This window comes from Dermacentor silvarum, chromosome 5 (assembly GCF_013339745.2).
Source record: "Dermacentor silvarum isolate Dsil-2018 chromosome 5, BIME_Dsil_1.4, whole genome shotgun sequence".
Taxonomy (NCBI): domain Eukaryota; kingdom Metazoa; phylum Arthropoda; class Arachnida; order Ixodida; family Ixodidae; genus Dermacentor; species Dermacentor silvarum.
The window spans coordinates 138,681,715-138,753,803 of NC_051158.1; positions in this window are offsets into that span (position 1 = coordinate 138,681,715).

Genomic DNA, 72,089 nt, shown 5'->3' on the forward strand with positions numbered 1-72,089 from the left:
TTCCACAAATATTTCTTTACAATTATAACTTTATTAACTCAATTATTTGATGCGCTTGAACGTAACAGTTGAGGTTGTCAAAAATGTCCAATAGGATTGTTTAATGTTTATTGTTTGTGTCGTCGTTTATATCTATGTCCCTATCATTTTAGCGCGATTAAGGTTCCTATTAAAGAATGCTATTGGATTATTTCATAGAGTGCAATGTGTTGTGGTTTGCGATGACTCTTCCGGTCTTTTTAGTGGTATTGAGGTTCCCAGCTTTACAGATGAACTCTCCGAATCCAATGCCTTGGTCAACATTCTTTAAAGCAGCCCAGATCTTGCGTAATTTTTTACATCAAAAGCGAAAAATAAAAGAAAACAGAATTTTATAAAGAACGCGTGACAACGTGTTAATGTGTCAGTAAATGTAGCGACATGAAACGTAGTCCTCTTGAATGGTACGCACTGCATTGTACTCATGTTCGAAGCCAGAGTTTAAGAAGGATGTGTGGGTCAAGGTTGAAACCCAACAGAAGAAACAAGAAGAGACAGAAAGAGCGCTGAGTTCCCAACTAATTTTATTCCAGGAAGCAAGCTATATATAGGTATATAACGTAAATGAGGCACCCTTACACTCGCCAAACGTACAGGGATGCTGCAAAAATAGTCTCAAATTGCAAGTGGGGCTATCGCAAGCCAGAAAAGCTATCAGTAAACCGCATCTAACAGTTGAAATTCGCGTTGTTAAGTGAGACCAATGGAACGCTGATGCAGGAATCCCATTTTTTCTTGATAAGTGAAAGGCTTATAGCAATTCTCGAGCAAACGCATTCCCGCTCTTTCCTAGCAGCCACGTGTAATCAGGCTGCGGCCCGCAGCCGCACTATAGGAAACAGTGGAAGGGCTGGTGTGACCCTGCTCCGTTCCTAATCGATAAACTATGTTCCCCTAAACAGTCATTATTGCAGCGTCGTTTCTCGCTTATATAGACTATTTAGCGGAAGCGTTTAGGTACCGCCATAAGTGGGGCTGATAACGCTTCTGTTTTCTGTCTTGAACAACGAAGTTTACGGTACTACGGTTGATCCACAAGCATGAAAAAATTTGTATAAATGCGTTAAACGTATCATGACCACATTACGTGACTTAACTTCTCGTAAAACTCAGAAATTGTTTGTGTTCTATATAAGTGCACTATTAAATAAACGTTCCTCCTTTTGATTGTTGGAATGCTGCCTGTCCGCTTTATTGCAGGCGGCGACCATGAATCTAATATAAAATTGACTATACACTCTGCAGTATATCTCAAAGATAGATAGATAGATAGATAAACTTTAATTCAAATATAGTTTTGTCTTGCCCCAATGGGGCATCGCTAATGCTCGGGGCCCCTAGTCCAGGGCTCCGCTGGCTCTTGCCATCTTCTCTGCTCTCTGGATCAGCTTGAGCTGGTCGTCGAGGGCCGAGCTGGACAGCAGTGCCTCCCATTGCTCCCTCGTGGTGTTCGTGTCATGGTGTTCTATGTTGTGTAGCGTGCACTCCCACGTAATGTGGTATAGGGTTGGTGTGGCCCCGCACCACGGGCATTCGTCCCTGTAGGCTGTGGGGTGCAGGCGATGTAATATGTGTAGGTTCGTGTAAGTGCCTTTCTGGAGCCTACGCCAGGCAGCGGCATCCTCCGTCTTTAGTATTCGATGGGGTGGGGGATATCGCAAGCGACTCCCTCTGTGGTAGTTCAGGATTGCTGAATACTCGGGGTCAACTGGGTCAGGGTCATCTGCAGTCGGCGTGATGAGTGCTCGGTCATATGCAAATTCTCGAGCTGCTCTGTCGGCATACAGGTTACCCGTGATGGCAGCGTGACCCGGTATCCAAATGATGGTTATGATGGTGTTGTCGTCAGTGTCCTCCTTGGGTATTTGGGCTAGGACTTGTGCCGCAGGTCTTGCGATTCTTCCCTGTAGGAAGTTGCGGCAGGCCTGCTGGGAGTCCGTGAGGATCGTCAGTGGTTTTCTTGCGTGTTGACCTTCGCGGATGGCTAACGCGATGGCCAGTTCTTCCGCTTCCGTGATCGTGCAGGTGCGGGTCGATGCACTGGAGGTGACGTGGTCTCGGCGGTCGCATACCACTGCCACTGCGCCCTTTTTCTTCGTTCCGTACATAGCGGCGTCCGTAAAACGGGCCGTGGTATCGAACCTGAATGTTTTCTCTATGTATTGGGCCCTTGCTTTCCTCCTTCCGGAGTGTAGGTTAGGGTCCATGTTGCGTGGTATTGGGGCAATGTGATACCTGTCCTGGACGTGACGAGGTATCGTGCAGGTTTCTTGGGTTCGTGTTGTTGTGGCTTTGAAGCCCAAAGTTTGTAGGACCTGCCGGCCCGTGTGAGTCCGCGCAAGTCTCTGTTGTTGTGAGACGTGAAGGGCTTCTGTGAGTTCGCTGAGGGTGTTGTGTAACCCCAGCGCCAATAATTTCTCAGTCGATGTACTCATCGGCAGGCGGAGAGCGGTCTTGAAAGCCATCCTCAAGAGCGTGTCGGCCTGTTTCGTCTCGGATTGTGTGAGATGGTAGTAGGGCAGGCTGTAGCGATTCTGCTCACCACCAGGCTTTTGACCAGTCGGAGTGTGTCCCCTTCCTTCATGCCTCTATTCTTCGATGTTACACGGGATATCATGCGTGATATCGCCTTGACACTGGTTTTGAGGAGCGTAAGGGTGTGCGTAGCACGCTGGTTAGACTGCAGCCACATGCCCAGCACCCTGAGCAATGACGTTTCTGGTATGAGGCTCCCGTTGAGGTGTACCTCGATTTTTCGTGTTGGGTCTGTGGGGACTGTGTGGTTACCCCGGCCTCGCCAGACTCGTATGAGTTCAGATTTCTCGGGCGAGCATTGTAGTCCCCGTTGGCTGACGTATTCTTGGATGAGGTCAGCTGCAGTTTGCAGCCGTTCTTCTTTTTCAATAAGGGACCCTGTTGTGGTCCAGAGTGTTATGTCGTCTGCGTAGAAGGCGTGGCGGAGGCCTTCTACGTCCTGCAGTTTTCTTTCAAGGCCGATCATGGCGACATTGAAGAGCGTGGGTGAGATGACTGCTCCTTGTGGTGTGCCCTTGTTGGGAGGGTGGTATACTGCAGTCTGGATCTCCCCAATCTTCAGCTCTGCCGTGCGGTGGCTTAGGAAGCTCTGAACGTACTTGTACGTTCGCTCACCGCAGTTGGTGTTGGCGAGCCCTTCTAGGATTCCTTGGTGGCTGACGTTGTCGAAAGCTCCTTTGATGTCGATTGGTAGGAGGGCATGTTCGCCGCTGCGGGGAACGTTGCTGAGGACTTCTTCCTTGATTTGCAGTAAAACGTCTTGTGTGGACAAGCCTGCGCGGAAACCAAACATGGTGTCTGGCAGGTGCTTGTTGTCTTCTAAGTGTCCCTGTAGTCTCTTGTGTATGATTTTCTCGTACACCTTGCCGAGGCAGGATGTGAGCGAGATTGGTCTCAGATTTTCAATTGCCAATTTCTTCCCCGGTTTGGGGAAGAAATTGATTATGCGTGCATGTTTCCACATCGCCGGCACCGTACCTTGTTCCCAGTGTTGGTTGAGAAAGGCCGTGAGCGCGGAGATGGCCTTGTCGCTAAGGTTTCTGATCATGGCGTTCGTGATACGGTCCGTGCCCGCCGCTGTGTTACGGGTGGTGGCTGCGATGGCCGCTCTCACCTCGTTTTCTGTGATGGGTTCGTCCAAAAGTGGGTTGGGTTGTCCCATGTATGGTGTTGTACATGGTTGCGTGGGAGCTGGATCTCCATAGCACTTGTTCTTGATGGCGTCGATGAGGTCTTGTTGGCTGCCTGGGTAGGTGTGTAGTAGCCGCTCCAGGGCCTTGTGCCCCTCTCCTTTGGTTTTGGTGGGGTCCAGGATGGCTTTGAGTATGTGCCACGTTTTGGCGGTACCCAGGGTGCCACCGAAGGAGTCGCAGAATCGATACCAGTTCGCCGAGGCGAGTTGCATGGCATATTCTTCTGCTTCCGCTGTTATTTGTGCTATGCGTGTCTTCAGTTTCCTGTTGTACTTCTGTGTTTTCCAACGGCGGGTGAGACCTCGTTTGGCGTCCCACAGGTGTAGTAGGTGGGGATCCACTTCTAGGGTCTCTTCCGTTCTGGCAATTTCCTTTGTATGGTGTTGTTTCTGTCGACGGAGGTTGTCGCACCAGTCTTCCAGGTTCGTGATTGTGTCTGTGTCCTGTTCTTGGGCTTCCCTAATTTTTCGCCAGTCAGTGATTTTGGCTGTGCCGATCTGCCTGCGTAGGCGTCCGGTTGGTAGCGTTATGTTCAGTATGTAGTGATCGCTGCCTAAGTTTTTGAGTGTGTTGAGCCATTCGGCTCGCGTGGTTTGTGTGATGAAGGTGAGGTCGGGAGTGGTGTCGCGTGTTACGCTGTTCCCTTCCCTCGTCGGAGTGTTCGGGTCTGTGATCAGTGTGAGGTGACTCTGTTCCATTAGTGTTTCTAGCTGGAGACCCTTCCAGTCCTGCCTCTGATACCCCCATAGCGTGTTCTGAGCGTTGAAATCACCCATGATTACCAGAGGGCGGTCTTTGGCAAGGCGGAGAGTGCCCCTGAAGAGTTTGTCAATGTTTGCCCGCTTTTGGTTGGGGGGGCCGTAGACGTTTAGAACAAGGGCACTCTTTGTCTGATTGCCTTTGTACACGAATTCTAGGAGTACATGTTGTACGTCTACGTCGTGTATAGATTTGTGTTGTATAGTTGTTATGTTTTTGTCCACGAGTGTGGCTACCTTCCATTTGTCGTCTTGACTTGCGTGGTATTCCTCGTAGCCATGTAGTGTTGGTCGGGTACCGGGCTCTTGTAGGGCTATGACCCCTGGTGGCTTTGAGGATTGAGCGATCAATTGTGTCAGTAGCCCTTTTTTCCTTCGGTACCCACGGCAGTTCCATTGCCAAATTTCTAAGTTTTCTTTGACTTGCTTATGTGGTCTAGGCATTGTTGGGTGTTGTGGTCGGTGATGTTATGATCGGTGATGGGTTTTGGTGTCGGTTATGTCCTGCCGCAGGTCTGACTTTGCAGAGGTTCTGTCGTAGTGTTTTTCGCAGTTTTATGGAGTGAAGCTGGCCCTTAAGCTTGCTGTCTACAGCGGCTTCCATGTGCTTGATTGCTGCCTCTGTGCGTTGTAGGGCAGTCTGTGTTATTTGTTCCATCTGGGCGCGTGTAGCATCCATGAAGGCTTGCATCTGGGTTTGGATGGCATCGACATTGGTTTTTAGGTCAATGATGGCCTGGTGTGGTGCCATCTCTTGTGGTTTTTGTGTGAGCTGTATCACTTGTTGTTTGAGTTGTATGTTTTCTTGTGTGCGTGTTTGTACCTGTGCGCGCATGCTCGCGAGTTCCTGTTCGAATTTCGTGGGCGGTGGCATCTGTGGTTTTTTATACGAGGGGGAGGCTACTGCTGCCCAGCTTACCTCTTGTTCTTTGGTGTTGGTCCTCTTGGGTGAGGCTGCCTTGGTCTTCCGTTGGTTTTGCTGGGACCCCTTATCTTCAAAGATATCTCATAGATCGAGCCTCCGGCGCAACGCATAAATGCCCTGGCGTGCTTCTTTTCGCGCACAGATTTAGCACTTGGGCAAGAAATGCGGCCTCAGAGCCCCGAGTTTCGCGTGGTTAAATGCTACTGGAGTGTTCAAAACTAATCAAAATGAGCGGGTATCGACGGCTATGACGCGATAATGACAAAGAAGGCCTTGCGCAACGCGAGATAGTATTCATGATATGGTGTCCCATACATCAACTACCATTTCGGCTATGGTAACGAATAAAAGTGCAGCAGTTCTTTATCTATCTATCTATCTATCTATCTATCTATCTAGTAAAGAAATTCGCAGTTTAGTGCGTAATGCGAGGCAGTTGACAAAGATAGCAAAGTATTAGACTCTGTAGCGAAGTGAGGCTCGTAGCTTTATGGACAGTATAAATTGCAGTGAACATTCGCATAATAACTAAAAGCACTTGGCGTCACGTACTCAGACATATATGAACAACATTCAGCAGATGACGGCGAGCAACTCGCGATCACAACGCTGGCAGGATGAGGAGTGCCGGAAGCGGGCGTGGAGTCCGATAGCAAACCTTCCGTGCTGCCTCCTCTTTACCCATTTCAGCTCAGCACGGCGTCCCTAACTAATCAGATCACGTGACCACAAACATGCAGGGCGTGCGTCGAGACAGCGCTCACAAAGCCCTTAAAAGCCACTCTTCTCGGCTCACCATTGCAGGCTCGCCACGGCATCCGCAGCAAATCACGTGAGCTCCAACACAGGTCTTAATAACCGCTTACAAGCTAGGCTGCACAGGCCCAGCGGGTACCGTCGCACACAGGATCATCCTAATAGAATGCGAAGGTATTGACCCAGTGAGTGCTTTAGGTAAAGTACACCTGCCATAAGCGTTTGAATTTCGAGTGGACGGGAGCATCAACGATCAGCAGTCAATATAGGCAATAGACGTTTCAAGGATTAGTTGAGAAAAGCAGGAAATAGTTTGATACGACCGGATACGTAACAGGCATAGGTAGGGGTACAAGGCGCATAGAGTAGTTTTCAGGAAGAGAAAGAATATTAAGGGCATGCATACAAAAATTCTAGAATGAAAAGCGCATTGCACTGCTAAGCACGAAGGCGTGGCGACCGCATTACGATGGGCGCGAAATGCAAAAACGCGCGTGTACGGTGCATTGGGTGCACGTTGAACAACCCTAGCTGATCGGTTTTAATCCATGGACAGTCCCCCACTATGGCGTGCGTCATAATGATATAGTGGTTTTGGCGCGTAAGACCCGAGAATATAATTTTAATTTTACAATGAAAAGCATCTATAACCTGCCTGATTAACTCAAGCGGGCTTGATGTTTTTTGGTCGCCGCCACATTGAATAGGGAACGCCAATAATTAATAATAACCATCATTATAATCATACCACTAAAGTTTGATAGGGTGCATCGCGGTGCGCTCGCCGCTGTGCACGCTGGGACGGAGGGAGCGGACATCGAGGCAACCTATTAACCCCGACAACGACCTACAGAGGCGCTGCGAGAGCCGCTCGCGTGACGTCAGGGCACGGACTCGCGCTTGCCGTCTGCTGCCATTCGGGCGCTGTTCGGGCGCCTTCTGCAGTGTTTCTGTTTGTTCACTGTCATTCCCTGAGCCTGTATACGTATGTTCGTCATCTCAAATACATTTTCACGACGTCTTCATTCGCGGAAACTTATTCAAAGGGCTTATTTCCTAGACGACAATTTATTTCTCAAGGGCAACGCTGCAGTGCCAGCCGAAGGAGCTCAGACCAGCCCATTGCGTGTTTTTCATGCGCAGATCTAGACTTTGCAGATTGGGGGACCAATAAAAAAGCATAGATAGCACATGACTAATAAAAGCATAAACGCATAAACGTAGCACATATGAGTCCAGTTAGGATACCATACGTACAGGCGCTCCCAGAATAATTCGGAACGCCACACACGCGGCCGCTCGCCGGCGGAGCGCGCCCGTGGAAATAGTAGTACCATGGTATGCGCGTGCGCCGTCTGCCTAGCGTGCAAGCGTGGCTCCCTAGTGCATCTAGTTTGCGTTGCGTTGCTCCAAAACGGTAGCCCTAGGTGTCCCTTAACATTTTGTCAAGGGGGGCTGGTGTCTGTGACAAGCTGTGTCTGCGCATGCACGCGCGTTGGAGCATAAGCGCACGTGTGTGCATGTTCGTGTGCTGTTCGTGTGCATGTTCGTGTGTGCATGTTCGTGGCCGGGATTCGATCCCGTGACCTCGTGCTCAGCAGCCCAAGCCGCCCTATTCTAATCAAGGCGGCATGCCGAAAATAGTGCCGATGGATGTACGGAGAAATATAATTGAGCTCTGGTCACAAGGTACACCTCAACGCGAGATATGCCGCCTCACAGAAACGTATATAAGTACGATTAACCGAATAATCCAAGCATACAGGGATGAAGACGGCCGACTTAAAGATGCAGCACGATCCGGACGAAACCGATGCACGTCGGAAAAGTCCGACCTTCTCATTGTTGCTGCAGCCATTGCTCATCCTTTTCAGAGCGCCCGCCAGATCAAGACAGGCCTTAATCTGGAAGCCAGTGAGGAAACAATTAGAAGGCGCATGCGAGAAGCTGGTCTTCGTGGATTTGTCGCGGCACAAAAGCCACACCTTACGGAGCGCCAAAAACGCCGGCGCCGTGAGTTTGCCAGGGAATATGAGCGCTGCACGACTGAAGAATGGAAGGAAGTAATATTCCCAGATGAATCAACATTTTCATTTAGATAGATTCATGAGCCCCGCGTATGGATTCCATACAACTGCGGGTATTTTCCTTTTTTTCCGATCTTTTAAGCACAAATTCTTCGGACGCGCAAGCAGTATTTCACCTGGAAAGACCATTAACTATTCCCTTCTTTTCGTGTGGATACGAGCCTAGATATGTTTCCGAGATCTACAGCAGCGGCCGCTGTGCTGTCAACGTTTGGGGAGCAATTAGCAAAGAGTACCTCGGTCCGCTAATCCGACTGTCCCCATCGTTCACAGCTAACGTTTACTGCGAAATTCTGTACTACCACCTATTGCCATACGCTCTGGACGGGCCATTTAAAGATGGCTGCTATTTGTTCCAGCAGGACTTGAGCCCGGTTCACACCGCCAGAGCTGTGAAAAAACGTCTTCAAGAACGTGGTGTTCGTGTTCTTGACTGGCCTCCGAAAGGTGCAGACTTCAATGTTATGGAGAACGTGCGGGACACAATGAAGAAAAGTTTGTCCAAGCTGAATCAGGGAGGTGCCAGTGCCGACGAGCTCTGGCTCGCCATAACGCGCGAGTGGAAGCGCCCAACTGGCGAGAGGAGGGACTTCGTAGATTCGCTCTACGAGTCAATTCCACGCCGGCTACAAGCTGCGCTTCGCGTGGACGGCGCATTCACGAGATAGTGATAGCGGAGTATGCCAACCGCTTTAGACGAAAGACAGTTACGTTTCCATTTTTCTTGTTTGCTGTGGAAAAAAATAAACCCAGTATTCTTTCTGCTATTCAGATTTACTATGTTCTCCATACTATTTTTTTGCTTTCGGATCACGCAGACTACCATTGATTATCGTTGTATATTTCCGCTGAGCAAAAGAAAATGAGTATCTACGCCAACAAACGCCGACACGCGATCAAATGTAAGGATACTTGCTACCAATGGTCCAGATTTTGTGATTGATTGGCGCACAATATATGCGAACCACGTAACGTGGTGCGCAAATAAATGACTGCAGTCGTGAAGAGTTCATTAGAGTGCCCTTTGCGTGAAGTCACTTCCTGTGCGTGAAATTGGCCTTGCTGAACGTGCCGCGTTATTTTATTTTCTAAACTGTTTTATTGCCACTATCGCAGACGTTCGCAGACCGCTCCCTGGAGAGCGGTCATGTAACAGTCGAAATTGTCCTCGTATTACGAAGCTAGTAGTAACACGGATCTGGAGATAATTTAACAAGAACTAATACTTCGCAGGACCGGCTAACATGGTTGAAAATAAGGCAGCGATGCCGTTGTGGGCAAGCCGCCTCCCTAGCACGTAATCAGGCAGACGGGATGCAGATCATGACGAGAATACGCTGCAAGGAATCCATAAGCCTTTATTTATAGATTACGGCGCGTACTGTGCTACAGACATTCATCCGCCCAGTTCCCATTGCACAATGGTAAAGGGTACCTAGCACTGCCTTTTTGGAGCCAAACGACGCCAATCTAGACGCACTAGGGAGCGAAAATAGCTCGCTAGGGTGACCGCGCATGCGCAGATCTTGCCAGTATTTATCCGGCGGCGCGATCCGCGGCCGAGCAGTTGCGTGTCCGGCGTTCCGAATTATTCTGGGAGCGCCTGTACATATGACTGTTACAGTTACCATGATTTTAACCCATTAAAAGTGTTTGCTTATGGCGAGTAGCTTACGCTACATTATCTCATTTTTTATTTCTTCTCAAAAACGCTCGGCGGTAACCCGAGGACCTGACACTGTAGTTCAGATAGAACCAGCACCACTTGCTTCTTTAACTGCTTCTCAACATTAGGCCGTTCATCACCAGTTAAATTTAAGTGGAGGTAATTTGAAGTTAAGCTAATTGAGGCTTACAGCTATTTGCAGAATACGCAAAGGAATGTACCAATATTTATTCACCGTTCCGTACGTGCTACTCGTTCAACTCACTTGAGCAATTTACTGCTGCTTGTTTCTTGAGGAACAGACATCATGAATCTGTTTGGCGAACTGACATAGGCTGCTCGTTCCAAATTTTTTTGTGAAATGTACCTTTCGGACCGTATGGCTGGAGCTAGAAAGAAAAGCCGAAACCTCATTCATTATAAGTGTGGGGCTTATGGAATATACCATTATTCCCCTGTGGAGGTCAAAAATCAAGTGAATTCATTTGATGCCTGTGGTGTCTTCTCCATGAGGCGGGTATGTGAAGTTCTCTTTTATGTACTCACGAAGCGAATAGTTCTCACTTTGGGTGTAGTTAAACAACGCAGGATCGAGACATGGTGAGGCGGAAGGCGTTTGAATTTTCCTCTTCAGTGCAGCCTAAGCTGCGCTTTATAGCCTCGAGTATACTTTAGGCATTGCAATGGGCTTCGCGAATAATGCGTCCCTCGCCATAACGACAGTCAGTAGATTTATTTGCGTAAGGGCTATGCCATGATGTCGATAAAGGGAACTGAGGGTCACTATAAAACATTTTCGCGCTTGCAATTGATAGGCTCTCGATCTTAATCATGAAACTGTTCTTTCAGGTGATTGCTGTTATGGTATTCATGAATTATATACATACTATACGTGACGCGCGGTCGTGTTAACAGCCAGGTGCCTGTTTCAGAGAACGGTGAAAGTATTAGTAAATGTTTTCATGCAATATGCGCGCCTAACTCTTCCTTTAACGCATTAACAAAGTAGCCATATTTGACCAGAACAACTCACTATAGTAATAAAAATCATCATAAAAGATTCGGTGTGCAGTTTCCTTCTAACACGCATTTATAATAATGACATCAAATACCAAGATTTTTCTTCCTTATACAATGCAATGTCTCTCATAGCTAAGCACTAAAGGAATGTTAGGTGTTTTGCGGAGCATCATACACAACGTCGTGTGTTGAAATTACAGACATTCTTTTTACGCAGTTTGTGCACAGACACTGCGCACATACGTATTGCAAAACCAGTAGACCCCTTCAATGCTACATAGCTTGCGATATCCACGCCAAAAATGTTCCCGACTCGCGGTTTTGAAAAATAAGCTGCCGCTCAGGCATGACAGTGAAGCCGACATATCCTTCAATAAGCAAGGCTCGAGCCATCAATACCACAAGCATGCACGAAGAGAACGAGCGCGTGCAGCAGCCGAGCGAGCGCCGTCCTGCTCGTGTCTTCACTCGTAGAGGGCGCCACTCAAAGTTCTGGGAGTAAGGGAGCTGGGTCGGAGAAGCGCGTCTGAGTGCGCATGCGCACCATCATCGTTGAGCGCACGTGGAGACGAAAGTGGCGCTGCGGCCCCACGGATCTCCACTCATTGGCTGGCCTTGACGAAGCGCTATCGCGGCGCATTATCTTAGTGCGTCTCAGCGTAGTGCCGACGCGCGCTTCAATATCAATATGCTGGCGAAAAATGGACGCGCAATTCTGCGCATGCGCTGAAGCAACGGCTGTTTGCCACGCTGCAACGGGTCACATTGACTGCTCCGAACTATAAAGGGGCGCAGATCTTCGGCGATTCTGGCGCCGCCGGCACGACGTACTCCCACTCAATGACTCGCCCAAATTCGTAATTGGTGTCGTGCCCGCCAGGAGCCGCAGGACGACAAGCAGTGTTTGGCGGCCATATAGGAAGAGAGTAGCCCAACACAGATGCATGGCTGCAGAGCCTTCACAAGGATACAACTAATACAAGTTCTATGACGCCAAGGAGACCCAATGGGCATCATCGTAATTGCGTGTGACCCACGACGTGTTACGATACGAATTAAGTGAATAATAAACATGAAAATGAGACAAAACAGACGCATCTAGTCAATCTTTCATCATCGAATCAGTGGGAAAATCTTTAGTGTTGAAATTTGGTTACGACTGTAATCTTTGTTATCAAGCGCTTGGAAGGTGTGTATTGGTTTACGTGTATCTTCTGGAAGAATTCCTGTACTCGACATTTCATCTATTGTGCAGTTAGATTATGTCACGGGTGTGCTGCTAACTGGTATATCGGTATCAAGCACCATTTATCTAGAATCAATATTGTAAAAAATCGCCATATTTTACCGATTGCTCAAGAGCAAACGATGTCATATTCTCACGAACAACATTACCTGCTTTGCAGAACACGTGACCTTTATCCAATCCAGTATTGTCTGCAGCGTCTTTCAAAGTACCGGGCTGGCCGGCGTTTTGGCAAACACCACATTGGCATTGAAGGGGTCATGGTAAATTATTGTGGGATGAAAACCAGCAGGTCACCTTTTCGATAGTGCTTATCCGCATCACCCGTTTTACAAGACACATTCAGCAACGAAATATAAGAAAAGCTGAAGTTTTGCATTGTATTCTGCCACGACAAATGTAGGGCTAACGAACTGTTTTCGCTAAACATTATACGACCTTGTGGTTGTTCAAATGCAAACTTTCTCAGACCACGCTGTGCGCGTTAAACTGCGCACAAGTTCACGAGAGCGAATATCGCCTGGTAATGCGTCAATGCATCCCTCTCTCTACAGAACACTGACGCCTGAGCATGACGTCAAACTAAGTCATTGTGGTAGGCAAACCTTCATTTTCCTTCGCCATATCGCGAGACAGACGAATAATAAGGAAAGACGGGGTGAATAACTAATATCGTTTCCCGTTGGCTAACCTACGCTTCTGAAGGGGGAAAGATAGATGACAAAAATATTGTTCGACGATATAGCGGTAAATGCGATAGAAATGCGTTAGCATTATGTCGCACCGCTTTGAAGATCCAGACCGATAAATGGAAGCAGGTTTTGTTCAGGGGCTCACTCGACACATGTCCTGCCTTGTCGAGGAGTGAGTTCAACTGATGATGCTCCAGAGCAAATCACCGTATTGTATATATATATATATATATATATATATATATATATTGCTGAGATCACGTGTCAATATGTTTTTAGCATATTTACAAGAAGAGCAGTGATACGCAACCAAAATGGCTGCCGAGACATATTTCACCTCGACACGTCAAATCGCCCTCCTCTGATTTTGGCACCACTTTTGGTTGCGCCGTAACAATATACACGCTCTTCTAAGCTCTCCCATCACCTCTCTACCTCTACCACGTGACCAGCTTCCTACGTACTTCACACACTTACACCTTTTTTTTCGAACTTAGACACTCCTTATACTAACGCATTAAAAGGGCAGACAACAAAAATAGTAAAGAGGCATGCAGTGTGGACACACTCCAAGAGCAGGTTCCCTGACAGTCACAGGCGTCAATTCAGTCCCACCGCTTTCAAGGAGCGCGATAGAGTCTTCGTCGTCTTGTGCATGCTAGCTATGGTGCTCACGCCAACATCCCATATCGCGAGGGTGAAGCTGAAGACGAGCAGGTAGCCTGTGAAGACAGATACAACGTAATGTAAAGGTCGGACAGACGGACGGATTCAGTTACGACAGTTTTGATTGTAGTAGTCGTAGTTAATCTTAAATCACTTTGACTAATTACAAACTTATATATAGGCTACCAGTGCGGACGTTCATATGGCAGTCAAAGCTGGAAAGTTATCCTTGGTTTATTCGCCGAGGTAGCCGACTGGCTACGGAGTTCTGCTGCTGAGCCCGACGATGCAGTCTTGATTCCATACCGTGGCGGTTGCCTTTCGATTAAGGGACCGGCACAGGTACCGCGAAGTGCGGTAAGAATCGCAAGAAGAGGTAATCGCATTAGAAAATCACGTACTAAGCGTGCATCTCTGCTATACAGCAAAAAAAATCAATATTACATTTATCTAAAAAAAGCAATAATACTACATCTAAAACGGACAAAAATGTTACATAATACGCCGCTCTTAAATATAATCGTAATTTGCGAGTAGGACATTTGCAAAATCCCCTTAACAATTGTAACAATTTCATGTAAGCTATCAATCCACATAATAAGTTTATCCGCTTAAAACGCTCCATCAGATGCTGTTTACAAGACTACTGCATCTGTTTTTGGTTGAGAGTTATCGATTAACAAATATTGTGCTCAAATCTTTTTTAAGCTTACCACTTTTTACGAGAATTTGTAAAAATTCAAAGTACTAAGTTAATAATGTGCTCAGTATAGTCGCTACGTTTTAATATTTTCTCTCAAGTGGAACGAGTTTCATTTAAATCGGTTAACCTGCTGTCTCATAAAAGCATTTCTGTGCTTAAAGTCTATTTGAATAAGAAAATCGAAATTTGCTTCGAGTTAAAGCTTCTTCTTAACCTCTTTTTGGACCACATCGGTTAGTACTTGAACTTTTCTGGCCCATTTTGTTGCCACCAACTGCAATGGTTGCAATTATTTGGCCTACGCTAATGTACTTCTTTACTGAATGAGCAGGCTGACTGGCTATTGCAAACCAAGCCTCAGCCAACCATGGCTACATATGTCGCAGACTACTAAAAGAACTGTTGAATTCTGAGAGCCTTTTTTCTTAACCCCCCAAACAATACTTCAAATACTTCTTTGAAACAAAACAAGAAGAATAGAAAGAGAGACTGGAACTGTTGAGAACATTCACAACAACTTGACTTACAGCTCACGCATAGACAAAGGGACAGCAAAACAAAAAAACGATAGACAAGCCCTGACTTCTGTCGTTCTTGCTGTATGTTTGCAATAGAATACCATGTAGCCCGTACACAAACCCTGATTCACAAGAAACTCGAAACACCATAGCATTCACACAACAGTTTGTTACTAAATAAGCACAAGACAAAATTATCAAAAGGAAGATTCATTGGCACGAGCACACTTTTTTTTTCAGGATAGAGTTGCAAAAAATTATTAGGACTTCACATGCAGCCCAATGGAAATAATTGTAAAGTGATAGCTTTTAGAGATAGCTGCCTAGAGGAGACTAAGGTAGAAAATGCATCGTCTAGTTAAGTCATATCTGTTCCACAGAAAAAGCGCAAGAACTTAAATAAAAAATGTAAAATATATTTGTATCAGGTAAGAGATGCAAACGCGCGTTTGTCTCCAAACGCGCTTTACCATAGGATACGCAGGAAAAATTAGCTTCCAAAGAAACCGCCTCGTGGCAATCCTCATAAAGGAATACTTTTTTCCGCTCCAACAAACTTGCTGCAGTAGGTGGCAATAAATTGCTTATGCGCCTCCTTTGATGTGGAGTTCGGTACCTTCTTTGTGTGCCCTCGTCCCAATAGTTGTCTTTAAAGACTCGGCCGCCCGAGTCGCTCTGTTTAGTTTCATGCTGTCGTTAGAAAGAAACAAAGCAATGTGCAGCCTCGGCAGCAGTGGTTGCCATGGCAACCAGTAATTCGGACACGCTGTTAAGCAGCTTGGCATGCCAGGCTGGGAATTGCGATAAGGAAAGCTTCCCCGCACTTTTTGCTGTTGGACACGGCCGAGATTATTCTGTGGAGAGGAACTCCGAAATAACGGAATATTCAAAAAGCCGCTTAGCAGGAGCTTCCGCTTCCTGCCACAGCTGGGTCAACTTCAGGAATCTCTCAAGTTGACTTACTTTTAATGAAATGATTCCTCTTTTTCAGTAATACTGCTATATGCAATCAGTGAAGCACGAAGACGCACAGTAATAGTAGCAGAATATTTTTTAAAAAGACGATTTCGCACAGTATTCGCAGTAGACGCTATGACCAGTTGTTGCATTGCTGCTAATTATGATGAGCAGGTGATTGATGATGAGAAATTTCAGAAGCAAAAAGCTGATTTGTTTTCATCCAAAGGAAATGTCTAGACAGAACTTTCAAATGTGCGCAACTGCAACAAAAGTGCAGTTGGATTTCATGTTTTAACTAATTCCTGTAATTAAAAAAAATTGAAATTAATTTATTTGAAATTGATTGAAATGTAATTCCATTACATTTCAATCGACCTGGGCTGTATCGCCAAGGAATGCACGGGTTGAACTCATATCTTCACCAATGTTTTTTACTCTCGACACAGTTCCTAGAGTAGTTTGTACGTATTGTCTACTGGCAAAAGCCGCTCTTACCCTCTTGAATGGTTAAAATCCAGCACATCAAATGAAGTTTGTAGTATAAAAGAAGCCGCTCTTCACATCCTTCGGCAAACACCAGGATGGCGGGCCACCTTCCCAGTCTCATAAGCGATCGTACAGAGCATGTGCAATTTAACCAGGGCTCGTAACTAACATCCAGAGAACAGAGGCATTCGTTACATTCATCACATGGCCGCTGGCTCATGCTAAACTAGCATATTCAAGTGAACTTCTGGACACTGTAGCATATGCTGAAATGGGAAAGCAGATGTGGCTGCTGGCAGATGCCTACAATTAAGAGATTTTCGGCGAATACATTTTACAAAATGTGACACACCAGTAATGCCGAATAAACGTACCCACGTCGAAGGGAATCACCTGTGGAGCCGGTCGCTTCAGAATCACTTTCTCCACTCAACGGACCCACTCTTGAAAACAAACTTCTGCATCAACGTCCCCGTCATCTTGATCAATGTATCATAATTATTTTTCCTTGAGGAAAATAAAAACTGTTTCTTATTCTGATACGTTTTGCCTGAACGCCGCATTCCTCAATTGCTACCTGTGCCTGGCCACCAAGCTGTATTGCGATAACTGTGGTGCGTTAGAAACCATAGAACACTTTTTTTTTTAGAATGTCCAGGTTAAAGAGACGAGATAACATATTTTGTGAGTAGAAAGCACTCTCCTTCCCAAGAACCCTTTGATCTAAGCAGAATAATATAATAAGCAACATCACGCTTTGAAATGCATTTTCATATTCTTTCAAGGCATTGGTCTAATTGAGAGGCGCCTAACTTGTTTACATCGGAACCATCACCCTGGTTTAACTTGTACATGCCATGACGACATAATTTCTTGCTTTTTTTCCCGCCCTTATTTTGCTAGTCCGCTTCTGTCCCCGATACCTTTCCCTGTGCAGATTAGCCTGCAGGCGCCTAAATATACACCAGAAGTATTCTATGAATTTCAATCAAAAGCTTTCGCTGTCTCTTCTGTGAGGGCTGGGCGTGATGGCTGAGGCGTGAAGGCTGAGGCGATAATAACAGGGTAACGAAACTATTTATTAGAGCATAGTGGAGCGCGCCAAAAACCGTGACCGTCCGTTGCGGCGGTCGTAGCGAACGGGAGTGAGCCCTCCCTCGCTTGGGCTTGGCGTTGAGTTGGCGTAACAGCGCTGTAGGTGGCGCTAGTGTTGAGATAGGCGGCACATGCGGGCGCTCACATCCCACCCCAGTCTGACTGACCACGTCTCGTGGTCAATTGCTTCTGCACACTGTCACACCCACGATACCACACCCACACACATGCACGGAAACGCTGCAACTTCACTCGAGCACAAAGTCGTCGAGGTGGCTCGGTAGACATCGAGTGCGTTGGGGCCGTTGAGGCTGTTGCTGCTCTGTAGAGGCGACAACATTTGCTGCTGAGGCAGGCGTGGTCTCTGCATTGACGACGGGCTGTTGCTCGATCACTGGAGAAACTGGTGGTACATAAGGCTTAAGCTGGGACACGTGCACCGTTCGTGGTTGATTAACCAAACGAGATGTCAAGCATGACACACGTAAAGCCCTAAATGTGGATGGTGTAAGCTGCTCGATGAGGCGGTAAACACCATTGAAGTGAGGTGCCATTTTCTCATTGGCAACCGGAGCCTGTCGTCTCACCCAGACCATATCACCGACGGTAAAGGTGTGAGAACGGTGGCTGCGGTCGTAGCGCTCTTTGCGTGCACCTTGGGCTGCTTCCGAATTGGCGGCTGCTTCGGAGAGCTGCATTGTTGTGTCGCGGATGCGCTCGGCAAGGGCGGATTTCTGGTTGATCAAGGCTGGTTGTCCATCATTTCCGAGGGAGCGGCCGTTGACGCAATAGGCGTCTGTTTTCTGCGTCGTTGTCGTCGTGGTCGTTTTCTTTGTGGCAACTACCGGCGTCGCCGGAGTGTTGGGTGACAACACCCTGATGTCAACGTCACCACTTCGAAAAATGACCTTGGGTTCCGCGGTGTCCGTCGTTTCAGTCACATAAGTAGAACCGTAGCCCATGGCGAAGAGCGTAATCAGTGCGCTGACCAGTATCAAGAAGATGATGGTGGCACACGCCACAGTTGCGAACGTGGCGAAGCTCCCTTTTTGAGCATAATCGTCTCTGTGCTGGACTTCGTCAACCCGTACGCCGTCTGGCCATATTCCAGGGTGTCGTATGACGTGGGGCCGTAGGCCAAGTTTTCGTAGGCTGTTTGGTGAGCCACCGGGTCGTAGTAAGCCATGCTCACTGATTGAACCTTGACAGAGCAACTTCTTGACCTGAGTTTGCAGGAACTGCCTGTCTTCTGCAGCGTACTGGTAGGGGCTTCGACTGTATGGCAATGTGTCATGTAATAGGTCAATGCGGTGCTGCATGCCAGTGAAATGGCCAAGATCATCATCGTGGCGAGCAAAAACAGCGTTGTGTTCAGCCAATCTATCTTTTATAACTGACCGCTGGCTGAGAGTGAGCTGGCTGCCAATTTGGGCTGGTGCAATATCGGAATAAATGCGTATGGGCACCGTGTCAGAAGGGAGGGCATCTGATGTGGTAGACGTACTCGAGGGCCATATCTGGGCTGCTAAGGCTTGCCATGGTGGCTGTTCTGACGAAGGCAAGGTATCTTGTTGCAGGCAGTCTTTGAAATTGGGTCTGGCTTGTGGAAAGAGGCTTGACCGAGCTGGGATTACAGCGTTTGCCATTCTTGGGACCAGTTTTTGGCTAGCGGTAATGGTGACGTTCGTGGCTCGATGCTGTAGCTGGGTTGGTTCTGGCGGCTCGAAGATGAGACGTGCCTGCGCTGCCGAGAACCAATCCTCACTAAGAATGAGGGGGAGTACATTATCTTCCAAAACAGCAGCTTTAACAACTCCTGTGGCTGGGCCGATGGATATCTTCAAAAATGCAGCACCAACAGGTAGCACTGTGCTTCCTCCTACTACCACGAGTGGAGGCTCGGTCCACGGGATGATCATGCTTGCAGGCACACGAGCTTTAGAGATTAATGTCACCTTGGACCCAGAGTCAGGAAACGCTTCACACTCACCGACTCCACTGAGAGTTGCGTTGAAGAAGGGGCATTGCTGTTGTGAGCCGTCAAGAGGAACGGGTGCACTGTGCAGTGCTGGGGGCTGCTGTGTCTTGGGCATGGTTGGAGGCGCTGGTGATGATAAGCGGCTGGTGCGTGTAGGGCACTTGCACGCCAGATGACCCAAGGCATGACATTGGTAGCAGACAGCTTGAGACAGGTCTTGACCGCTACGAAAAGCTGGAGCGCCATACTGTGCCGAAATAGCTGCATAAGTAGCTTCTTGTTGCTCGGTGGGCAGCTCTGAAATGCGCGTTTTTGGTGTGGCCCCTCGGGAGGACTGTGGCGTCGATTGTTCTGAGCGAGGCTGCTGGCGCTCTGCGGGCTTAGCGGCACGAAAGGGTTGCGACGGCGGCAAAACAGAACCGGCAAATGGTGACGGGCTTGCTTTGGCGTGCAGATGTTGCGCACTCTTGTCGAGGCTGGTGCAAGTAGAAATAAACTCAGCTACCGTGGGCGGCCGGTTGGCTGCTATGGCGGCGAGGATGTGTTGTTCCCGTAAACCATGCAGCAGGTAGTCAATCTTTTGGGCCTCAGAGAGGTTAACAGGGCGACACTCAATGATCTTCAACTTGGCAAAGGCATATTGGTGCAAGCTTTCGGATGGGGCCTGGGTTACCCTCATGACCTGCTCTTGCCACTCAATGAAGGACAATTCTGTACAAAATGTGTCCTTCAGGGCGGCACTCCACGTGGCCCAGGTGCTGTACTGGTTGCCGAACGCGAGATGCCAGTCTCGCGCCGTGCCTTTCAGCTTGCTAGCTGCGACCAGGCGTGTGGTGGCGTCGTCCCACGAAGCGAGCTGCTGTACTCGTCGTACGTCGTCAAGCCATGTATTGACACTGTGGCTGTGCAAACCAGCGAATTGCGGGATGGACGATGACGGGTCTGGCAGTGTCGTCACCGTTGTTGCAGGGCGAGGTAGCTGCTGGAACAGCATGGCGAGGCTCTGTAGAGTGGCTGGGTCCAGCGTCAAAGACGCCGCAGCGTTCGAGGCGGATTCATTCATTTCAACCGAGGGGGTAGCTTCACGCTGCTGCTGATCGAATGTCGGCTTGCAAACGCTGAAAGAGCTCCTCTTTCGAACCTGTGATATCCAGCTGTCGACGGGCCAATTCTTCGCGTATAAGGTCGACGCCGTGGCGCGACATGGTCACCGGGTCGAGATTCTGCCACACAATTGCGGGCATGATGCACCGCGAAACGAGGCTGGGCGCACGGGAGACTGGGCGAGTGATCGCTAAGCCTAGTTGTCGACTAGGGCTCGTCAACATTCACGGCACTCTTCATATGACGGCCGTGCTTTACACAGACGAGCGGTAAAATGGCAGGAGTATCTTCAGGCGTGAGTCTTCGGCGGCGTGAGTGCGTAAGTACAATGACGAATGCAGTTGAGAAGGCGTACTGAACGGCGTTCGACGCTGGCGTTGTTGCTGGCGTTCGACGCTGGCGTTCGAAAGGCGTTCTTGCGCTGCCGTGGCTGAATGGCTTGGCTGAGGTTCGGGGTCGACTGCGCCAGATGTGAGGGCTGGGCGTGATGGCTGAGGCGTGAAGGCTGAGGCGATAATAACAGGGTAACGAAACTATTTATTAGAGCATAGTGGAGCGCGCCAAAAACCGTGACCGTCCGTTGCGGCGGTCGTAGCGAACGGGAGTGAGCCCTCCCTCGCTTGGGCTTGGCGTTGAGTCGGCGTAACAGCGCTGTAGGTGGCGCTAGTGATGAGATAGGCGGCACATGCGGGCGCTCACACTTCTTTCAATGTAACATTTGCTTTGCAGCCGCCTGATGCCGTTATATTATGCACAGTTATATTTTATGCAGACACGTCATTATATGTGAACAAATACACGATAGAAAAACGTTTTCAACTAATAACGCAAGGGGAATTTCTATATTAGAGAATGTAAAAAACTAACTTTTCCATAGAGCCAGGATAGAGAAAGGTAAATATGGCAGTGGGTGTGACTAAATTATAGCCACGCCTACGTAGTCGTTAAAAAATTACTGCATAATAGTACCAAAAAGGTGCGTTTTGCAATTTTAGAATAGGCTATTTTGCACCCGAACAACACTGACAAACCTTTAGACTTATTGCAGGCTATGACTTCACTGAGTACCGCTTCGCGGAACGAGTGTACAGTGCAACATATTTCAGATTTCCGATAACCTAGTGCATTTGAGGTGAAGCATGGGTTATTTTCCGTAGGCATCGCTAGAAGCATTTCACTGTGAAAAGCAGGGAAGTCCTAGGAAAATTGATAGGCTGTAGGCAGTGCACTTACCATAATCTAAGAAAAACATCAAGCAATATTTTTTTTTTGTTTTAGGTTATCATGCTCATCCTTGGGCAGCGATAATAGCCACGGAGATAAGATAGAAAATACAAAGGATCGAGCATCTGAAGATAACGCGTTGAAGTTGCTTTTAACATGATGCAGAATGTGTTGTCGTCATTAAGTGCCACGTCTGGAGTAATTAAATGTGAGTTCTAGGCAAGGCTCGTTTACAAGATACGAATCAATTGACGGAAAACGTAGACGAGTGGTTCCTCAAATGCCACCGTTATGTTGAAACATGTAAAATCAGGGAATAAACACGAAGAATAAAACCAACCCTTCGAATTACTTGTTAATAGAAACGCTTCAATGAGCATGAACACGTTTTTTTTTTTCTGAGAACTCAGCGCAAGTGATCTTTCAAGCAGAACTAATTGCTTCAGAGACGCCACAAATAATTTGGCAATGATCGCTAGTGATAATGTGAAAGTTTGCGTGACATAGGTTGTACAGGAGGAAGTTGAACTACTGCTTGGATTCACGTACAACCCTACAAGTTTTCGCTTTCAATGTATCACTATATTTAGCAGGACGAGACTAGAATTTTACACTACCTGTAGAATTAGCATTAGCATGCTGTGAATTAGCATACTTAGGTACAACATTGAAAATCGAACACATTTTCAAAAGAAGTTTATTGCTTAACCCTCAACATCGCAATACTTCCTTTGAACTCTGTCAGTTGCCTGTAACCACCTTTGTATGGGACATATTATGACTAGCGGTATAGTTACGCCATAGCTGACTCTGCAGGCTCACCTAAAAACTCCTATGAGCAAGGAAATAAGTGGTGTTTTTTAGCGAAACAAAACATCTTCACTAATATATCGAGTCACAAAATCGCATTTCATTCAGTTTTTTGTAATTTGCCCCTAGTAGAAAACACACGTAACTAAGGTAGAAATATTATGTTTCTGGCCTTAGTAACCTTTAGAGAAAGTGGTAGAATTGCCGAATAATTGGCAGCAGCGTCTTCCAGCTCAGCCCAGAAATATATTCCTTCGCATACTTTCAAAAAAGAAACATATGGAGTACACTTATTACAATAAGGGCGTGGTCACGTTCAGCAACGTGGAATATTTTAACGCGACAGCGTTAAGGGCCCTGTGTCGCAGAAAATCAGGCGTCGGCGGCGCTGTCCGCGGCTGAGAAAATAATCTCGAACCACCCCGACCATGCAGGCCCTCCGCGAGGCGCAGAGTTGTTAGTGAATTAATTGAATTTGTCAAAGTGGAATCCATCAGAAAAATTGTGAAGTACGACTTAACCACAACCTACAGACATGAGAGTATCGGATTCTAATTTGAAAGTACAAGAAAGCATAATTAAGCCCTAGGACTCCGGTTGCATGCGGAAGGCAGAAACCTCAGTACCATCAAGCCGCTAGACAAGAGCGCACAGCAAACACTAAGGCTAATCAAACGGATTGCCAATAGACACTACGACATGATGGATCTCAGCCTAATTCGTTTAGTGCAGGCCTTCGTCATAAGTCGCGTCGTCTATGTGTCACCGTAGCCAGTGTTGGCAGGTCAGACAAGGCGGCATAGCCCAAAGTTAGAGAAACTGTAGCCCAAATGTAGCCAAACACAAAAAGAGAGCAAAATATTTCTTAGCCAAATATAGCCATTTTTATGTGCAGTTTTATTTGTATATAAATTTTCACATTCAACAACGCAATCCTTTTATGCAAAAACCGTTGTAACCAAATGTCCTTGCCGAGGTGACGGTCGACATCACGCTTGCAGCGAATCGCTGCAGAAGGCGAAATCATAGTGCTTTTATTTTATGACAGATAGTACTAAGTTATTATTTTTAGTTAAATACAGTAATACTAACTACAAACTCTGCTTTTCAGCTCACGTGAACGCAAAATAATATTCACCATCATTGAGCTCTCACGTGACATCCGCCTACGACGTAGAAAAACTTCAGCTGTCTAGCGGTATCCGACGGTGAAGCGCCCACGGCTTCGTTTTTATGAGCCAAAACCAGTGTATCGCGCTATGATATCTCGCGTTATTTGTCTCATCGTCCTATCTTGCTTTCTCGTTAATTAGCTTGGCCCGGGTTACCTGGGACACACTATATACAATTTCCATTTACATCAACCTGGCTGCCTTCTTAGGTGTCCAGCATGCCAAGAACATGCGTTAAAAAGAAGTGAGAGACAACAGATGCCACTTGCTGTCTCCATTGGTGTAAGCGAAACTTTAAATGGTTGCTGCGCAAAACGGCACACAAGTGTAAGTCTATAGCCTGCAGTCGTTCGTGGCAATGAGCACGTCCCGAACGTAACGCGCTCGAAATGGCAAAAGCCGCGACGGCTAACAAAGAGCAAAGGTAAACGACAAATTGATAACAGTGGTAATCCTGTGAAAACCGGTTACTGTAAAAAAGCCAACCGTGTTGATATGCTATTAATAATAATTACTGGGGTTTTACGCGCCAAAGCCACGATATGATTCGGAGGCATGAAGCAGTGGGAAACTCCGGATTAATTGTGACCACCTGGGGTTCTTTAACGTGCACATAAATCGAAGAACACGGGTGTTAAACATTTCACCTCGATCGAAATGCGGCCGCCGTGGCCGGAGATCCAACCTCCGTCCTCCCGCCAGCAGCGTCACACCTCACCTGCTAAGCTAACACACTGATGAGATTCATGTGACGTGGCGCAGTTTTGGCAAAAACATGGCAAACATGTTTTGATATTAGCACAATAAGTACCTGCATCGGCACACGTTACGGGCAAACCATCTATAAGTAAACGCACCAGGACCCACTTTGGGCTCTAGGTCTAGCTCCCCTTCTTTTTTATACTTTGTCGCATACTTGGCCCACTTCCCCATGGTTCGATTCTCCTCTTGGAGGAGGATTCGGTCTTAATTCTCACCTATGGAAATGAACCTCTAATGTAAGCAAAAATAAAAACTCCTCTCGCAGGAAAACGAAAATGGCAGTAAAGCTTAGCGTGAGAAACGGGAAGCAGGTCGAAAGCTGTGCCCGGCACGATCGTTCACCAAGAAGCCGTGGCCGTGAACACACTGGAGCGTGTCATCTACCCGTGCTTCTTTGATGTCGGCGCCACGATCACCCGACCATATTTTTCTGCTCTCCTCTTTGACCATAGCGATGTTAGTACACTGTATTGTGGAAACCCTATACTCCCGGGATAATCCCGCTGCCCGGGGATCGGGTGTCTGATGGTGTAGAGTGATGTAAGTTTAAATACATCAAAAATCAAAGCCACCGGTTCAGACAGCGGCGCAGAGAATGGACGGGGAGAGGGGGCGGAGGGCATTTCGTGCACGCACACACGCACAGGCGCGCTGCCGGCTCAGTCAGCTAAAACATAGCCTTCGAGACTTGTTTCTACTCTATCGGAGTCCCTCTGGAGCGTTTATTAGGGTGCCACTTATAGCCCAAACAAAGCCAACTCGCACATTTTCAGTAGCCCAAATATAGCCACATAGCCAACTCGTCGAAGTCAGCGCCAAAAGTTATTTCTGTAGCCCAATTTGGCTATATATAGCCAAACCTGGCAACACTGACCGTAGCTAACATTTGGTGTGGCAGAAAAAAACAATATGAAATGCATCATCAGACGAGCTCTCAAACCGGCAATTGGCGTCCCAGTCGCAACACCAACGACAAACTCTTAGAATTGGGGCTACACAACACGCTTGACGAACTAATCGAGGCGCACACTACCGCCCAATACGAAAGACTCACACAAGCCCCCAACGGGGCGACACATTCTACAGAAACTCCCAATTCCATATGAAGCGCAACACGGCACCAAACTAAGCATTCCACTAGAGACGAGGAGAGAATTTAAAATTCCTCCACTGCCCAAGAACATGCACCCGGAGCACCACAAGGAGCGACGAGAGGCAAGGGCACGCCACATTGAGCGCAGATACCATGACGTAGAGGGCGTGGCCTACGTAGACGCCGCGGAATACAGAGAACGCAAAGGGATGTCCGTAGTAGCGGTAAACGCGGACGGAGAACCCTTCGCGAGCGGCACCGTGAGAACGGACAACGCCGAAGTTGCGGAGGAAGCCGCCATAGCATTAGCGGTGGCCTCCACGAAAGCGAGAGTTATCATAAGCGACTCAAAAAATGCAGTTCATAAATTCGCGAAAGGACGTATCTCGCCAGAGGCGCTCAAAATTCCAAACAATAAGGCGACCGTCACCGCGGGACGATCCTAATTATTTGGGCACCCCCGCACTCCTCTCTCCCCGGCAACGAGGCGGCTCACAACGTAGCTCGAGGTCTTACTCGCCGAGCAATTGAGCCCGCCCAGCCGGGAACGAGAGGAGACCGCATGGTCAGCTACAAAGAAATAACCGATTACTATCGGCTGGGAAGGGCCCGGTACCAACCAGCTCATCCCGCGCTAACCAGGAAGCAGGCGGTGGCCTGGCGCCTCCTGCAAACAAGCATGTATCCAAACCCGGTGGCCTGCAGCAGATTCTATAAAGGGCAATACAACGATGAATGCAAATTATGTAAAGGTAGGGCGGATCTGCCACATATCGTATGGGCATGCTCGAAGGCGGCTCGTTTCCAGGGCCGCAAAATTCAAAACTGGCACTATAGTGGGAGACCTTGCTGCTCAGCACAGACCCGCAAGACCAGGTCTGGGCCATCCAGCTAGCCGAGGCAGCCGCTGGGACCCAGAGGATCTCGGCCGTCTGCTAGGCGGAGGGAGACTGCGTCCGCCCTCGTGAATTGCTGGCAACAATAAAAGTTGAATCTCTCTCTGTTATGTTACTCAAACCCAAACCCCTTTTCCAGCATTTCTAGCATACAGAGCGGCGCGCCCAGGTAGATTACTTGTGAAAAGACCATCCAGATGGCGCTCGCCTCCTCGGCAGGTCAAACTGGGACATAGCCTGCCTAATTCACTTTGGACACGCGCGCGTCTCGGGGCAACATCAAACAATTATTAAAATAATAAAAAAAGGTCCTAGGGCCTTCGCATTTTGATATAAGACGGCTTATATTGCCCTTGTGAAAATGTCTTCTGAGCAATGCATTTGTGTTTAAAAGTGATTCCGACTTTAAGGGGATCGCTGTAAGTTTGGTCTTTTTAAGCTAGCTTTCCCATGTTGCGTGTTGCAGTGAAGCCTACTCATAAAGGAAAATGCGATGCGAACGGCGCCCGACAGCGCTATCGCGTTTCACTTAAGGCGGCGGTCCCACTCCGGCGGCACGAGCCTCCCGTTTTCAGTACTTTTGGAGCAACCGTGGCGGCTCTTCTACTTAAGATATGAAGTTGTCGTATAAACCATAAAAAGCTTAATTCTTATAGATTCCAACTATATATAATATAAAAAATTGAGTGGTGTGATTTAGAAAGAAATGTTCAAGAACAAGCATGAGATACATGGTTTTTGCGAACTGTGTCTCAGCTGTGACCATATTTAGAAGAAACTACCGCACTTACTGCATTGCGGCTTGCTCTGTAGCTTTAGGACATATTTATCTAGTTCCTAGACGAAGCAAATTAATTTTTAATTTTTATTTTTTGGATAATTTGCTTTTGAAAATTGCCAAATATTGCAATCTTCTGTTGTAAACAGCCCGGCAACTACATGCTCAAGGAAGCTAAATTTTGGATAAAGTAGAGATCAAGGTATTTCCATTTAGGACACAAAATTTCATTCGTGTAACTCTATTAGTTTTCCTAATAATGCGGCCGAAAATAATCAATATTTAGAATTCTGGTTTTATTTTTGCCCAGTTTTGCGGGAAGGTTATAAAGCTGGGAAGCTGCGCTTTAAAACTAATAAAGTTACATGAATGAAATTTTGTGTCCTAAATGGAAATACCTTGATCTCTACTTTATCCAAAATAAATGGACCGGGACTTAAGACGCAGTTAGCGAAAAACAGCTCGGCCATCCTGGCTCAGTTAATTTGAGTTAATTAATCGTGCTGAGACATGTTTCCGACGCTTCCTAGGGGATGATGGTAACTTATTTCGGTTTTTGAGACACACTGACCGCACAGGGTGCCGTGTCGCAGTTAGCGAGAACTAATTCGGCCGTGGTGCGTAGTCTAGTGCATCTTGCTAGGAGAAGTTTGTGCCGCTTTCTCTGACCCCGGACATTACTGAAAAGTAATTTCGTTACATTCTGGGGTACTTTTGAGGCACGCTGGCCGCACAGCGCGCTGTGACGCAGTTAGCGATAAGCAGCTCGGCCGTGGGGATGAAGTTAGTTTGGCGTGTAATGAATCTTAGAGGGGCAAGTCTGTGACGTTTTTTGTGGCTCCGCAACAACATATACCTTCTTTCGGTACTCACGCCTGTTGAAAACGCTATGGGAGATTGCCAAGAGTGATAACATGGGGTGTGCTGCTGGCGCCGGCAGAACGCGTGAAAGATAACGCCGACGAACATATCAGAAACTTGTAATTCGAAAATTCCTCTTCTAAAGGACTAAAAAAGGGCATTGCACCCATGCATTTGTCTTGAGTGCCTGTTGCGTCCCTCTCTATGTATGTAGCGTACCGTCGGGTCGCCCGAGGCCAAGTTTTGGAAACGCGAAGTCGCCCGTGTATTTGTGCTGCCAAAGTGCAGGAAATAATGAATGGAAATGGGGGAATGCTTGGAAATCAGATGTTTTGATATTTTATGGTATTGTTTGGGATGAGCCGGATATTTTCTACGCCATGTATGTAAAAGCGAATTGCTTTTGTTTTTAATGCCACCCATTCACCGCTTTCGCACACTTCGCCTCTACACGCAGTATTCCTATGTCTATAAATACCAAAGTTACGCATGCTTGTAACATGCTGTTACGTGCCTGTAAATGTAACATGCTTGTAATTAACTTTTTTTTTTAGCTGGTGCCGTCCGGTGGAGCTTCATACAGGAACTACTTAAAGCTCCTATATATAAAAAGTAGCATCATCCACTTCCCTCCTCCTCCGTTCCACTATCGCGCTCGGTGCGACCAGCGCGATCGAGGCGCGATATCGACAGTGGCGCCGCCTGCGTCGGGCCTGCCGTGGCAGACGACAGCTAACGCGCTACCAGAGGAAATCTGAGGAAAACTTCGATCGCGCCCTGCGGAGAAGTTTTTGAGGCGCGATTTTGCTTCGTCAGTCAGTAACTGGTCTTAATAATGCCGTTTTGGAAGTATCAACGCGACGATGCGAGACGGCGCAAATATCAAATGTGCAGCAAGCGTTTGCGCACGCCGGATGGTAAACAAAAAAAAAGCCTTTTGCCCTCGCCTTGTCGGTTGCGGCAACTTAAGGCGCAGCAGCATGACATCACAACGAAGTTTTTGTCTCTCACACGTTTGATCCGTTTGTGCGTACAGCACTTACGTCGAACAGGCCCGAGAATGGCAGTCGGAGCGCGCTGGAAAGAAAAAAAATATACAAAAGCGCAACGCGTGCTTCCACGTGACACGGATTGGCCAATGAGGGAGCGGAGGAGGCTGGGGCGATAGGAGGCGGCAAGGAGGAAACGCCGGGATGAGTGCGGTGGCGGCAAGATCTGAGAATGGCGCTACTTTTTATATATAGGGGCTTTAGAACTACTGCCTTACCTGCTGGGGTCACAACGTTGGATGAATGCACAAAAAGCGCGGAACGAGCTTTTATATAGAGCAAAATGAATATTTCCTCATTGCACAAAAGGTCTTGCGTCTACTTTGTGAAATTGCACGTGGCACAGATTCGATGGGACTTTACGAGATCGTTCGCAATCATTTTTACCAAATAATAAACCGATTCCGCACGAAGAGCAAAAAAAGGAGGGGGGTAAGGGCCGCAGCCAGCGTGCTAGCTTGCGTTCAAAATGCGCTCGCCCAACACCGAAACCGGAAGTGATTTATACCGACCGCTTGGGTCGCTGCAGTAAATTCGGCCGCTGGGCTCTATGGCAGTGTGCCCTCTTGTTGAATTCCTTTCTCTATGGCCGCACTCTAAACGGCCATTTAAAGGCGAAGCCTTAAGAGTCCGCCAATTTTTTTTGTCAAGCGCATGTATATACTGCAGGTTTAGAAACAGCTGATACAACTTCTCCCCTCTAACTACGTGTTATTATTCCTCTTCTCTGCCACCCAAAATGACTTAGGAAATAGGAAAATTGTAGTCAAGGACCATTCAAAGTCTTTCCCTGCCGTGCTGCTGCTTAAAAATGTGGACAATAAATATTCAGCCTGGACGTTCCACAAGCGTACAATTTCACTCGCTTGTGCTCAATATGTTAGTTTACCCTGCCTTTCACTGGATGCTGGCCCCGGTCGTGTCTTTGCTACAAGCAGAGACTGTCTTCTTTATTTGAAGCGTGCTTGAAGAAAATGGATAATGGAGGAGTGTACTCATCTGGCAACGCAATTTTCTTACGTTTGCTTGACTTTCTTTAGAGCCCCCACAAACAAACTCTCGAAAGGAGACCGGGTGCTATACTGGGCGGATAGACAGAAATCTGTGTTCATGCTGTGGCATCCGAATGTTCCCAGTACGAAACAATCCACGAAACAGCCACAAAATTTAAAGGCACGTATTCTATTTCTCCAACCAATGCAACAATGTTTTCATCACAACTTTGGCTCCAAATTGAAGTTTCCGCAGCATCCTGAAGCATACCTTTTTCATTTCCAACTTTTCAGTCAAAATTTAGTGAACCGACACTTTTTCTGAGCCAAGTGCTGCTGATATCGTTCCTAAAGTCATTCTTTCTTATAGGTCTTTTCCAAGATTTCATAGATTGCCGCACCATTATTTACCCATTTCATGAGAAAGTTGATAGTGATCCTCTCTTCCGCTTGTTCGTCGATGTTAATTTCTACAAAGACAAAAAAGCACACAATCGATGTTTTCATCATTCACAAAGTTGAGGAGCACCCTGTTCTTGATTGGACTTTTAGGTTCCATGGCCCCCCCGAAAACGCTGTACCCCGTTGAACAACGTTCTTTCGTATAGCACTTCCATTTTACAGGCCTTATGCAACATTTCAAGCCTTTCTGTCTTTACTCATTTCATAACAAACTTGAAATTGATCTTTTCTTTCACTTGTTCGCCGATGTACATTTCTACAATTACTAAAAGGGGGTTGCACGAAAAGTGTAAGCATACCTTCTGCCATGTGACACAGTAGGCAGGCTAGTACTAAAGGAAAACCGGGTCCTTTTGAGAGGAGTAGCGGTGCTACACCCTCTCTAACATTTTTGCAGACTTACTGCAAGGACTTTTTTAAATGAGCTGTTACGATGAGATTACATCAATGTCATCAATCAGGTAACTGAGAATTCAGTGAAATATAGCAAACTTCAGCTTACAGCAGTCACAGATTACGAAAAGATACCAAAAATTGCAGAGATACCAGAAATCATAGAAGGATAGCATGCTGAAGGAGCCGTGTAGAATACCCGAATAGCGTAGAAAATATTTAGAGATTTGGCCGATGCAACAGAGTACATCATAAGATTAGGTGAAAAGTACCGATTATGAACGATATCACGCAAGGAAACAGAAACTCTCTAATGCTATTCCCAGAAATACAATGTTAGGCAGGAATGGATTAGGTGCTAGCATCAACAGGGAAAATATCATTACCTTTTGGTGTGCAGACAAAATTGCCCTTCCAGCGACGCTAGACAATATTTGCAGTGAATCATTGAGTACGGTAATTGGCAAAGTGTGAGTAGGTTTCATAATTAAGATGCAAAGGACTAAGCTAAAGATGAACACTCGTCCGAGAGAAAATAATTTCTGATTACGACCTTTAGAAATTGTGCAACAGTTCGTTTCTCTAGGCCAAATACTTACGCGGAATCCGGATTGTGAGAAAGAAGTATCAGGCGAAGAGTAACAATTTTTAGAGCATGTTGTAACTGTGCGCTTTTTTTAATGAGTATTTTCTAACAGTAATGTTACCCAAGGGGTGGAGAGCTGGAGGCTGATAAAATTCTCACCAAGAAGCTGAGAGCAGAACAATGAGCGATTTAACGAATAATGATAGGTGTTACATTAAGAGACAGCAGGACAGTGGCGTAATTATGAGAGTATAGAGATGCAGCTGTTATTCTATTTCAGACTAAGAGGACGGAGCGAACTTAATCAGACAATTTGAAGAATATAGGGCCGAAAATCTCAGCGCTATTAGTATTGCAGAGTGAGTGTCCAGGAAAGGAAAAAAAATGGCAGCAGCTATCTCCCGATAAATGTTAATGCGATTCGCATTGAAGCAATGTAACGACACGCAGTATTGCCAGAACTTCTCTGTAGGTCAATTCTCCTCAGCTTATGCACGCTCTGGTTCCCTTTATTAGTTCATTTCAATTATTTCTCCACACTCAGCTGTTTTCGATACCAACTTCCTTACTGCTCTGTAATTTCCATCTTTATTTATTTCCCTTTATTTTGTAGCAGACTTCTTCACTTCTTGCTCTTGTTATGCCTGTCTATCGGGGCACCTACCCTGTCGCATATACCCATTTCATAACACACCTAAACACCTTTTGTAAACGCCTAAGGCTGTTTACAAAACTAGTATAATACGCTCAATTTCACATGCCCAATGACCCAAGGTGTCTATTTTGGCGCAAAGTCAGTGGCACGTGCCCTACTGCACCTGTCCAGTGGCCCTAGCTGTCTATATCCATGAAACATGCGCCGTTGCACTTGCCAATGATCCAAATTGCGTACTTCCAAATTGTCTATTCAGGCATACACCCAGTAGCACATACCCAGTGGCCTACGGTGGCATGAAAGAGATTAAATATGGACATCCTACCGTTCTTTCTTTGTTCCTAGCACTTTTTTTTCCACTTCCTTCCTTTCATCATGGCCCTGCTATCTCCTGAAGAGGCGTAGCGCATACTAACTGAGTGCAATCGTTCCTTGGTTCATTTTAACGCACGAAGCCTCCGCAAAAATTCAGATAATATCTATAACTTCATAAGTTCACTTGCTCATTCCTTCGATATTGTTTGCGTCTCTGAAACTTGGCTCTGCACGTACGACAGGAACCTTTTTGGCCTGTCATCGTACGAAGCTGACTACTGTCACCGTTCATCAGGTAGTTATGGTGGCTCAGCAATCTTTATTGACTCTGTTATACCCTACACACGCCGACAAGATCTTTTGTTTGACGTCATACATTGTGAATCCGTGTGGATTGAATTAGATCATATTTTTAATGATAATAACAAGGTTATCCTGGGGTGCATTTACCGCTCTCCTTCCTCGAACGTGAGGGATTTCATTTCTGGCCTGGACACCATTCTGCATAAGTTATCATTAGAAAACAAGCGTGTTCTCTTAATTCGAGGCATTAACATTTACTTGCTTAATATCGAAAATACCACATACACAGAATATTCTGATTGTTTCAGTGGCTATGGTTTTGAGTCTCTCATATCATCTCCCACTAGATGTCCTCTTCTTGGTGGTGCTTCATTGCTGGATCATGCACTTTGTAATTTCTTGCCTTCTCCCTATGCTGGAGTAATAGATGTCAACATTACTGATCACTATCCTATATTTCTTGCATTCAACGTGGTCAAGCCCTTTAGAGTAGAGCACTGCCCGGGCTCGGGCTTACCCAAAAGCCCGAGCCCGGCCCGGCCCGTGGGCCGGGCCGGGCCGGGTAGCCCAGTTTTTTCACGGGCTCGGGCCGGGCTCGGGCACGGCGTGTGCTTTTTGACTCGGGCGCGGGCCGGGCTCGGGTTTTTTGACGCGGGCCCGGGCCGGGCTCGGGCTTTCTGGTGGTGCGCATGTAACGTGCAGCGAGTTATTGTCGGGTGTCTCAACTCTGAAAAGCATTATTTTTCGGTCTCGGGCCGGGTTCGGGCCGGTTTCGAGTCGGGCTCGGGCCGGGCTCGGGCCTATTGTAAAGGGGTGGCGGGCCGGGCCGGGCCGAGCGGGTAACGTAGATTAATTCCGGGCCCGGGCCGGGCCCGGGTCTCGCCATAAAATTTTGATCGGGCTCGGGCGGGCCGCCCAACGTAAAAACGGGCCCGGGCCGGGCCCGGGCTGAAAAAATCGGCCCGTGCGGTGCTCTACTTTAGAATACGTGCTCATGTTACTTCCATATTTGACCAGGAATCATTCCTTAATTCGATAACTTCAACTGATTGGTGCAGCGTTACATTGTTATGTGATGCAGATCAAGCCTTCAACAAGTTTTTTTCTCTCTTTCTCAAAGCCGTGCACGATTGTACAACAACAATAAAATGTAAAACAAACATACAAATATCCCCAGAATCCTTGGTTAACTCAGGGATTGCTAAAAAGTATGCGGAAGAAAGATAACCTGTACAGAGAAGTTAAAAGGCAACCATTTAACGCTGCTTTAGCTTCGCGCTATAAGAAGTATTCCAACACTCTTTCATGCCTGCTAAAAACTGCGAAGAAAAAATATTACGAAACTCCATTATCTAATGACACAAACAGTTCTAAGAAACAATGGCAGCTCTTGAACGACTTCTTAAATCGCTCACCACATAGTTCACCTTTACAGAAAGTAATATATAATGGCATTACACATGACAGCCCTGACACTGTTGCTGACGCGTTTAGTAACTACTTTTTCGAATTTTTCAGTCAAGAACATAGCACTTCGAATTGTAACCTAATTCGTTCTGACCACTCCTTCTTTCTTTTTCCCGTGACACCTGCTGATGTGTCGACAGCAATTGTAAATCATAAAGAGACCAGCCCCGGTATAGATAAAATTTCAGCCCGGCACTTAAAACTTGTTGTTGATGTTATTTATGAACCACTTTCTCTAATTATAAACCTTGCGTTCAAGAACGGAATATTTCCTAACTCGTTGAAAGTAGCTAAAGTTATTCCGGTATATAAAAAGGGTGACCGACTGTCAGTTTCCAACTACCGCCCCATCTGTATTCTTTCATCCCTTAGTAAAGTTATCAAAAAATTATTTATAATTCGCCTAAGCAAATACCTGCAAAAATTTAATCTACTGAAGCCATGCCAATTCGGTTTTCGAGAAGGAAGTTCCACTAACCTTGCCCTGCTTTCCCTGACTGACTATATCAAGCGCTCTATCGATTCAGGATGCGTAGTTGGCTCAGTTTTTTTTTTTTGGACTTCACAAAAGCATTTGACACCATTAATCATCTCGTCCTGTCTAACAAACTCGAAGCATACGGTATTTCAGGTCCGGCCATCAAGTTCTTAAAAAGTTATCTACTGAACAGAAAGCATACGGTATACATATCTGGCTGTTTCTCCGCTACAAAAACAATTAACCAAGGGGTGCCTCAAGGCTCATTACTTGGTCCATTACTTTTTTTACTTTACATCAATGATCTTCCCGACTGCATACACATGTCTCACTGTGTTTTATATGCCGACGATACCACTATTTCCTTTGGTGATACATGTATTAATGCTGTCGCTGCCAAATTAAATGATGTCCTATGTAGCATGTCCATGTGGTGCCACGAAAATTATTTACTTATTAATCCAAATAAATCTAAATTTCTTATTTTTAAATCACCTCAACGTAAGTTAACCTCATTGCCAGGCATCAGAATTGACTCGCATATCATAAGTGTCAGTGATGGTGCATCATTCCTTGGCGTTCAACTCGATACTATCCTTAAGTTCGTTAACCATATTGCTCACATTAGAAAGATGGCAGCACTCGGCGTTCGTGCATTGCTTAAAGCACGCTCACATTTCTCCCATCAGACCCTGCTTTGTCTCTACTTCGCTTTTATTCATTCTCATATCACTTATGGCATCGCATCATGGGGAAATACTTATCAGTATCATCTTTCACCCCTTCAGCATTTACAAAATCGAGCCATTCGCATTATTTTTCACTGTCCTTGCGACGTCAGCGCCACTGCTCTTCTTCGTTGCAACAACATCTTATCTCTCAATAACTTGTTTCGGTTTAGTCTAATTTTGTTGTTATATAAACATTTAACAAATCAACTTGCCATCGATTTCATTCATTCAGATCTTTTAGTAAATTACAACTGTACTAGGTTTGCTGCTAACAATAATTTTTGTTACCAAAGGTTTCTACCAATTACGGTAAATCATCTTCATCCTTCTGTGCGATCACATTGTGGAATCATTTACCTTTGTCTGTTAAATCAAAAGTTTCTTTAATTTCATTCAAGAATTCATTAAAAGATTATTTGTTGAATTTTTGACGTTGATGCTTGTTAAGTTGTACTAGATTTGTGTTTTATCTACAATACTTATTTCTCAATTTCCTCGTTTTTTGCGTTCATGCATTTTGATGTTTTGTATTCCTTTATGCTTACTGTTGTTTTTTGCGTTCATGCAGTTTGATGTTTTCTATTCATTTATGCCTAATCTTATTTTTACTTCATATATTTGTTCCATTGGTGCGCACTGCTGCTAATCATTGTATTCATCATCATCATCATCATCAGCCTATATTTATGTCCACTGCAGGACGAAGGCCTCTCCCTCGGATCTCCAATTACCTCTGTCTTGCGCTAGCGTATTCCAACTTGCGCCTGCGAATTTCCTAACCTCATCATCCCACCTGACTTTCTGCCGTCGTCGACTGCGCTTCCCTTCTCTTGGTATCCATTCTGTAACCCTAATGGTCCACCGGTTATCCATCCTACGCATTACATGGCCTGCCCAGCTCCATTTCTTCCGCTTAATGTCAACTAGAATATCGTCTACCCCCTTTTGTTCTCTGATACACATCGCTCTCTTCCTGTCTCTTAACGTTCCTCCTAAGATTTTTCTTTCCATCGCTCTTTGTGCGGTCCTTAACTTGTTCTCGAGCTTCTTTGTTAACCTCCAAGTTTCTGCCCCATATGTTAGCACTGGTAGAATACTGTGATTGTACACTTTTCTTTCAACGACAATGGTAAACTGCCAGTCAGGATTTGAAAATGCCTGCCGTATGCCTCCAACCCAATTTATTCTTCTGTATATTTCTTTCTCATGATCAGGGTCCCCTGTGCCTGTGAGTAATTGACCTAGATAAACGTACTCCTTTACAGACAGTAGAGGCTGACTGGCGATCCTAAATTCTTGTTCCCTTGCCAGGCTATTGAACATTATCTTTGTCTTCTGCATATTCATCTTCAACCCAATTCTTGCACTTTCTCGATTAAGGTCCTCAATCATTTGTTGTAATTCCTCTCCATTGTTGCTCAATGGGACAATGTCGTCTGCAAACCGAAGGTTGCTGAGATATTCGCCGTTGATCCTCACTCCTAATCCTTCCCAGTCTAAGAGATTGAATACTTCTTCTAAGCATGCAGTGAATAGCATTGGAGAGATTGTGTCTCCTTGCCTGACCCCTTTCTTGATAGGTACCTTTACCTTTCTACTTTTCTTGTGGAGAACCAAGGTAGCTGTGGAATCCTTGTAGATATTTGCTAAGATATTCACGTATGCCTCCTCTACTCCTTGATTACGCAATGCCTCTATTACTGCTGGTATCTCTACTGAATCGAATGCCTTTTCATAATCTATGAAATCCATATAGAGAGGTTGATTGTACTCCGCAGATTTCTCGATTACCTTATTGATCGCATAGATATGGTCCATCGTAGAATATCCCTTCTTGAAGCCAGCCTGTTCTCTTGGTTGGCTGAAGTGAAGTGTTGTCCTGATTCTATTGGAAATTATCTTGGTGAATATTTTATACAATACTGAAAGCAAGCTAATGGGTCTGTAATTCTTCAATTCTTTAACGTCTCCCTTCTTATGGATAAGTATAATGTTGGCGTTCTTCCAGCTCTCTGGTACACTTGAATTGTGAGGCATTGCGTATAAAGGGCCGCAAGCTTTTCAAGCATGATATCACCTCCATCTTTGATTAAATCTACTGTTATTCCATCTTCTCCAGGTGCTTTTCCCCTGGTAATGTCTTTCAAGGCCCTTCTAACTTCATCGCTAGTTATAGGAGCTTCTGTATCCGGTTCATCACTATTTCGAATGAAAGTAGCTTGGCTGTTTTGGCTACTGTACAGGTCAGTATAGAATTCTTCGGCTGCTTTTACTATGTCATCGAAATTGCTGATGATATTACCATGCTTATCTTTCAGTGCATACATCTTGCCTTGTCCTATGCCTAGTTTTCTTCTTACTGATTTCATGCTGCGTCCATATTTTACGGCTTCCTCAACTTTTCCCACGTTATACTTTCGAATATCCCTTACTTTCTTCTTGTTGATCAGTTTTGACAGTTCAGCGAATTCTATCGGATCTCTTGAGTTGGACACTTTCATGTTTGGCGTTTCTTTATTAGGTCCTTTGTTTCTTGGGAGAGCTTCCCTACAGGTTGCTTTGGTGCCTTACCTCCCACTTCAATTGCTGCTTCTGAGATCAGCCTAGTTACGGTTTCATTCATTAGCTCTATGTTATCTTCATCTTCCTGTTCTAAAGCTGCATATTTGTTTGCGAGCACTAGCCTGAATTGGTCTGCTTTCACCCTTACTGCGTCTAGGTTGGCCTGTTTCCTCTTGACTAATTTCACTCTTTCTCTCTTCAAATTGAGAGAAATCTTAGACCTCACTAACCTATGGTCACTGCACTTTACCTTACCTAACACTTCTACAATCATTGTATTATTTATTTGTAACCTTCATCGAGGGTCCCGTTGCAGTCTTTTACTTTGGGACCCTCGCCTGTATATTTTATATGCTGTCATTAACATACGATGTAATAATAATAATAAACTGATTTGGTTTGATTTGAATTGAAATGTGGTGGATGTTCCTAAAGAATTCTAATCACAATAAAAGCAATCGGGCTTGGTGATGTATTAGGATAATGAAATTATGGAATACGCTGGTATAGAATGCAGTTAGCAAACAATTTCAGATATAACGAAGAGCTTTTCATCTTGAAGCGGATATAAATTATGCTGATTATGATAATGATTATGACGAAAGAAGGGGAAATGGTAAAAATATTTCCGACCGTCAAGAACGCGTCGGCTATTGAACGTAGCGATTGTTCTAACACCGCCACCACACGACGATTGTGAGCATGCGCAGTGTAGTGGTTGCAGTACTGACGAAGGGGTCCTGACCTAACGCCACGCACGCTTCAAAGAAAGCGTGCTATGGAAGCTAACGTGAACGAGTGCATGAAGTGCACCTATGTGTGTCATGTGCTTTGCGGAGGCACGCGTGAGCATGCTTTGTCGGTATGCCGGAACGTTAGCTTATCTATCACTTTTAGCTGTGTCCAGGGTATGTGTCGTGAAGGTCACATTGCGTTTATGAAATCGTATTTTGCTTCATGGCGCAATATTTTCTGATTGCGTGGGACTGCTGGCAATCTCTTCTACGGCATCATGTATGAGCTATAGTGGCTCATGCGTAGCCTAGAGAATAATGCCTGAAATAGTAACGGCATGGAATGCAATAGTAGAGTTGGTAGAATTCGCGGAAAGGAATAGGCTCCGAGCAATGAATACCTTCTCCAGAAAGCGCCGTAACAGGAAGAGGACCTGGAAACGCCCTAAAGGAGAAACAAGGCATGAAATAAATTTCATACTCTCTGCTGATCCCAGCATTGTGCAGAATGAAGAAGTGTTAGGTAGGGTAAAGTGCAGTGACCATAGGTTATTGAGGTCTAGGATTTCTCTCAATTTGAAGAGATAGACAGGCAGACAGACAGGCAAAGAACTTTATTCACAAGGTCCTGAGAATTCCTGCCCTAGGGCAGAGCTGCGGGCCACTTCCACGTGGGGACGGGTAGGCCGAGCCTAACCACCGCATCATGGGCTCTCTGGACAGCCTATGTTTGTCGCGAAAGTTTAGAGCTCTGGATGGCAGAGCTCCATTCTTCTTCCGTGGTGCGATTGGGTCCCTATAAAGAGAGGCATCGCCAGAGCATGTTTTCTAGATCGCTAACAGTCGCACAGTTGGGGCAAATAGAGCTAAACGCCCCTGGAGTGATCGAATGAAAAAGGGCCAGGTTGGGATAGGACTTAGTCTGAAGCATTCGTGAAGTGGACGACAGAGGTCTAGCCAGTTTGATATGAGGGGGAGGATAAGTCCTCGTACCCAGGTGACAGTGCTTCATGATTTCGTTGAAAGTAGCGACAGTGTCCAGAAAATCGAGAACCCCGGCCTCTGAGCTCGCCCTTGCCCCCGCGCGGTGGGCTAGTGCGAGCGCTTGGGAGTGGGCGATGTCATTGAGATTGGGCAAGGAGTTAAGCTGGGGACCGCGGTACGGCGGAAACCACGTGATGGTGTGCGTAGAGATTATCTTGTTCTTGAGAATGTTGAGAGCCTCCTCGGTAATGGACCCTGAAGCGAAAGCCCTGACCGCCGATCTCGAATCAGTGAACATTCTTAACTCCATCTCGGAGCTCAATTTGGGAGAAGCCTTCCACAGATACATAAGCTCGTTCGTCAGGGCCTTGCGATCCCTGAGGAACGAGTTTATGTATTTGTGGAAGGCTTCTCTTGTCCAACCCAATGGCAGTATCAATACGACGCTCAACAAGCTCACAGCAAAGACCGAGAACATGATCAGGCTCACCAACAGAGCCTCGAATAGGCGCGGAGGCCTTCAAGAAGAAAACCTCCTCAGATTATTCCACGCCTTCCTAATGAGTCACACAGTTTATGTGGCAGCCAGGCACAATTGGTATAACTCCGAGAAGAAAAAAAAACTGAACATGCTCATCACAAATAGTATCAAAAGAGTACTAGGCATTCCATTACGGGTGAGCACGGACCTCCTTATGCAACTAGGAGTGCACAACGCATTAGAAGAGATAATCGAGGCCCAGTAGTCGGCCCAACGGGACCGTTTATCCTGTACCCCTGCTCGAAAAAAGTTCCTGGCAATTCTTGGGATCAACCCTGTACTCATGGAAGAACATGGAAATATCAAATCTCAGAAGATCAAAGGAATTATATACGAGTCACACCCTTTCCCGGTAATGTTCATCCTCAACACAACGTAGGCAGACGCAGGGCGAGAGCCCTCGCCCTCCACAATAGTATCAAAGACGATCCCCACTCGGCATGTTTTGTCGATGCAGCCCAATATGGACAGTCATCTAACTTCGCAACTGCCATCGTTGATCACGACGGACAGATAGTGAATGCAGCTTCCCTGAAGTCCTCAACTCCATCCCGAGCGGAGTAGTTCGCAATTGCTATGGCTCATTTCGAAGAGAGAAATAATAAAGTTAGTCAAAAAGAAACAGAAACTTAGACGCAGTAAGGCTAAAAGCAGACCAATTAAGACTGGTGCTCGCAAACAAATATACAGCTTTAGAAAAAGAAGACGAAGACAACATAGAGGTAATGAATGAAACCATACCTATGCTGATCACAAAAGCAGCAATTGAATTGGGAGGTAAGGTACCAAGTTAATCAGTAGGTAAGCTCTCGCAAGTAACAAAGGACCTAGTAAAGAAACGACAAAGCATGAAAGTTTCGAACTCAAGAGATCAGGTAGAATTCGCAGTACTGTCAAAACTGACCAACAAGGAGAAAGTAAGGGATATTCAAAACTACAAAGTGGAAAAGATTGAGGAAGCAGTAAAATATGGACGCAGCATGAAATCTGTAAGAACACTTGGCATAGGGCAAGGCAAGGTCTATGCACTGAAAGATAAGCAGGGTAATATCATCAGCAATTTCGATGATACAGTAAAAGCAACAGAAGAACTGTGCACTGACCTGTATAGTAGCCAGGGCAGCCAAGCTACTTTCATTCGAAGTATTGATGAAAGGGGACACGGAGGCGCCTTCTATAACGAGCGATGAAGTTAGAAGGGCCTTGAAATACGTGCCCAGGAGAAATGCTGCCGGAGAAGATGGAATAACAGTCGATTTAATTAAAGACGGAGGAGATATCATGCGTGAAAAGCTTGCGGCCCTTTATACGCAATGCCTCACTTCAAGTGTACCAGAGAACTGGAAGAACGCCAACATTATACTAATCCATAAGAAGGGAGACGTTAAAGAATTTAAGAATTATAGACCCACTAGCTTGCTTTCAGTATTGTATAAAATATTCACCAAGATAATTTCGAATAGAATCAGGGCAACACTTGATTTCAGTTAACCAAGAGAACAGGATGGCTTCAGGAAGGGATATTCTACGATGGATCAACTCCATGTCATCAATCAGGTAATCGAGAAATCTGCGGAGTACAATCGACCTCTCTATATGGTTTCATAAATTAGGAAAAAGCATTTGATTCAGTCGAGATACCAGCAGTCATAGAGGCACTGCGCAATCAAGGAGTACAGGAGACATACGTGAACATTGTGGCAAATATTTACAAAGATTGCACAACTACCCTGGTTCTCTACAAGAAAAGTAGAAAGTTACCTATCAAAAAAGGGGTCTGACAAGGTGACTCAATCTTTCCAATGCTATTCACTACATGCTTAGAAGAAGTATTCAAGCTCTTAGACTGGGAAGGCTTAGGAGTGAGGATAAATGACGAACATCTCAGGAACCTTCGGCTTGTAGTTGGCGTTGTCCTATTCAGCAACAATGGGGCTGACTTACGACAAATAATTGAGGATCTCAACCGATAAAGTTTGAGTGGAGTTGAAGATTAAAAATGTCGCAGTTTCTCCCGATAGGCGAAGCATCTATTGCGATAGCAAATTAGTAGAGAGCTATGCGGAGTAGGGAGAGTGGTTTTATCGGCTGCATAAACTTGGACACATTCGTTTATTAACTGAATTAACAAGCGTGGTGTCGGCGCGCACAAGCAAACATGAGTATATCACACTCGATGACCGCAGATAACCACTGTCAAAGCGGTGGCAGCAAGCTCAGCCGCCGCAGCGAGCCAATGTTCGTGCGGTCTATCGCCCCATTGGAAACTGAGCGGCCGAATGCACAGCGCATACGAAGGTCAGAGCCGTGTGGAGAACGCTTTCAAGATACCTACGGTGTGCGCGACAGCCCACACTGGCGCAAAGTACAAGCGCAGATGTTGGCAGAGCAGAAGCTGCCCCCTTCCCTCCCGCGCTGCCTTCCGGCTTTCCCGCTTTCGCATCTGAGATTGAGTGGCCAGTGACCCTTGTGCCTGGTTGCAAGATACGCATTTGGTGCTGCAGCACAGCGTCGCGCCGCCCCTCCCTCCCTCCAATACCCTCAAGGCCTTTCGCGCGACGGAAATCGCGTTTGCTCTCCGCCGTGCGTTCGCTCTCGGTGATAGCGCGCGTCCACCGTGCGCTTTCGCTCGCACATACGGCACGTGGCGACGATTTCATCGCCCTTGGACTTTATACGGAACCTCGCGGTGATGGCGATGACGACGGCGACGCCGACAGTGACGCCGAAGGCAGAAAACCGTTTGGAGCGTCCATATAATTGGTATCGCAATAATATACAGAAGACAAAGGTAATGCTCAATAGCCTGACAAGGGAACATGAATTCAGGGTCGCCAGTCAGCCTTTAGAGTCTGTAAAGGAGTGCGTTTATCTAGGTCAATTACTCACAGGGACCCTGATCATGAGAAAGAAATTTACAGAAGAATAAAATTGGGCTGGAGTGCATACGGCAGGCATTGCCAAATCCTGACTGGGAGCTTACCACTGTCGTTGAAAAGAAAACTGTACAATCACTGCATTCCAGTGGCGTAGCCAGAAATTTTGTTCGAGGGGGGGGGGGGGGGGGGGGCTGACATTGCAGCGCGGCCTCCTCTTTATAGAATTTGCCGAGGGATCAAATACATGAATGTATTGATCATGGTAATGGCATTGTATATTAGATGCTGCAAACGAATTATTGAACGCTACGCACTGTCAAGTAAAATATGTATTGTTTCATAAAATAATATATTCGTATGTCCCAAAAATTGTGGCAGAAATAACTGATAGCAATGCTTCCGCTTTTTTTGTCTATTTAATAAGTAAAGAAAATATCACACGAACTTTAGAACTATATCAGTTCGAAACCAGCAAAGCAGTGTATGCATCTGATATGAAAAACGTAATGGCTAAGAAATTAATCAGTTGAGGACACATATTTTGATGAATCTGTGCCATTGAAGAACCTTGTTTACATTTTTGCACATATGCAACGGCGTGGAAAAAAAAAACTCAATGACGTTGCAATAGATTACGCAGGAGCAGCTGTTACCGGTCGTGTATTGTAATTACACCGAGATTACACTCGCAACAGTGAGTACAAATAAAAAGTAAGAGTTCTGCAAAATATACATTAGAAATGCGAAGATAGAAAAAAATATAGAAAGTCGAAGATACAACTTCAAGGGCCAAAAAGTGTCGCTGGAAACAAAGTTCACTGCTTATATATACACAAAACCTCGCAACAAGATATTTCAATATACGTCTAAGTCTCCAATAAATCTACGTATTTAAGCAAACCTCACTGTATATAATCCGTTAAGCAAGACAAATAAACATGTTGCGCAGTCACAGATAGTAAACTTTGCCACAGAAAGACAGATGGTCTAGGCAAGAACAAAACTATGATCGCAGAAATCGTGATTCGCAGAAATCGTGATATGTACTCGGGCCATGCGGCGGTCGCGACAGCGCCATATGGGTAGAATAATAGAGGAATAATGCAGAAATCAGTACAAAAATGTGTAATTTAACTGCCTGCACAGCGGCAACAATTATTCTTCACCCAAAATTAAAGGAGAGTATTGCTTCGTTTCAAAAAAGAAGTAAAAACAGGTAGCTAAAAAGGTAAGAAAGGGACAAACGAAAGCCGCAGATGATGCGCCAAGTTGAACCACCCAATATTCGAGATTGTTTTTGGCAAACGCCGCGTGGGCCGAGCTTTCAATGAGCAAGGTCGCTCAAAATTGGTTATTGATGTGCTCGTAATTTTCGCATTCGCATGATAAGTTTGATCATGATGCTAACTGCTAGAATAAACGGCTAAAATTTCTGCGGTTTAGCAAGGGGAACTTTGGCGCTGTAAAAACCAGAGCGATCGCCGCTTCCTCCGTCACATGTGCAAACTTAGTATAGACAGAAGCTCCATTAAGCAGGTTGCCCTCCACGCATACAACCGAGACAGCGAACTTATCCCCACTGTCATATCTGGCAGCATCGACGAACAATATTGTGAACAGAGCACTTCAAAGAACTCGGGAAAGCAGCGAAGGAGGATACCACATCTCTTGGTTCCCAGCCCATATAGATGCCTCAGTTAACCCGCTCGGAGGTAATCCTAACGAGCAGGCCCACCGGATAGCGCGATTTCACGTACCGCGCTGTCAGGGGTAGCCAGGCTCGGAACGAGGTCAACATCCACAAAGATCCATTATGTACCTTCCACGAAATTGTTTCCCATTATCGTCTCGGCAGGAGGAAATTTCCACCCCCCCACCCCAAATTGAACAAACCTCAGGCTAGCGCACTCAGACTTCTGCAAACCCGTTCGTATCCCACTCCCCGGTCCCTTAACAGGATAGACCCTGACCATTCACAGTCGTGCTCCAAATGTGGTCATGACTCATGCTCTTTTGATCACATGCTCTGGTTGTGCCCAGCCCTTAACGTCTCTCCACCCATCACGAAAGAGCAATGGGGAGGCATCTCTCAAGAGCAGCAATCTTCAAATTCAACACCAGGCTGTCCAGAGGGCCCACGACATCGTGACGGGACTTGGTCTCCCGGTCCCATCGTGGGCGGAGCCACCGACTTAATCTGGGGGAGCCTTCGGCTCGCCTAGATCTTAGTTCCTCAGGACTCAAATAAAGTTCTTGTCATGTCATGTTTAAAAGCTAACGAACAGTCATACTTTTTCATAATTACGAGCGTATTGACCTGAAGGAACAGAGGTTTTTACTTTCATTGATTTTTGGTGTTTCGCTATTTAAAAGACAAACTTCTCTCGGCGGGGAAGTTGAGCGAAGCGTTCAATGACATCGGACACGTTGATGCCGACGTCTCTCTGGGCGTATAGAAGCGCCAGCCTAACCATGCGTTCCACAGACATTGTAGAGCGCAAGTAGTTTTTTAGTAAACTCTTGTTAAAAATATTCTCTCTGCGCTGGCAGAGGTCACTGGAAGGATGACTAGAATCTGCAGCAGTTTGTACACATTTACACAGAACCTGCAGTCACGATGAGAGAGGGCATATATTCCGGTGCTAAAACCTAAAACACTCCCTTGATGTCGTTGGCATCCTTGCTTAGGTACCTTGCACAAACAGTGGGCTGTTCGATTCCAGCGATGTCCGTCGTTTCGTCAGGAAGTATGGAGAAGCAGCCTGCTTTTGGAACTAGAGTTTCTTTGATAATTTCACCACAAATTTTTATAATTTGGTTTTGTGCATCTGGACTTAGATACCGAGGCATCACTGGGGCAACATTGCAAATGGTTCCTCAGATGTGTATCTCCACAATCAGCTCGCATGCGAAGAAGCGCTTTGAAAATACCTCTATTTTCAGCGGGGGCTATTCTTTAATCGATAGGGCCACTGCCCCTGTGGCCACAGAGAGCCAGACCTTGTCGCCCGCAAAAAGAGTTTCCTCAATAATGGGCCATTTACTTTCTTCTGTTTTCTGATATATTACTTTGTCTGCTCTGGTCCAGCTGATCGATCACATTGGGCACGCTTCCTGAAAATGTTTGGAGAAAATTATCAGTTGCTAGCTCACAGTCACGGTGATATTTAGTATTTTCGTATGTGTGGAATACTGCGAGCGCGTGCTTCATTTCTGGAACGGCTTGGTCACGAGGGCTCCGGTGCACGCATGTTGGCCCAAGTGTATAAGAGCATTTACCCATAAAGTTCCAGAATTGAAAATCTTTTAAAGCACGCCTTTGGAAATGTCAGTGAACCTTTCCCGTCAAAAGTTTATGAGAACTTTATACACATAAAGTTTCGTAATAAAAATCCATGCGCTCCGTAGATTCCGTGGCCGCTGCGAGATGCCGCAACGCGCCCGCTCGCTATCAAAAAGCCCTTGAAAGTTTGTGCTCGGATGGGGCTCCTTGCGTTGCGTGACTCCAGGTGCAAGCGTGTGGCCACGAAATCCAGCTTGAGTTCGGAATGTTCGTGCCAAAATGCCCTTTCGAGCGTGAAAAAGACAGTGTAGGCAGAATCCAGAATGATTCCCGGCGTCGGTGGTAGTTTTGGTCGGCGGTGCATGCCGGCACGAAACAATTTCGGGGGCGGGGGGGGGGGGGGGGGGGGGCTGAAGCCCCATCAGCCCTCCCCTCCCCCTGGCTACGCGCCTGCTGCATTCTACCGGTGCTAACATGTGGGGCAGAAACTTGGAGGTTAACAAAGAAGCTCGAGAACAAGTTAAGGACCCCACAAATAGCGATGGAATGAAAACTGTTAGGCCTGACTTTAAGAGACAGGAAGAGAGCGGTGTGGACCAGAGAGCAAACGGGGATAGCCGATGTTATAATTGACATTAAGAGAAAAAAATGGAGCTGGGCAGGCTATGTAATGCGTAGGATGGATAACCGGTGGACCATTAGAGTTACAGAACTAATTCCAACAGAAGGGAAGCGCAGTCGAGGACGGCAGAAAACTAGGTGGGGTGATGAAGTTAGGAAATTTGTAGGCGCAAGTTGGAATCAGCCAGCGCAAGACAGGGGTAATTGTAGATCGCAGGGAGAGGCCTTCGTCCTTCAGTGGACATAAATATAGACTAATGATGGTGATGATGGTGATGAAAAGCAATAACATTTCCTGCGTACACTAGAAAAACTAACAGCCTCGTTGAGATTGATAGAATGTATTCTATCAATTCTCCATAGTTCCCAGGACTCTATGTCATATATGTTTTTTGCGGTGTTATTTTTATTTATTATTTATTTCAGGGATACAGCTAGCCTCTGTTGAGAGGCCTTAAGCAGCAGTGGTTACAGACATGAGGAACAATACAATGAGTACAATGTTCTAAGCTTGAGCAAAATGAAACAGCACTAAATGTAGAAACTGAACAGCGTGTCATTTGCGAAAACGTAGCACTTATTGCTAGGAATGTGAAACTATTCCAAAAAAGGAAAATGCACACTGCTTTTACCACTTAGATGAAGAACATTAAGAGACAGAAAAACAGAGGAATATACATATACAATGCGTGGCAAACGGTTTCACAACATACATCATATGAGACAAACATAATGAAATGGGGTGTGCAAAAATACTTAGCAGTAGCGGACGCATCAGAACACGCATGCGCGCAATTACGTGGAAGGGCAGGCGGTAAAAAATAAATGGAGAGAGGGCAGTCGGTGTACCCCGCGCATTTATACAATTTCTTTAAGCAGTTTTAAGAATGAATCAATGCTGTCACAAGCAACCACCGCAGCAGGAAGTATATTCCATGCCCTAATGGTTTTTATTGTTTTTTTATTTTCTTCTTCCCCCCATTCATTGTACCCCTCTCCATTGCAGAGTAAGAGGTAGGCGAATATACATGTGTTTTTTTACACTAGGGAACCTTTACAGTTTAAATAATTAGTTGGGTATCCCATTTGTGCAATGATTTAATATGTCCCACAGCTGAAAGAAACGGCCACAGTACGATGACGAAGACAAGGACGGTGTCAAAACTACGACACTGAGACAACAATGATAACGACTTGCCATGACGTTGGCGTGAGGACACACACACCGCAGGCTAATGATATAAATAAATGACAGGCAGAGTAGAATGTGCCACGAGCTCTTAACTGCTCTTTCTGTAAACAGCACCGCAAGAACATGGCTAAAATTAAACTGGGCACATATCCCGATAGAAATTCCTTAGAGGTAGAGGCGCCCGAAATCACTTGCGAGGGACGGATGTCCCCGCAAAGGTTGGAGTATGCAGTAGGTACTAGAACCTAAACTAGTTGCACATACTAGAACCTAATATGCCCCAATACATCCTTAGTCACAGCTTTTTTAACCTTGTGATTACACGAGCAATCCGCAGTACTGTCCTTTTTCCGCCTTTGCAGTTGTGTGTACGTGATCGTGGCAAGTCAGGCTCATTTATATTTTTGGTGAATGCTTAACTTGGGACCGGAATTGCGATACACATAAGTCTGTGAGAAATTCATTGGCCATATTATTTCACAACTGTGTCAAAAGATCTTTCAAGATCTGTAAAAAGAAAACGTCTTATACAACAAAACTTGAACAATTCTTAGAAAAACACAGAACGTGTGTATTCCAAAAGTTATTCAAAGGCAAAATATATCCTTTTTAAGGCTTCATTGGTACGTGCAAATACCGTGCTCTTGACATGCTCAAATCACGAGGCGCTTACAACAGCAAAACACTCGATATTATTTGGGAGCTAGTAAGTTTGCCCTGACAGTGGAACGTTTACTGCAAAAGTATTTTTTTGACAATTTCAACACACATTTGGAAATTTACTAAACACTTCTCGCTCTCTTACTGACCTTAGTTGGACCAAGTCGAAAGCATTTGACCAAGCAATCTGCCGCATTTTAAGGAAGGGATGCGCAGTCATTGCCGCAGGAAATTCACTTCATGATTTTTTTATTTGTGGCATCGCATGTCAAGTTCTGCAACTTTCCTCGTAGTGGCACGGTGGCGAAAGAAAGCATGGTTATGGTCTCGTACATAGACGAAATATGGCATTCTTGCGGCAGCCAGTAACAATGCAAGGCAATGTCATCTGCTTCTTCCGTAAGTATCCCTGTCAACGCAAGCGTCTGGAAGACGGTCAGCTCAAGAAGTAGTCTGACAGCTGGGCTTTTTCATCGCCCACGGCGCAGCCTGCCATGTCAGTAACGCGTGCCATGAGCTCCGAGCTTACCGCTTTTTCGTGCCAAGCTTGTTCGCGTATGTGCTATGGTGAGTACAGGCGCTCCAGAGTAAAGCGCCTGCGGGAGTCGCGGGCGGCTTCCTTCACGTTCTATTATTCATGCAGCCCTGCCAGTTTCCAAGACGTTCGCAGCAGAATAACTAACGCAGAAAGCTCGAGGGAGCGGGTTTCAATCTGAGTCGTGGGAGTGCATATGTATGATACAACGTCACCTTCAGTCTCGCACACAAGCTTTTGCTTTTAATAACCAAACTATTCGGGGTAGTTGGAATATTGAAGCTTTTGAGCCACAGAGCAGATCCCATAAAAAACAACGTGCTGTGGCCCTGCGTTCTTCCATCCTGAAGAAACTCAATGCCTGCACGCGGGAGCGTGAGATTTGTGTATGTGTGTGTGTGTGTGTGACAAAGAGAAAAGAGGCTGCGCATTTAGATTTAGACATGGTATTTTATTCTCAGCGAACATCTTTCCACCCTTCAGGGCAGAAATTTGGCCTTGACAAACGGCAAGCGCACATGCTCTCACAATTCTGGTATTGTTATGTTGTCACCCCATTCGTTTAAAACGAAGAGACATCCTCTACACAAAAAGGATATCACCGGCCACCGCAAGCGAATTGTTCACAGATAGTTCCGCCACAATATGCCACACCACAATCTCGCATCATCCCGCACAAAATGATTTCCGGACATAATATTTCCGCCCCAAATTGATATTTGCACAGCCTGCTCTATTGCGCAACCTATTATAGCGCGAGTGCGTATACATTTCATGCAATGTCTGATTATGAGCCCGGTGTCACACTGGATACTGGAGCACTACACTAGCGCCGCCTACTCGGATGTACTTTGTACTGATACACAAAGCCACCCTAGTAAGTAAAAAACGCAGTGCATGCAATCAGCAGATGCCTTTTATTGCGGTAGCAATTTATGGACACTCCAGGCATATTTCTGCATCGCCGTCGTCGCCGCCGTGAGGTACCGTAAAAGTGAAATGGCGATAAAATTTTCGCCACGCGCCGTATGCTCTATGTGCGAATGAAATCACGCGAGGGGAGCCGACGATCGCGGCTCACTCTGGCGCGCGCAGGAGAGGGGAGCTGACAAGAAACGGGCCCTCTTCCGTCGCGCGAAAGGCCGTGGGGGGATGGGAGGGAAGCTTGGGAGGGAAGGGAAACTTGTAAACATTCGCTTGCTAACTAAATTAACAAGCATGGTACCAGCGGGCACAGCAAACATGAACACATCACACTCGACGACCGCCGACACTCGCTGTCAAAATGCTGGCGTGAAGAAACGCGGCTGCAGCAGTGAGCGAAGTGACCTTCGGGTCGTCTATCGCTTTAACGCTAACTGAGGGCCCAGAACACTCAGGACGCACAAAAGCTGCGAGCAGCCGACGCACTTATACTCTACTCCCAACGCAGATCGCTCTCAAAATGCAGCCGGTCGACCGCACGCAGCTGCCACATGCGCCGTTGCAGCCGGAGTATAATGCCGCCCTCCCTACCTTCGCTCCCCCCGATGCCTCGCAAGGTTGGGTGACTCCTGCGTGATGGCAGATGGCGCGCTTCCTGCCTGCTTTCCTGCTTTTCTTGCGGGCGAGAGTGAGCCGTGATTGTCGGTTCCCCTCGCACGCTTTCACTCGCACTTACAGCGTAGGGCACGCGGCGATGGTGTTATCGCCCTTGGACTTTATACGGAGTCTCACGGCGACGGCGACGGCAAAAGTGCGCCTAGAGTGTCCATATAATTGCTATTGCAATAACATGAAACAGCAACATCAAGACCCACCTGTAGGCGAAGTTGCAGTAGTTGTAACAAGGGCAAAAGATATAACCACGTGCAGAGGCTGCAGAAGCAAGGCTCTCTTTCCTTTATTGTCTTCGGGTGCAGGATATTTAGGTCGAGTTCTTTCCTCGCCCAGAGCGAATAGCGGCCAGCGAATGCATCGTGCATGCGCCAGCGCTATAACGATGGTTGCGTCGTCATGCCAGGGCACACCGATGCATGCGCGCCAGAGACATACTCTGCTACCTTGGCCTGACCTCGTGTTTGACCTTGGCTCCTGACTAGGCAAAGAAAAGCTTCGCATTTCAAAAGTGACGCGTTGTGAAACACCTCTTTCCGGACCGCTCGGAAATAATTAAGGCAATTTTCACGCGTGTGTAAAAGTGAAAAACAAGAATATTTTGCTTCGAATATCAAGATTATGCACATCGCCCACACTGTGGGAATCGATGTTCTGCGAAGCACTTTGCCGGCACTTGGATATGCAGAGTTGTTTGTGCTTCGGCACAGCGTTAGCACGGTGGCCACCGTGTTTGGCCAAATGAAATAGATGTTTGTGAGACACGAGCGTACGTGTGAGTATGTGTAACGATAGCGAGATGACGACAACATTAACCACGGTCATTTGACAGCAGTTACATTGTTTAAAGGCGGTCATTAGACGGCAATTGTTTCAAGGAGCTGGATGGCCATGGAAGACCATGGCGTATTGCGATCAAGTAATCAAGCACTCTCAATCAGGCGGTTCAGGCAGCGCCCTGTAAACTTGCTTGTGCTGAATAAATTGTATTCCTGTTTTGTCAGCAATGGTAGGCTGAATCATTTCAACAATTTTTACTCTGTTTTGTTTTGTCCAAACCTGTAATAAAGAACAAGAAGTGATCAGGGCCTACTTGCTAGAAGAACGGGAGGCTTTGCTCCACGGCAGAGGTTCGACCCCACCATCGGGTACTTTATTCAATTTTCTTTAAGTGTGAGTTATTCGGAAAGACATCGGCAGCAGCCATGGTCAGGAAAGTCAGGAGTGCAGGCAAAGAATGAATGGATTTATTATATTCTCTCTCATTAATATACCTGATATACACTATGCTTGAAACCAATTCCGCCTTTTTCTCGCAACCCTCGAATTTCGCCTAGAGCCACGCTACCGTTTGTTTGCAAGGGGAATTATTTCTACATATACTTAACGCTTCTCCTTAAATAAAAAATTACCCGGCCCACCCACGTGGTGGGCCGGGCCGGGTAGGGCCGTTTTTTAACGGGCAGAGGCCAGGCTCTTGCCAGGCTCTTGCCGGGCTCGGGCCGGGCTCGGGCACAGCATGTCCTTTTGGACCCGGGCCGGGCTTGGCCTTTTTGGTGGTGTGCATGTAAAGTGCAGCGAGTTATCTTCGCGCGTCTCGACTTAGAAAACATGTATTTTTCGGTCTCGGACCGGGCTTGGGCCTAAGGTAAAGGTGGGGCGGGCCGGGCCAGGCGGGTAACGTAGATTATTTCCGGGCATGGGCCGCGCCCGGGTCTCGCCATAAAACTTTTGGTCGGGCTAGGCCGGGCCGGCCAACGTAAAAACGGTCCAGCCTGCGCTCGGGCTGAAAAAATCAGCCCATGCAGTGCTCTACCGTACTGTCAAAACAGTTACTAATGAGAGGAGACGAACATGCGCGCTGCAATTTTGAAGGAGGTGCCCTGATTTCCCTTCTTCCAGGATAAAGATTGACATAGAAAGCAGGCCTACAAGGTGCTAAAGAGAAATTATTACTGCGCTTTCTAGAAACTGCGCTGCTTTCGAATGCATTTAGCACTAAGTATCGTACGCGAAACACACACCGAAACACACATTCAGAAGAAAAGCAACCGTGCTAGGGCGTGTGGGCGACCTAGAAAACGAATAAGCTGTCCCCAAAAATTTAGAGTGCAGCCTGCCCACGTGCCAAGAAAAAATTCAGCTAAGCTATAAAACACTGAAGGAATGGGCATCTGTTTGGATATGCTGCGTGTTGACAGGCCGAGAGAAACCGCGTACACAAGCATGTCTTCGTGAGAGGCAGGAGTCAGGCACCCGAGGAGCATGCATCCCAAGTGACAGGGTTCCTTGCATATATAAGCAGCAGTTCAAGGGAAAGCATTTCTTGAGCTGCACTCGGCAGAGGATCGCCGGAGACGAGCTTCAGCTTTCGAGGCGCCGTCATCACCAAAGCGCGCGCTGATGCAAAAACCACATACGCTTCGCCGCTGGATTGAAAACAAGCTGCTTACGCTGAGACGGCTGGTGGAGGAAGTTGTTTGAGAGCACCGAGGCATCGGAGGCAACTGCAGTGCTCGCCTGTTCTGCACGGGCTGTGAACTCAGCTTTTTCTTCGCTTTTATTTTAAAGCAAAGGTTTCCTGGCGAACCATCCCGGACTTTCCTGACCGTGGCTGAGCGCCGCTGTGTTGCCGAATAGCTCGCATGCAGAACAGCACTGCCATATTTACTATACTTAGAGGCATCCTGCCTGCTTGCCATTCTTCTTAATTGAGTGAAAAAACAAGTATTAGCCATGTGTCCTCATTGCAACAGATATACTTCATCAAGAGTGCAATTATTTTAGCGGGCAAAGCTTTGCATGGATTTTTTCTTAGGGTCTTGTGTCTGGTGCATCTACTTGGTCGATCTTTCGCCAAGTAAAACGCAGTTTACTGTTACACATCTCTAGCATCGGCCTGCTCTAGTCTGCGCACCGACGCCGGATACTCTGTCATAGCGAAAATGGGCAAATTCTGGATACAGTACGATGCTCTGTCACGTGAGTAACGTGGTGTAGCTAGTTACATCTTCCAGTCTTGGCTTGCAGGCATCACCTCACACAGAAACATCGGTCCCCTCTCCACCAGTGATAAATCTGGGCACGCATTCGCCTTCCGCACACCCCTGCCAAGCTAGAGAAGTGCGGCCAAAATAACATCGCCATTTAGCAGAACACGTCATGATGAAAATCTGTGAACGCGATCCACAGCTGGTATCACTAGATTGCCGTTGCAAAGGGTATACCGCCACGTTTGATCTTCGCAAAGCGCAGTGCTCCGATAGCAGCGTCACCGCGTCAACCATAATCAAGGCGGTACGGAAGCTAAAGACGATGCCTGGGACAGTGATTTTTCTATCGCCACTTATTGTTTGCTACGCTCGGACAGCCACAATGGCAGCGCCGACACGTAAAAGACCACGACTGCTAACTACCAAGCTAAATGGTCGGCGGTGGAGATTTCAGCAGATGAGTATTCTAATAACGTGTGCATTCTTCAGTGACTCAAAAGGGGGAGACAACAAAGAACCGGTCAGAAGGAGAAGGAAGCTCTCGAAACCAACGTCACTTCACCATGTAACCGTAAGCAGCAATTCATTACGATACGTCCGCAAGCACACTTCATCATCACTGACATACCGCAACGCAAGGTGCACGAGGCTATTATGAGTGTGGCTCCAACCTCAAACACGCGTCATGACATTGTATACACCCTAGCAAAGCAGCCAATACAATTACTCTGAAGACGCTCGACGCCATGTACGCAAGCAACCTGCTGCACACGAAACCTATGAACTTTTCGCAGGAGGAATCTATTGCAATAACCACGCATCAGACGCACAGCTAGGGAATGTGCCGCAAGGCATATAACTCGTGGATATAGCTGAAACAGCAAGCCTACTCAAGAGGGAATTATACTCGGAGTCGCACTACATTGTGCCAGCACGGCTGGTGAAGAGGAAGGCTGCTTTCATAATAACGTTCCGATGATCGCAGCCCCCGAAAAAGGTGCGCTACTGGAGTGTACTGACAAAAGTATATAGTAGCATTATACAGTAGCCGCGAAGCCTGATTTCTCACAGCTCCAATGGAACGGCAAAAAAGCAGGATATATCGACGCATCCGAATATTTGCGGCAAGTGTGGCTGGAGCAGCACAGCAACAAGTCATGCCACATAAGTCCAATATAAGCTGCATCTGCAAACGGCAAGGGCAGCTTGCGCCAGACCCGCAGCACAAACAAGGTCGCTCATGCGGCCGTCAACGACGACGCTGGTGGAGCCATTCAAAATAACGACCGAAGGTATAGGAAGTACATGACCCCCCAGCAGACGTCAATAGAAGCAGCCTTAAAGTTCAATGCCGGCCGCGGCGGCCGCATTTTGATGGAGGCGAAATGCAAAAACGCCCGTGTGCTTGCGTTGTAGTGCACGTTAAAGAACCCCAGGTGGTCAAAATTAATCCGGAGCCCTCCACTACGGCGTGCCTCATAATCAGAACTGGTTTTGGCACGTAAAACCCCCGAAAGAAGAAGCCATAAAGTTCACGTGAAGGTAACGAAGCGGCTGAGACTATGGCTGCAAAAGCGTCTGAAGTGCCGGACCAACAGGGACGCATATTCACGTAAAATCCAAAATTCTGAAATATCGGTCTAAACGAGGTACCTTGCGGCACATATTGCAACTTACAACGGGGAGTTCGCAAGGTGGATCCACTTAAAAGGAACTGTCAGGATCCATTCTCAGGTTGAGAATAAGCGGACCCGCGGAGTAAGGCGACGGTTGTATAAAAGAAGTGGATCTTCAAAACGAGATAGTTGATGTCACAGCGAGAGGGCGGGCATGTGTCCGGGGATAACGGTGTACTGCAGGTTAAACATTCTGCAGAAGCCATCTCACGAAGACGGCCTATGGTAATGCGTTTAGCATTGTATCAATACAGCGACACGAAGTATTGCCGTCGAAACGAGTTATGTATGAGACTTTGACTGAGCCCTCTAGAGCCTCCTCCTCGATGCCTGGGCATGAACTCGGAAATTCATCATGGCGCACAGGTGCGTCTGAAGGCTTAGCAACCAGTCATGTGGATATCGGCCTCCACTCCCACGCTACGTTCTGGACACGCTGCGTCATGTATAGTTGTGCTGCCTTGAAGTCATGCGTGGCCTCCGAGACGAGAAGCATGGTGCGCCGATGCCTGCGAATGCAGATACCACGTGCCCCTATTCCACCGAGGCGTCCAGCGCAGCCCCGATGACCCCACACCACAAGTGCTGCCGTGGAACGGTCGGGGGCTGCAGGCATGTACAACGGAGCTGATTCCGCTGTTTGAAGTTATAGACTATCTTATAGTACTCCTTCTGCAAGAGATACGTGGCACGGACGCGACATTAGGGCGCTATAATGGCCACCTTCGACCAAGAATCGAGCCTAAATGAAACCGATGAAGCGAAGTGACAGCCCAAACCATTAATTGAGGCCAAGCACCGGTATACGTGAGAGGAAGTTCTCTACAAACGAAGCCGGACGCAACCTGTTTCTGTAACGCCTTGCAGGAAGTAGTGGTGGTAAGCTGTCAGTTGCAACCTACCCATGTCATTGTAGCCTCTTCTTACTTACCTCCGGAAAACGGACGCCGCAGTCGAGGTACGGTAGATGTGGCGTGTATGTGTTGCACGTAATTGAGTAAACACAAGTAAACACAGGTCTACCACATGAACTTATATTGAAACGTTGCAAGGCGAGAAGAGACAGTGACTTCCGACGCTACCCGACAAGTGTCCAGCTCTTCTCTGGTCGAAATCTGTCGAGCCGCCGCCAAAGGCACCGGCTGCAGTCACGGATGCCGCCCGCATTCGGCTCGAACGCGGCGAAACGCGGGCAGCGTGGAGAGCAGCTTTGCGCATTGCCTCGTTGGTGCTTCTACAGTACCTTTGTGTGGCTGAAGCACCTTGACAAGTACTACCCTCGCGACCGCTTAATTGCACGAGGATATTTTAATGCGCATCATCGAGAATGTGGGTACGACTACAATAGGAGTGAGTCCACGGCACTTGCGAATGCGGAAGAAAACGTGAGCGCGATCTTGACCTACACACTAATGCGCACTCCACGTAAGGGAAAAAGACACGAGCCCAAGGTTTACATGGACAACAAGGGGCTTTGTTCGAGACTGGCCCTGCGATACCGATTGCTCAGGAAGGAACCACCATCTAGTGTGAATTTCCTTGAGACTAAATCGACCAGACCTCAAAAACCGACGCACTGTCTCTACAGAGAACTGAGATTGCCTACAGGAACGAGTTTTCAGCCTTACTTATATAGACAAATCAGTTCAAACGACAGTTAAGTCAGCTGAAGTCAATGAGGACACACCGGCTCCTGATACGAACCTCCTCAACATTTGGGCTTCCCAAAAGCAGGTGCAACGCGAATATAACACAAATGGAAGACGGTACATGGATTTGGTACGAAAGAGAAACTGTACGGAAGTGGCTCGTCGGTACGCACGCCGCCTATACCGCGAGTGATGAAGTGAGCGGTGCACAGATGACGGTGCAGATGCCAGCCGGGTGGAAGAATTTAATGCTTATCCCCATTCCCAATTCGCGAAAAGAATTCGCGGAAAGGAATAGGCTTCGAATAATGAATACTTTCTTCAGGAAGCGCAGCAACAGGAAATGGACCTGGAAAAACCCAATTGGAAAAAGAAGGTATGATATATATATATATATATATATATATATATATATATATATATAGAAACTTTATTTGGCTGGAAAATATTTGAAGTATAGCGGTGGTCGGAGCCCCTCAGTCCAGGGCCCCACTGGCTTCTGCCGCCTGCCTGACCTGGCTAATTAAGGACTTTTGTGCTGCCAAGTCGGAACGGGCGAGCTGTGCCTCCCACTGCTCCATTGAGATATTATTAGTTCGCCTATGAGGGTGCTTAGTACACTCCCAGGTCACATGTATTAGTGTAGGTATGCCACCGCGCCAAGGCCACATGGCCCTATAGCGGGTGGGATACATGGCATTTAGCAGTTTTAGATGGGGGAATACCCCGGTCTGTATTTTGCGCCAATCGGCGGCCTCTTCCCCGATAAGTTGTGGGTGAGGCGGCGGGTATTTTCTGCGGACTCCGCGCTGATGAGCAAGGATGTCTTTTACATTTAAATTGATGGGATTTTGTGAGGGACCGTGTGAGGGGTTGGGGTTCGAAGAGGACGCCATCGCTCGGTTAGTAGACGCTCGAGCTAAAGCGTTAGCCTGTTCGTTCCCCTGTACACCCGCATGTCCCGGGCATCAGAGTAGGCGATGGCGGTGGTTGAACGATTTGGGGATTATCGCGAGGCTAGCCGCAGTCACGTGCCCCTTAAGAAACATGCAACATGTCTCCCGGGAGTCAGTGACCACGACCGAGTCCCTTTCCGAACGCTCCGCGTGAGCGAGCGCGATCGCCACTGCTAACATTTCGGCCGAGGTGGGGGAGCCCGCCGTGGTTGACGCGGTAATTTGCTGCTGGCTGATCGCGTTCACGACTGCCAGGGCGTACCTACTTTGGTAGCGCTGCCCGGTAGCCTCTGCATACGCAGCTGCGTCCGTGTAGTACGTATTGTACCTAGCGTTATTGGAGTACATCGATTGAATATGTTGTGTGCGTGCTTTGCGCCTTTCCTTGTTGTACTCGGGATGCATATTCTTGGGAATTGGTGCTACTGTAATTTTGGATCTCACCGAAGGAGGGAGAGGCACGGCCTCTTCGGTGAGATAAATCGGGTATGCTGGGATATTAAGTCGTGCCAATATTGCCCTACCAGTTTTTGTGAAGCTGAGGCGCTCCCTTTGTCGCATCAGAGTGGCGTGTCTCAGTTCGTCGAAAGTATTGTGTACTCCCAAAGCTAGCATGCGCTCCGTGGAGGTAGATTTAGGCAGGCCCAGAGCTGCCTTGAAAGCTGTTCGAATTATCGTGTTGGCCTGCCTCTCCTCTTCCCTGTTCAGGATTTGGTAGGGCAAGCCATATGTAATTCGACTAATCACTAAGGCCTGTACGAGCCTTAGGGTATCGACCTGGAAACGCCCTAAAAGAGAAACAAGGTATGAAATAGATTTCATACTCGCTGCCGATCACAGCATAGTGAAGGATGTAGAAGTGTTAGGTGGGGTAAAGTGCAGTGACCATAGGCTAGTGAGGTCTAGGATTTCTCTCATTTTGAAGAGAGAAATAATAAGGTTAGTCATGAAGATACAGGCCGACTTAGACGCATTAAGGGTAAAAGCAGACCAATTCAGGCTGGTGCTCGCAAACAAATATGCAGCTTTAGAAAAGGAAGATAAAGACAACATAGAGGTAATGTATGAAACCGCAACTAGGTTGATCTCAGAAGCAGCAATTGAAGTGGCAGGTAAGGCACCAAGGCAACCAGTAGGTAAGCTCTCCCAAGGAACAAAGGACCTAATAAAGAAACGACAAAACATCAAAACATGAAAATGTCAAACTCGAGAGGTGAGATAGAATTCGCTGAACTGTCGAAAATGATCAACAAGAAGAAAATGAAAGATATCTGAAATTATAACGTGGAAAAGATTGAGGAAGCAGTAAACTACCGACGCAGTATAAAATCAGTGAGAAGAAAACTAGGCATAGGACAAGGCAAGATGTATGCACTGAAAGATAAGCATGGTAATATCATCAGAAATTTCCATGACATAGGAAAAGCAGCGGGAGAATTCTATACTGACCTGTACAGTTCCCAGAGCAGCCAAGCTACTTTCATTCGCAGTAGTGATGAACAGGATATAGAGGCCCCTTGTATAATTAGCGATCAAGTTAGAAGGGCCTTGAAATCCATGACCAGGGGAAAAGCTGCTGGAGAAGATGGGATAACAGTCGATTTAATCAAGGATGGGGGAGATATCATACTTGAAAAAGCTTGCGGTTCTGTATACGCAATGCTTCACGACTTCAAGTGTACCAGAAAGCTGGAAGAACGCAAACATTATACTCATCCATAAGAAGGGAGACGTTAAAGAATTGAAGAATTATAGACCCATTAGCTTGTTCTCAGTATTATATAAAATATTCACCAAGGTAATTTCAAATAGAATCAGGGCAGCACTTGACTTCAGCCAACCAAGAGAACAGGCTGGCTTCAGGAAGGGATATTCTACGATGGACCATATCCATGTCATCAACCAGGTAATAGAGAAACTGCGGAGTACAATCAACCTTTCTATATGGCTTTCATAAATTATGAAGAAACATTTAACTCCGTAGACATACCAGCAGTCATAGAGGCATTGCGTAACCGAGGAGTACAGGATGCATACGTGAATATATTGGCAAATATCTGCAAGGATGGCACAGCAACCTTGGTTCTCCACAAGAAAAATAGAAAGTTATCTATCAAGAAAGGGGTCAGGCAAGGAGACACAATCTCTCCAATGCTATTCACTGTATGCCTAGAAGAAGTATTCAAGCTCTTAGATTGGGAAGGCTTAGGAGTGAGAATCAACTGCGAATGTCTTAGAAACCTTCGGTTTGCAGATGACATTTTCCTATTCAGAAACAATGGGGATGAATTAGAGCAAATGACTGAGGACCTTAACCGAGAAAGTGTAAGAGTGGGGTTGAATTTTAATATGCAGAAGACAAAGATAATGTTCAATAGTTTGGCAAGGTAACAAGAATTCAGGATCGCCAGTCAGCCTGTAGTCGTAAAGGAGTACGTTTATCTAGGTCAATTACTCACAAGGGACCCTGATCATGCTAAAGAAATTTATAGAAGAATAAAATTGGGCTGGAGTGCATACGGACGGCATTACCAAATCCTGACTGGGAGATTACCACTCTCGTTGATAAGAAAAGTGTTCAATCATTGCATTTTACAGGTGCTAATATATGGGTTAGAAACTTGGAGGTTAACAAAGAAGCCAGCGAACAAGTTAAGGACCACACAAAAAAGCGATGGAACGAAAAATGTTAGGCCTAACGTTAAGAGACAGGAAGATAGTGGTGTGGATCAGAAAACAAGCTGGGATAGCCTTTACTCTAGTTGACATTAAGCGGAAAAAGTGGTGCTGGGTAGGCCATGTAATGCGTTGGATGGATAACCAATGAACCATTAGGGTTACAGAATGGATACCAAGAGAAGGGAAGCGCAGTGAGGACGGCAGAAAACTAGGTGGAGTGATGAAGTTAGGAAATTCGCAGGGGCAAGTTGGAATCAGCTAGCGCAAGACAGGGGTAATTCGAGATCGCAGGGAGAGGCCTTCGTCCGGCAGTGGACATGAATATAGGCAGATGGTGATGATGATTGGACAAGCGCACGGGATTACGAAATGTCTGGTCTTACTTGAAGGCTATGAGTAGCCAGCGCCAATGACGGAACACAATGATCAATATTCTACTCAGCACTGGTCACACAGTCGAATCTCTGGAGGAGGCAACAAACTTGCTATTCTCGCGGACGCAGTACCTACTACAAAAGTCAATCCTCGAACCGGTCGCCGTCCCACATGACAGCGACATCAATTCGTTCGTCGATCAACGCTAACTAAAGCACGTAGTCGCTGAACATATGGCGCTAACACAATTTTTCATGACCTAGAATGACGTCGTTGCTATAATCCAGCACAGCCTGTATTTTGCGCCAACCTGGGTACGCAGGACACTTTACCGCTATCAAAAGAGGCGTCCTACAGCGCAGGAAAGGCAAGCGATATATACCCAAGGGTACTTGTCGAAGTTGACCTTCGTAAGACATTCAACTCCGTCACACATTGGGCCAATTTGGCAGCAGCTATGCGACATGGGGTCGCGGAACGATCTCTAATATTAATCGAAGCGCACCTCTGTGATCGAACGTATTCCATCCAAATTTGAAACACAATTAGACAGCCAATGCCAAACCGCGTGGGTTACCACAAGTTTCCATATTGCCACCGGCACTTAATAACCTGACAATAAATAACCTCGCCCTAGCTCTTGATGATATGCCACCTTTTGGATTTACAATGACAACACCATGCTGTGGATCCATTCTCAGTCTCTGGAAAAAGAACAAGCTATCGTTCAAAGAGCGTTAGACACCATCGATGCTTTTCGTCCTCACACAGGCATATGCACCTCGCCCGAGAAAACGATATGTAACAAAGGCAATATGTAACAAAGGGTTTAAGGAACACACCTTTCCACTTACTAAAGTTGGGAGGTAGCACCGCTGCCTCGTCCTTGAGGACCATCCACATACTCCGCATTCTAATAGATCACACTCGCTTAGTCGCGCATTGAATCTCCCAACTGAAACGCACATATGACCAGTCATCGCACTTAATCAAGTACGTTCTCTGTTAATTTCTCGAGCACTTTACGATGCCCGAGCGTTCACATGACCCGCAAGCAAGGGAAGGAACTTGAAACGCTGCACAACGCGGCGTTCCTGGTAATAACAGGGCTACCAAAGTACACAAGCATCGAGGAGCTCCGAAGGTATGCGCGTCTTCCGAACCTTGGAGTCACCATTGCAGCTGCCCATGAGGGTCAGGATGCACGCCTGCGACACCCTCCGCAAGGCAGAGCTCTCCTGTTTTATGCTGGCTATGCAGGTGACGCGGTTTCTGCGCTTACAGTAGCATTTTCTCCATGAGATGAGTTTGGCATGGTCAGCAACATCGCGATGTTGCATATCATGGGACACAAGCATCCAGAACAACGAGCAGCCTAGAACATGAAGAATGCTTACGCATCACGAGAACACTGAACGTGTGCACACCAACGCAGGAACCACTGAATATGGTAGTAACATTTCCTATCATGCACGCAGGGCGGGTCGCACGCAACCCTAGGCAATGATCAGCAACGACGACACATTTCAGTGAGAACTCGAAGCTATCGAAGCAGCGATAGAAGAACGACACCTGTACACAAAAGCCACTGAGTTCAACATCCGAACAGACTCTCAAGCTCCTCTACGAGTGTGTCATCGCTGTCAGTACATCAGCTGGAGAGCAATTGCCACCAAAAAACCTACCACACCGCCAAAACCGCAGGAATCAGTTTCCCTCTTTACTGGATGCCAGGTCAAAAGCGTATGGCTGGCAATGAGAGGGCCCATGGAGACCGATCGTGTAGGAATCCGAATCAGAGCTATCGCGCCTTGGAAATGAATGGGATGAACACATAAAAAATTGGGTCACTTTAGCATACACCTAAGAGGGTGAATGCGAAAGCCTGCGCGCTCAAGAGACATTCCTTAAATTAATTTACATTGCCATTCGAATGCATGGTTACTTCTTACTTGTTTCTTCCGACCAAATGTCGCGGGTTTGAGTGTCTTAATTGACGCTATCCTTATTAAGAGCGCCTTAATTATTCTCGCCCGAATTAACACCAATTACCTCTGTCAGCTAGCGCAAGGCAGGGGTAAATGCAGTGGACATAAATATAGGCTGATGATGATGATGATGAATTAACACCAAAGGTCCTGGGTTCGATTCCCACCAAAAGACGAGGGTGTGACTCCCACCAAAGCTTGTGGGTTCGAGTGCCTAAATAACTATATAATAATTAACTGAGCCTTAATTAACTTCGCCTTAACAATAAAGATCTCGGGTTCGACTCCCACATAAGCTCGAGGGTTCGAGTCCCACCGAAGGTCTGGGGTTCGAGTGCCTCAATTAACTCTATCTTCATTAACATGATGACTACTGTGACCCGCACACCATCAAAATTCTTGCGTGAGCGTTGCTTGCTTGACCGGCGCACCATCAGAATTGTTGCCCGGTCGTTGCTTGCTTACTCATAGAAAACGATGACGATGGTGACCCGCACACCATCAAAATTATTGCGTGAGCGTTGCTTGCTTGACCCGCGCACCGTCAGAATTGTTGCGCGAGCGTGGTTTGCTTACTCATAGAAGACGATGACGACGGTAACCCTCACGCCATCACAATTGTTGCGTGAGCGTTTGCATATAGATAAGACACGATTCCGGATCGGTGTAGTAAGTGAATTACTACACTGAGTAGTCATCGTGTACGATTTCGCTTCGACGACACGGTTTTCGCTCAAGGACGTTGAAGGTCCACTGAACGATGAGGCATATAACGCTTTTGCCTTAATAATACCTCAACCACGAGAGCACGTGCGTTTGCCGTCTGTCAAGGCCAAACTTATCCTTCAGGGTGAAAAGATGTTCTCTGGGATTAAAGTGCGTGGCTAAGTTTAAAATTATACACGCAGTCTCTGTTTCTCTCTGTCACACGCATGCACACACACACGCACACGCGCACAGAAACACGCACGCACAGACATACACGCAGAAACACACTCGCGCAGGCGTTAAGCTTATTCAGGATAGAGAAACTTACGGGCCACGCCTCGTTATTTTTTCTGGGATCTGCTCTGTAGTTCGAAAGCTTCAATAACCTCACTACCCCAGCTAACTTGGCTATTAAAAGCAAAAGCCTGTATCCCAAAATAGAGGTGACGTTGTATCATACGTGTGGGCTCCCACTCAGATTCAAACCCGCTCTCTGCAGCTGCAGCTTTATGCCTTAGTTTGCTGCTGCGAACGTCTTGGAAACTGACAGGGCTGCATGAATAATAGAACGTGGAGGAAGCCGCCCGCGACTGCAGCAGGCGCTTCACTCTGGAGTGCATGTACCCAGCGTGGCATATACGTGAAAAAGCTTGGCAAGAAAAAGCGGTGCGCTCTGAGTTCATGGCACGCTTTACTGACATGGCAGGCTGCGCCGTGGGCGATGAGAAAGCCCAGCTGTCAGACTACTTCTTGAGATGACCGTCTCCGAGATGCTTGCGTTGACAGGCCTACCAACGGAATAAGCAGATAGCATTGCCTTGCAGAGTGACGGGCTGCCGCAAGAATGCCAGATTTCGTCTAAGAAGTACGAGACCATAACTATGCTTTCTTTCACCACCGTGCCACTCGTAAGAAAACAGCAGAACTCGACATGCAAGACCACAAAGGAGTCACAGTTTCACTAGAATGGCGAAGCATCGACTTCGATAGCAAATTAGCAAGCAGCTATAGGGAGTAATATTAATTTTATCAGTCGTATAAACTTGCAAACATTCGCTTACTAACTAAATTAATAAGCACCGTGTCATGCGCGTACAGGTAAACGTGAACACATCTCGCTCGATGACCGCAGAAACTGGCTGCCGAAACGCTGCAGTCAGCAAGCGTGGCAGCAGCAGCTAGCAAGCTTTCCTCCGTGTTGTGTCTTGCTTCATCATGAACTATACGTCGAAAGCACAGCGTATACAAAGCTACGGGGACTGGACATACTTTGTCGACGTCGCAGATCGCTTTGAAGATTAGCCCATGCTTGTGCGCACTTTGTGTACATCGCAGATCGCTGTCAAGATACGGCGCTGCGTAAGCAGCAGAAGCCGCCGGAGTGGAACGCCCCCCCCCCCCCTCTCTCTCTCGCCTCGCCCCGCCCCCCGTGCATCGGGCGCGACAGAAGCACGCTTCGGCGCCGCCGTTCTCCACCTCGCGCGCGAGCTTGAGCCGTGATCATCGGCTGGCCCTCGCAAGCTTTTACTCGCACATACAGCGTGCGGCGATGATGTTCGCGTGTTTGGACTTTATAGGGAACATCACGGCGACGGCAGAAATGTGCTCGGAATGTCCATATAATTGCTACCGCAGTAATAACAATACAAGAGGGCAGGGTACTTCATGATGAAATGACTGGCGTATTTCTTACATGAAATGCGGCAGACTGTTTCAACAAATGCTTTTGACTTGGTGAGAGCAATGTTGGTACGAGAGCAAGAAGTGCTTTTTAAGTTTCCTAATGTTGTGTTATGAAAAAGGAACTTTTGTAGCCAAAGTGCCATTGCCATGGGAAATTTACTACCTCCTATATAATATCGAGTGTTTTAATCTTGTAAGAGCCTCGTAATTGGAGCATGTCATAAGCATGTTCTTTTCACATGCCAATGAAGCTTTAACAAACATATCTTTTGTCCTCGATTAGCTTTTGAGTACATGTGTCCTGTGTTTTCTTTAAAAATTTAAGAACCAAGCGCTAATGCAGCTCCACTAACGTGAAACCTGGGGGAGTGCGAAGCAGTGATGCGCCGGTGTTTCCCTTATGTTATTCTTGTGCTATTCTTGCACAAGTGAGGATCAATCGAGCACTTGTGGGGTGGTGGCGGCCTCTCTTGCACTGCTCTGGTACAAGACTGGCGTTTAGGAAGCGATTTTCACGAGTTTATGCTAATTCTCGCATATCCCTGGCTCATACCCGCATATCCAATGCGGGTATGCGCCTCACGCGATTTCATGGTTAATTGGGACGTAACTGACAAGCATGTGGCGCTATTAATGTCATGACGTATCAGTCATGTTAGTCATACATTCCTGTCATTCCATGCCAATTTTAGTATATACCAAGTGAACGAGACGCGAGTTTTCGGCAAATTTTGTTTTTGCACGTGACCACGACGACATGACATCACATTAGACGCCCACAGCCCGGACCCCTAAAGCGCTTGGCACTTAAAAAATCAGTAGGTACGCTTAAGACTGCTTACGTGTGAGAATGCGAAAGCATTACAGCGTTTGTAGACCTGAGAATGTCATGAACGCGCTCATTTTATACGCGCATGACGACGCGCCACCCACTCCCCATTAGCTGCACCGTCACGAGCCCAGTGACACACGCGCTAGGCCATACCTTTAGTGAGCCAGACAGCTACGATGTGACGTGTGCAATGACGCACGCACTAGGCACACCTCTATTTAGCCAGAACCATAGATTCCTAATGGCGCAGGGGAAGCTTGCTCACTTCGTGCCCCGGAGTCTCGCGTTCGATTCCCACCGAGACCGATATTTACAAAATTTTCTTTTCAAAAGCAATAACTTGAATTGTATACGGAAATTTCTGTCACAAGTTTGCCATCTATCTGAACATTCTTGATGTGTCTTTACTCTTTGCGCCGTCGGACATTTTTGGCACCATCTTTCGGTCACGCCAACTACGCCGACGGATTTTCGAGTAATGAGGCATATAATGCTTTCGGCCTAAAAAAAAACGCACATTACTATCACAATCGCTTCAGATACATAGCTTCACTCTAGGTGTCAGCGGGATAGACGGGAACGCTCGCGACAGGAATTATGAATAACCAACTAGGATAAGTAAGTGCTCAGAATTCAAGGACACAGTCCGTTAACACGTTCCCCATAACTTTAGTAGCAGCGGCGATAGTCCCCAAAATGTCACTGGCCTTTTCGCCAAGAGAGAGAGAGAGAGAGAGAAAACTAGAACGATCTCTCTTAAAACCCATATTGTCGGGTCGACGTGTATTTCCATATACACGCAGGAAATGGTTCGAAGTGAAAAAAAGGCCATTGAAAAAAAAGTTGCAGTGGCTTAGCTCGGCTATGCCAGGATAAACGTAGCGTTAGCAAAGGTTCAGCTGATTATTCTTAGCTTTCCTGGTTGTCTAGATTGTCAAGGATTAGCTTGATTGTCATGCTTACTGCTGCTCCAATGACACACACGCGGTATACGTATTATGTGGCACATGTATATAGCCTTCTTCTGTTCATTCCTCCTACGCTCAACCGCTAATTACCAGGCAACTACTTCGGGATCCGATGAGTCAAGCTTCTCCGTTCTTCTGCGCTGTTGAGCAGCATTTGCGCTCTCCTTCTCCATGGCTATACCACACTGGCAAACGCCAGTCAGAAGCGCAGCGGCTCCAGCGCAGTGTCAGACGGCGACTGCACGCGAGCGCGCGCTGGCGCCAGTGCGTCTACCACGGCTAGACGTCACTCCTCTGGAATGCGTAGACCGGTGGCGGTGAGTGCGCGAGAGGTGCCGGCTCCGGTGGCTCCGGTGCGCAAGCCGTGTGGCATCACTGATCCTTGCGCATGCGCAGCACGGCTCTTGATGTGCCGCGCGAAACGGGCTTGGCTAGGCCAGTGTAGCTAACGCTACAAAGAAATGATGACACTTACAAAAAGAACTGAAAGAAAAGTGCAGTTCTGGTTATTATTATTATCTTCATCACCATCACCCCATTTTTTATCGACTGCAGGACGAAGGCCTCTCCTACAGATGTCAAATAACTCCGATCTTCTGTGAGCTGACAATAATATGCGCGCAAATTTCCTAATTTATTCACACCATCCAGTTGTCTGCCGTTGTCGACTGTTCTTCCCTTCCCTTAGCAGCCACTCTTTAACTCTACCGGCCACCAGTAATCTGCTTTATGCACTACATAGACGGTTAAACTCTATGGCTCCTAATCTCTGGCACAACCCGGGCTACTCCTATTTTTGATGTTATCTTATCGCGATGTTATTATAAGTATAGTCATCGATTAGAAGAATCTGTTGAGCTGATACAACTTTTTTTGCAAAGGTCGAAGTTAATAACGCATCACGTAAAAAGACGTGTTGTTAAGTTCAATTTTCCGTGTTGCGCTTAGCACAGTCACTATGAGAAGCGGTAGAAAAACGGCTCTCCTTCGGATGCATACATACATTACGCGCTACTGCAGTGATAAATTACCAGCAAGCTTACCAAACAGAAATTGTCCACGGAAACATGTTGTAACTTTAGCTGTTACAACTCCTTGTAGTGCGTTCTCTCATGTCGCCGCTGACATATTTTCCTGCTCACCATTGGCTACAGAAGCCACATACCACTGACTGTTGCCGTCTGTGCCGCGTTATTGATGAAAGCCTCGCTTGGCGGACACAGAAATCGGGTTTCCTAATTACGGGCGTCGGGGAACATGGCATTAGGTATCCGTCCACGTTTCCTATGTTCTCCTTGTCGCCTTCGCGTTTACTTTTTTCTCCTACACGAGGTGTTATCTCACGTTTTCTTTTTGCGCATTTACTGGTCATATGCAGGGATGCTGTTGTGCTTGACGGCGTCAGTTCTTATGATACTAGATGCTCGTAAAAGTATTTACCGGTTGGAACCCCTGGCTTTTCTTATTTCCCACTAAAGAAAATGTGCCGCCGCAGGGTGAGGTCGTGTGTTTACGTGAATGCAATCAAACTGCGAGAACCATTCGTATATGCTGGATAACAGACCACTAAGAGTAATATAACATCCGTGCTAAAAAGCGGGACTGGTACTTTTATTCGTAAACCCTCAACTCGTTCCATCTCCAACATGCTGCCCCTCTTTCTGGGAGTCATTTATTATGAAACTCATTCATTCATTCTTTGAAGGTGCACATTTGTTGGAGGCATTACTCTCCCACAAAGCAATGACCTCTGTTGCTGATCAGATTTCGGCTTTTTACGTGAATCACTATACACACTATGAAATGAAAAGTGCGTGATTTTTAACCGCACAGTTGCAGACTAAAGCTTCATTTTGCTTTTCATAGAACAAATACATATATTACGTCGTGGCATCATTGATGTTAAAAAAAGCTGTACTGTGAAATCGGTGATTTTGGCGTTGTAGGCGTATCCTGAGTGTGTTTGCACTAGCAGAGTGTCGCATGTGACGAACCGAATAAAAAAAATACAGGGCACCATAGTGGGTAGTAGAGAACAGAAAAATGGTTGTTGCTATTTATTTTGTTGGCTACTCACTTATGCGTTTATTCAGTTTTTATCTGTTGGTGTGTTGATTTATTACACCATCAGACAATAATATTAGTGAGGTGATCAGATGAAAATGAAACAAAGCGTCAGGTACAAAGCGTTCCTTCTTAAGGTCAGCCGAGGCCTTCTGAAACCTTATGCCGTCACCAATCGTAATAAGCAGGCACCGGGCAGGTTGTCCCAGTTTTCTTTTGTCTATCTTTTTTTCTATTATACATCTGTCAGGACCACATGACATCGTACACAACTGTTGGGACAGTACCCAAAGGCTACTGCATGGAGGCCCATAGTCACTAAACATAAAGTAGCAGCTGCATGAAATAAGTGCCAACCTAGTAAAATGACTAGTTTAAAACATGCTATTACGCAACAAAACTATATATTATACATGCATATATATACGTATGAGAACACGGATACATACATTTTTATGTGGCATAACAATTGCTCAACAGAATTAGTTATTACTATACCAAATCGCTAAGTAAACCGACAGAAAATGATTTACGCAACTTAAAACAAGTACAGCTTTTAACAGAAACTCCAAAATTATTTGCCATTTTTGACCTGAAGAGGGACTGAGTTACAGATTTTGGCAACCACGACGTTCAATCAGTCATTGATCATATGTGTTGCGGGAAACTGAGAGGTTAAACTTTATATTTGTAGCATTCCGTGTATTTCGATTGGGTGTAATAAGAAAACCTGGCGAGGGTGAGCGCTTTCTGTGTAAAACGTTATTAATCAAAATGGCTACTTTCTTTCCGGACACCAAGGCAAATGGTAACATGCCGTGCCTTCGAAATAGTGCAGTGCTTGAGTGACGTGGACTTGCGTCAAGTCCTTGACGCAAGTCCTTTTAAAATGCGCGAAGTCCTTTTAATAGCGGAGCTGTTTATGCCGAGCGTAATCTGTCTTCGACAGAAAAAACTCAGGTGAGCGATGACGTCACTTCGCGTTGCCTAGTAACCGCCGGTGCGCGCCCGCTCCGCCCGACACAGACACGGCTCCCCCGAACTCGTGCCAGCTGCGTGCTACTGCGCAAGTGCCGTGACGTCATCCCGGCGCGTCTGCGCTCGCCGCCCGTACACTGTGCATAGCTTCCTCCCCACTTCCCCTACAAATTCGCCACCAGCTGCGCACTACTGCGCATGCGCCGCGAGTCAGACGTGGCATCTCGGCCAACTGTGTATGCGCGCTTTAGTTCCGTATGAAAGCTGGTGCGCGGCGGCGGCGCGCCAGACGGAGGCATGGGGAGCCCAATGAAGGTTCACACTGCCGAGGAAGAAGCCGCCTACCAAGAATCGCGGCGCGTTGCTAAGCGACACTGCCAGCGTCGATGCCGATTGGACCTAGCATGGTTAGCCGAAGCAGCCGCTACAAAACGGCGACTTGACATTACTTCGTATAACTTAGCATCACTTGGCATCACTTGGCATTACTTTGTATAACATAGCATCACTTCGTATAGACGACCAGCTAGGAACCGGTCAGATCCGCTGTGTCTTTAGCCTTGCGCCATTAGTGCAAGCTACCCCGAATTTTTTTTTTTTTTTTGAAATTGGATTACGGAATTTAAATTGTTTTGTAGACCTACACCATGCTTTTAAACAGCGGTAGGCACCGTCGATATATTTTAGGTCCTATAGCAACGTCCACGTAGCTCCGCCCACGTACGCCGCCACTGCTTGCACGCGCGGATGGCGCAATTTTTTTTTTTTTTTTTTTTTTTAATGGGGTGGGGGAGCTAAAACGACGATTTCATTACGAAGCACACAGTAGTGGGGGCGCCGGATTAAGTTTGACTTCGTGAGGTTCTTTTATGTGCACCCAGTGCATGTTCTTGCATTTCGCCCCCATCGGGATACGGCCGAACGAGACGGTAGACGGCCGAACGAGACCGCCGCAGTGACGGCAGACAGCGGTTGCGACCTGGCCTGCTGCTCATCATAGTGCGCTTATTTTTGACAACACGATTAACGTGGGTGTAAATAAATTGGTTTTGTCGGTGTCGTTGGTGCGAATCGCAAACGAAACGTAGTACTTGCGAGCCAGCCGAGCCGCCTCGCTGAGATGGCCGGTGCTTGGTTTCCGTCTGCGAGACAAAATGCCGTCGTATATATCGTTGCTCCCGATCGCGCCAGTGGTTTAGTACTGGGCGCTGCTTTACAAAACGCGCGAAAATTCGAGATAATTTTTCTATTAAGCACTATTTAATGTTAAGAACAAGGTGTAGCCGATTTCTACCTCGCCGTGAGCGGTGATAGAAGCGATCGCCTCGGTGATGGGACCGGCGAGGTAGCGGCCCTACGGCGACGCCGCCTGTGTAGGCCCACGCAATGTGAGCTAGCTGTTGTACGCGACCGTTCGATCGCTCCAACTCTATTCTAACACTGTACATTTTATTTAGCACTTGACATTTAATTGACACGTTTAGGCGCTTTTATGAATT